The sequence below is a fragment of the Antechinus flavipes genome, chromosome 1, assembly GCF_016432865.1.
Source record: "Antechinus flavipes isolate AdamAnt ecotype Samford, QLD, Australia chromosome 1, AdamAnt_v2, whole genome shotgun sequence".
In the NCBI taxonomy this organism is placed as follows: Eukaryota; Metazoa; Chordata; class Mammalia; order Dasyuromorphia; family Dasyuridae; genus Antechinus; species Antechinus flavipes.
Window position 1 is genome coordinate 269029360 of NC_067398.1, and position 72089 is coordinate 269101448.

At 33.6% G+C, this 72089-nt stretch overlaps 1 protein-coding gene and 1 long non-coding RNA gene across 2 annotated transcripts; both read left to right on the forward strand.

Annotated features, from left to right (window-relative positions):
* Nucleotides 1-2721: 2721 nt before the first annotated feature.
* UGCG (UDP-glucose ceramide glucosyltransferase) lies at nt 2722-45895 on the forward strand. The gene is made up of 9 exons (XM_051961176.1): nt 2722-2908; nt 27569-27710; nt 34448-34550; nt 35582-35683; nt 37417-37529; nt 40751-40929; nt 42310-42396; nt 42799-42988; nt 43430-45895. Exons 1-9 carry the CDS (start codon nt 2811-2813, stop codon nt 43598-43600), a joined length of 1185 nt encoding a protein of 394 aa, XP_051817136.1. The 5' UTR covers nt 2722-2810; the 3' UTR covers nt 43601-45895.
* Nucleotides 45896-61935: 16040 nt separating this feature from the next.
* Nucleotides 61936-66873, forward strand: LOC127537865 (uncharacterized). Its single transcript, XR_007947626.1, has 2 exons — nt 61936-65336; nt 66032-66873. It is a non-coding gene; the product is annotated as an uncharacterized LOC127537865 (long non-coding RNA).
* Nucleotides 66874-72089: the final 5216 nt, after the last annotated feature.

Consider the following 72089-nt stretch of genomic DNA (forward strand, 5'->3'; position numbering starts at 1 on the left):
GATACCATGCATATACAAAGCCCATGAGCTGCTTCTTTGAATAGTGATTGGAGATTGCCTACTGTTCATGAGCTGATCATGCTTACAAAAATGTATATCAAGAAGATTATACGGCATAATAAACTGGAGCTCTTTTTACACCGTATGAGTCTCCCCTCTCATTCATCTTGCCTCTGAGATCAAAGGGCTTTGAGCTCTTAATCAAGATGGCAGTAACACTTCTCGATGGCCATTATGTTTCCAGTTGTTAGTATTCTCTTCTTCAAATCATCTTGCATCCCCAAGTAGTTTTTTTATTTTATTAAAATTATATGGCACCATTTATTGACAGATAATTGGTTCAAAACAAATCAATATCTGTTTTGATAAAAAATTACAATCTTTTCAAACATTATTAGAAATAATTTCCTAGCATTCTGAAAAGCTCCCCATAAAAACTTCTTAGAATAGCAGACAGTAATCTCTAAGAGTACAGCAACAGATTCTGAGTGGGTCTCTCTCTCTTTCATACACACACACACACACACACACACACACACACACACACACACACAGTTTTAAACCATCAGCTTTAAAAAGATTTTGAAAGCACTCTATAAGTTCAATGAACAATCTAAGGAGTCCCCCCCACCAAACCAAACCAAACCAAACCAAACCAAGTTGAGACAAGATAATACAAATAAACTCTACCAAAACTTGCCCTTCTGGAGATGGATACCTCCAACTACTACAATCTGTGGTTTTTGTAAAACCCAGAACTTAAGAAATACCTTCCCCAAAGTCAATTTCTCAGCCAATAAGTCTTCTTCTTATACATAGAACACATAGAACTCTATTAAAGAAATACACTTCTTTCAAATCCCAAATTCCCCTTTCTCTAGTAGGTTTCCTTACTCTTAGCCTTATCTGTGCTTAATACCCCATCCCCAGGTGGTTCAGTTAATTCAAGGTAAGAGGTAGAAGTGAGAAAGAAGAGTATTATATCTTGTAGGACAGGATAATAGGATTATTGAATAATAGCATCTTAGATTTAAATTTACGAACTAATTTAGAACTGGAAGAGGTAGAGCTGAAGACAGTCTAAACCTTTCATTTTATAAATATGGAAACTAAGGCTCAGAAGATGATTTGCCCAAGGTAGAACATGGCTAATAAGTGCTTTAAGTAAAATTTGAATTCAAATTTTCCTGACTCCAAGTAGCAGACTCTTTCCATTGCTATGTGGAAATGCTTCTCAACTCTTTCATGTTCTGCTTTTCTTTCTCAAACAACATTTATTATGGGGCTACTATGTGCCAGGCATTGTGCTAAAAGTGGTACATACAAAGAAAGGCAAAAAAACAAGTCTTTGCTCTTAAGGTTCTCACAGTCTAATGGGGAAGACAAGAAAACACCTGGATACAAAGAAAATAGACATGCATTGCATCTTCACATGTAGAACACATGTGTGCATATCTTCACATATTTGTCATGAATTTCTATGTTTTCACATATATGCATAGATCTTTACATGATAATATGTGTGTAGATGATATATAGGTAGCTTGCTGGATACAAAGGATAAACTGGAAATAATCCATAGAGGGAAGAACCTACTTTAAGGAGGATGTAGGAAATGCTTTCCGTAGAAGGTGGGATTTTAGCTGGGATTTGAAGGAAGCAAGAGAAGCCAGAAATTGGAGATGAGGAGTGAAAGAATTCCTTTAGATAATATGCAATACTAAGTCTTGTTCCTTTTTTTTTTTTTTTTAAATAAATGGTCTCATTCATCGCTCCACACCCCGCTTATCCTTTTGCAGGGAAGGAGTAATTAAAAAAGGAAAAAGGAGAATTAAAAAAAAAAATCATTTCTTTTCAGGAGGGAGACAGATAAAGGTTCCAGACGCCCGGGCTCTGCCCTCTTTTCCTCCGGCTAGCTGGCTGGCTAGCATCCGAGAGCACAAGCTAGCTCAGTCAGGCCCCGGGCGCGAGCCTACGGGAAGGGGCGGGGGAGGGAGGGAGGAGGTGTGAGAGAAGGGGGGCGCGGCAAGGGGGGAACGGGACCGGGGCGTTGGCACCGCCCCCTTTCGGCGGTGACGGGTGACGTCACGCGGTCGTGTGGCAGGAGTGGGGGCTGTTGGGGAGGCGCTGAGGAGGCCTGCCATGCGGGGTTGGGCAGGAGCGGGTGAGGGAGGTGAGGAGGCGGCAGGAGGAGGCGGGGCGCACCGGGTTGTCTGCGGCGCGAGCAGCAGCTTTCGGTTAGTGTGTGAAGCGACTCAGGGGAAGCCGGCAGAGGTTCAGCGCGTCGCTGAGCCGGGCTGCCGATAACAGGAGACGGAGAAGAAGGAAGAGGAGGGAGGAGGAAAAGGAGCAGGAGCGGAGCGCGCAGCCTCTGGCCGGGGGCGGGGTGGGAACAAGCAGGGCCCCAGAGGTCCGTCGCAGCCGTTCCAGCTCCAGCCGCAGAGCCGGGAGCTCGGGGCATCCCGAGTTCGCTGAGGGACGCGCAGGCGCGCACGGGCAGCAGCCCCTCTCCGTCCCGGCCCTGGCCGGCTGACTGCCCGCCCTCGGCTGGCTCCCTCGGCCGAGCCATCCCCGCCCCCGTTTCCCCGATCTCCATCCTCTTCCCCTCTCCTTCCCTCCCGGACCCAGCTCCTCCCCCGCGCCCCCAGCGCGCGCGAGCCGGGCTCGGGGCTGCGCGAGCCGCCGTCTGAGGCTGTCGCTGCGGCGGCAGCGGCTGCGGCGACGACGACGAAGAAGACGACGACGACGACGCGGGGAGAAGAGGAGTCGACGGGCGCCGGAACGGTGGCCCGGGCCGGGCGGTCCCGGTGATGGCGGTGTTGGACCTGGCCCAAGAGGGAATGGCCGTTTTTGGGTTCACCCTCTTTTGCGTGCTGTGGCTCATGCATTTCATGTCTATTATTTACACGTGAGTCGAGGCGAGAGCTGGGGGGCGGGGAGGGAGGGTCGCTGGGGGCTGTGACTGAGGCCGAGCACTGGATTCTGCTTGTGCTGTCTGTTTTCCGAGTCTGCTTTGATAAGGTGGAGGTGGGGAGGAGGCGGGGAGGCACATTGTGCCCTGGCAACCCTCAGAGGAGGGTCTGGGAAGGGTGTTGTGTGGTGAGGGGACTCCTGGCCATGGGGATCTGTTATCTCTGCGGCCTACTGGATAGCACTGGTGGAGGGGGGTACCCCGGAAGGGGTCAGAGGATGGAGAAGGTTGTTTTCAGAGGCAACGCGGACTATAGGAGAAATAGCATGGGGGTAGGGAAGTAGATTGAGGCTTTTTAATTTTTGGGGTGTGTATGTATGTGTTTGTAAGAATGCATAAGAAAAACTGGTAGGGTAAGGAGGTTTGTCTTTGTATGGATGCTGAATTGCAACTGCAGTGGCGTGCAGAGCGGAAGGGTGCCTGCTTACCGAGATTGGCGATTGAGAAGTCTAAGGGTGACTGCCATTAGGAAGAAGGAACGGGAAATGCGGTTTTCTTTATTATTTAGATGGCTCTTATAATCATCCAGGGGCAAATGTGAGTTAGGGATTGAGTAGTCTTTGGAACAAAAATTGTGGTGTGGTGGATTTATTTTTTCATTTGTCATTGTTCACATTTCTTTTGAGGGAATGATTGTTTCCTCTGGGAGTTGCACACAGCCACCTGCTGGTCACCCTATTGATTTCTCTCTTCCTGGAAGAGTCTGATCTGTTTACCTAGGTGTAGCCCCTTTCCAGCTTGAAAAATACCCAACACAGGTTGTCTGAGCTGTTTGGAATATGTCTGGGATTGCTGATAGTTTTCTGGGATTGCTGTGATAGTTTTCTACTAATTGAGTTCAGTTGAGCTTAGTTACCTTGATGTGGAAGTAATTTAAAACCGGTCGTGAGAATTTTTCTTTTCCCAAAAATCAAACCTTCCCTCATTTTAAAATGTGGAATTAGTTTAGTGAGATTAAAATGTTTTATAGTTTTGTTTTTTTAAGTAAGGATAGGAAAGATATAAATTTTGGAAATCTTGTTGGCTTACATCTTTCTCTGTAGTTGTTCAGTTTTCAGTCATGTTCAACTCTTCATGATCTTTTTGGGGGTTTTCTTGGCAAAAATAGTTGGATGTTTTCCTCTTTCCCATTTCCTTCTCTAACTCATTTTTTACAGATGAGGAGACTGAAGTGAACAGTTCAGTGACTTACCTAGGGTCATATAGCTAGTACCTGTCTAAATCTGGATTTGAAGTCTTCCCGATTCCAGTTGGAGCACTTTTTCAGCTGTGCTACTTGGCTACCTATATATGGTAAAATGCAGTTTTACAGATAAAAGAAAGCTTTAGTTCTTTTTTAACCAGTTCATCCTTTCTATAGATAAACAACTTTCTACTAAGTATCTAAGGACGTCTACCACAATCCTTTGTTGAGTATATAGTAATTAATGCCATCAATTTTTCTTCAAATCTGGTCTCAGACACTTAATACTTACTAGCTGTATGACCCTAGGCAAGTCACTTAACTCCAGTTGTCTCGGGGTAAAAAAAGCTTTTTCATTTTCGGGTTTTTCTTTTACTTTTTTGCCTCCATTCCAGCACAGTTGGACTTACTTGTTCCCCTCCCCCACAACCATTGTTAGTGTATTTATCTTTGTTAGTACTAAAGAAAAGTTCTGCTACTCTTGATACTTCCTAAAACTTAAAGGAACATATTCCAGGTGATTTTCTTGGATCAGTGAAGGAACTTGAAAATCAGTCGTCTAGGTTTTTGAGTTAGTGGTTAGTCTAATTACAGATAGTTAATTTAATTACTCTTGATAACTAAATTTAAAAGTAGTATTGCCAACAAATCATAATTCTGTTCTGTTAATAATAACAACAGATATATATTATCATACTCTAAATTTTTCCACTTAAAAGACATTTTGTTTTTTTTATGAGCCTCAAAACTGTGAGTTTAAACATTGATAGAATTAAAATCAAGTTGGCTGAGATTTTAAGTATTATCAAACTGTTTGCTTAATGATTCCTATTAAGCTACATCAAACAGTTAGTGTTTATTAAATGCCTATTATGGGCCAAGCATTATATTAGGTATACACAGAAAAAAAATGAAAGTCCTTGTTCTCAAGGAGCTTACAGTTTAAGAGAAGAAATTTGAACACATTGCTATATACTCAAATGTTTTTAAATTTTGAAAAAAAAAAAAAAAAGAGCCTCCTTCCCCATTTATGAATTTGCCTATTTGTGTTGGTATACCTGTGTATATGATAGGTATGTTTATGAAAAGTTGTGTTTCTAATGTTAAATCAACTTATATTAAGAAGCTTAATGGGAAATTGGTATAATTAAATCATTAGGAATATGTTTTGGAAAACAATTCCTTTGTAAAGCAAATAGTCACTACCTAAATTAAAGCTTTGTTTGTAAATTATAAGGGCTTCACTTTTGTGTTAGTGATTCCTCTTTCACTGAATAGACAGTTCCTGAATTTTTGACACATGTTCTTAAATAGGGAACTCCTCTTCCTTTTTTAAAAAACTGTAGTGGATGTTAAAAGCTTTTATTTGTCAGAATTTTCACAAGGATGTATAAAATATAATTAAAGCCATAGCAAATAATTTTGAATTAAAATTTCACATTAAAACATTTTACTAATTTGTAATTAAATGATTCCTTATTTTTTATTGTTATTATTATTTTAATTTAAGCCTTTATTTTCAAAACATGCAAGGATAATTTTTCACCATTGACCTTTGCAAAACCGTGTGTTATAATTCCTCTCCTGCTCCCCTTGGTCTTATCCCATATCCTAGATGGCAAGTAATCCAAAATATGTTAAATATGGTAAAAATATTATATAAGTTCAATATAGGCATGTGTATTTATACAATTATCTTGTTGCACAAGAAGAATCAGATCAAAAAAGAAAATAAATGAGAAAGAAAATAAAATTCAGGCAAATAACAACAAAAGAAGTGAAAATGCTGTTGTGATCCACACTCAGTTCCCACAGTCCTTTCTCTAGGTGTAGATGGTTCTCATTATCACAAAATGTTTGGAACTGGTCTGCATGATTTCTTATTTATAAAAAGGAAGTGTCATATCTTTTGTAGTCTAGAGCTATGGACTGGGATTCAAAAGCCTTCCCTTTAAGTCCTCTTCTTACCAGCTGTGTAGTCTTGGACAAGTTCTGGGCCTTATTTTTCTTTTTAATTGCTAAGATCAGAAGATTGAACAAAATGCTTTCTATGTTCTGTTATATTTCTAACATTTAAAAAAATCTTTGAATATGCTGCTCTACATTCTTAATCTTAGAGCATCAAAGAAATTTTTTTTTACCTTTGTATTTTTAAACTTTGTAATTAGTTTAAAAGTTCAAAAAACTGCAAGGTAGTATTCATGGGAATTGACAAAATTAAGATCTATTTGAGAAAAATAATTTGTGTATTCAAATGTCTGACTTTCCATATTCTGTAACATAAATGACATTTTCTTATCACTCAAGTCTTGGTTCTTTTAGTATTTTGAGGGTGAAAAGCTCAAAACCTGCATGAAATTATGAGAAGATTTAAAGATTTATCACCTTTACAAACAACTGATCACTTTTCATTAGTAAATTTTAAATAGGGAGTAATGGCTCTTAGTAATTTAATTTTGCTATAATCTTTTAGATTCAGACAGAAAAACAAGAACTGATATTTTGTCTATACATAAGAAAAAAAAGGCAATTTGGATCATTATGGCACATGAAACCATGTCTTTTTTTCCTTCTGATGTTGGATATATTTGTGACTTGATATATGGATAAAGTGTTATCACATTTATAAGGTTATATAGATGTTCCCACCTTTCTTTCTAGTTTGTTGTTAGCCATATTAACTTACAGGCTAGTTTGAATAAATGCTGTCCCTCTGATTTTATCAGAAAATTCAAAAAGATTGGTACGTTTTTATGTGTTGGTTATCAATGCTGTTGCTGAAAAAAATTTCCCAGTAATTGTTACCCATCTCTGCATAGCTCTGTCCCATTGTCTTAACATTTGTGATTCTGGCTGTGCCTCTGGCAAGTTCTGCTAAGCTGGAAAAGTTTTAAATGTGGTCTTGGAAATAGATGGTATCTATAATTCTAAAACCTGACTGGCCTTATCACAAGCAGATTTGCCAGTAGGTAATGAATTAATTCTTTGGCCATCTTAAATCATGGAATAAAATAAACTTAAAATGATCCTGGGGACCCCTTTTAATTTCTAAAGTGATAGTTGCAGTAATAAAAAGGGTGGGGAGGTGGGCAAAGAAAATTAAGAACTACAGCATTTTTAGGTTTTTAAATTAATGATATATATGAAATTTGCCCACTGATTTTAAACTGAAGTGTTGCTGAGGAACTGACCCAGCCTGTTGACGGGCTTTGTAGGTACTTAAAACCATAAGACATAGTAAGTTGCAGCTCAGTGTAAGGATGGTCTGCAGGAAAGTAGTTGGTGCAGTTATTTTTCTCATACATCCAAAGACCATAGAAAATAGTTTATGGAACTCTTTGTCATTTCACCTTGGCAGTCAGAGCTCATGATGCAAGTAAGCAAACAGAGCAATATGAAGGTACCTGCATTTAATGCTAACAACTATTTCGTGTAGGATTAAGAAAAGAAACTATATATCATGACTAATAAAGTTGAAGAAAGATGTAGTGGGAACTAAAAAAACGTTACCAAAAATAATAAAGTTTAACCTGACAGGAAGTGACTTTACCAAGATGGTCATCAGATCTTTTATATAAACAGATCATTAGTTATTTAGAAAAAGGAAAAAAATCAATTCTAAATTAAAATAAAGGATAAGGGCACCAGTCTGACCAATTTAAACAAACTGTTGCTGTTTTGGTACCTGGAATATATTCTGTTCTTATCTATAGTTCATATAATCTTTCAATTCTTTTAGAGTAGAGCTGAATTTAACCTCTTACTCAATACTTTTATTGATTTTAGCCTTGGCTGCTAGTATCCTCTTTCACTTAGATTTAACTTACTTATATTTTGTTTATTTTATATTTTATGTATTTATATATGCTCATGTTGTCTTCATTATAGAATATAAGTTCTTTGAGAGGCAGGACTATTATAAATGGTACAGTCATTTAAATAATGCTTGTTGATTTCTGAAAAATGGGAAAGGAATAGAAAAAATCCAGAGTCATTGACTGATTAGTGCCACTTGAAAGAGAATTTTAGCAGTTATAAAATAACTATTGATATGTTGAAGGTTAAAAGAACCCTAGAAATGCCTCCATTTGATCTCCTTTCCTAGTATCCCAGATATGATAGCCAAGGGCAACACTTGTTTAGAATACAACCTAAATCTGTGATCCTGAGAACCTCATTTGTAAAATATTTATGGAGGAAATGAAAGATAATGAGTAGTTTGATCTCATAAAAGATTAAAAAAAAAAAGCTGTGGAAAATGAATTTATAAAAATCTTAGTATTAAATCTTAACCTGGCTTATTCTGAGAGACTTTTTAGTTGTAACTAAAGGGAACAAATAGACATGAAATAGAAAGGATTTTCAGAATTTCAATAGAGATTCATTGTCATCAGTAACAGTAGAACTGCAGCACTTGGACTCTATATAATCAGTGAGAAAGTGGAATTGGCTCTCGATCAGAAAAGAAGTTCTTATATCTGATCAAATACACATAGGAAGAATCTGTATCAAAGCATTCAGGGATCCATTCTCAAATATCTCGGATGATAGATTAGAAAAAAGAGAATGTATCAGTGACAGTATTGTAAACCAAAAAAAAAAAAAAAAGAGGAAATGAACAACTTTCAAGTAGTACTCAATAAAATGCAGTAAGTATATAACAAAATATGATAATGCATTATTTCCCCCCATCTCTATAAAAACTTTATGAAAATTGTCTATAATGTTGAATCCATGAAACTATAAATTGTCAAATGATTTTCTGTAAAAGACCACATTTTCATAGTTAACTGAGGTATAACAAATTCCTCATTGTTGATTACAGAAACACCTTTGTATTAGAACAACATTAGCATTAAAGGTTCTCTTTGTACAAGATAAATCTTGTGCTTATATTAACTTAAAATCTTGTAATTTTCCTTGATAAATGTGATCATAGGGTAAATGTGAACCATTTCTCTTGATTGTCAAGATAAAACAAACAATAAATCAGGCATATTATATGCTTGCTAGAAATGGAGAAAAGTATTACATATGAGATTTTTTTATGTATAGTGAAGTTTTATAAAAATTCCTGTTTGTGAATCTGATAGTACTGACTATTGATATCTAAAACACTATAACCACTTTCTTAATTAAATTTGTGACTAATCAATATGTTGGTCTAGCAGTGTATACAGAAAAACCCAAATGGTTGAGAGTACACAATGTCTGGATTATGAGCATATGCCCATTAACATAGTCTGTCATCTATCTTTTACACTAACTGTCAAAAAATTTGCTTATCAAGTAAATAAAACTTTAAAAATAGAAAACAATTTGTCTGGAAAATATCTGAAAAATATAGTAGTTAGCAAGTTCAATATGAGTCAACAGTTTGATGGAGCAGCTGGAAAAGCCAATGTGTGCTTGTGCTGCGTATAGAGGCATTTCTTCCTAGAATAAATAGTTCATAAAAGCTGTCCTAGCCAGATAATATCTGGAATGTTATATTCAGCTTTGGACAGCACAAAATTTTGATAAACTGCAGAACATTCAGAGGTGGGCAAATAGAATTTGAAAGGTTTGAGTCCTTATTTTAAGAACTAGGAATACTAAGAATCTAGAGCAAAACTTAAGAGAATATGACGGATACCTTTAAATATTTGAAAGGCTGTTAGAGGAAGGGAATAGGCTTATTCTGTTTGACAGAATATCAGGAGTAATGAGAAGTTACAAAGAAGTAACTTTGAAGTTTGATATAAAGGGGAAAATGAATACAAAGCAAAATTCCTGGTAATAAGATCTGTACAAAAAATGGATGAAATATTTCAAGATATGAAGGGATTAAAAAACAAAACATGTGATGGATTCTATCTTATTGAAGATCTTCAGGCAGAGTATGGATGATGATTTGTCAGGTATAAGATTTCATTCCTCATATTGGTTGGACTGGATGGCTACTCAAATGCCTTAAAATTCTAGTTTCTATGAATCTGTGATTATGCCTATTGATATATAGTGAACTGGACTAAGAATTGAATAGGAAGAAATTGAGTTAGATTTTGTTGGCAAAATTGTGTAGTAATTTCAGTGATGTAGAATTTACTCCCTACTATAAAAATTTGTCTTCTTTCTTGGCATCCTCCTTTCCTTCCTCTTCTCCTCATATATTATATGATGTCTGGCATGGGTCAATCACATGATTTCAAAATTTCAGTTGAACCAAAGAGTGTTGGATGACATGTACTAAAAATGACTTGAACAAAAGTAGAGTTAAAAACATCAGGGAACATATGCATGGATTTAAGTCTCCGTCATGTTGGGAAAGACTCTATAAGTATTATTAAAGAACAAAGAGAAAAACTGCATTGGAGGAAAAATCATGGAGTGTCTAGGATTGTAAAGTCCAAGCTAGATCCCTGGAGGCCTCAGGATCAGGCAGAGTCAGGATAAATTAAACTCATTGGTCTTTAGGGGATAAGTGAAGGAGATGGACAAAACTGCCAGGAGTTTTGCCAAGGCTCCCTCCTTGATTCTAGAGTCCAGAATCTCCACACTTTATTCCTTCTCTTCCTGCAGCCAGGTGAAGTGATCTTGCCTTTCTCACTCCACCCTCTCATCCTTACCTCCAATTCTCTTAACCCCAAACTTTGAGCCAGCATTAACTGAGAGAAGAGCAATTCAAAACATAGTCTAATAGTCATTGTCGAATATGTAATTAGCCTTAAGTGCTCAGTTGTCTGATTCAAACGCACCTATTCAAAGTTTCCCTTCACTTCTGATTAAAATCACAATCATATTTACTTTTGTGTATACTTACATGTACAAAACTCCCTCTCCTATTCTACCCCTATAAAAATGTAATTTCAAGATTGTTATCTTTGTCTTTTTATTATCAGGACCTAGCATTGTGGCTTGGCCTCTAGTAGATACATGTTATTACTACCACAGCTTTCTAATATTGATAATCGATTTTCATGAGTAAATTTTATTTATCTAGAATACAGTCCTTATTTTGTGAGTAAGTTTTGAAACACTTAAGCTGCACAGGCCATCATTTTTATTGTTGTGTTCCTCAAGCCTATAATTGGTGGAAAGAATTCTGAATTTGGAATTGGAAGACCTAGTTTTAAATTCCAACCCTGCTACTTACTACTCTATGTGACCAAAGTTAACTACCTTTACCTCTCTGAACCTTGATTTTTTTCTTTTGGAAAGGGAAGCATGTCGGGAGTAAATGTTTTATTCAGTTTCTTCCAATTCTAAATTTGTATTTCTCTGGAACTATGGTAAATTTTGAATGAACAAAATAGAAATGTTAAGACAAATTGGTATTAGGTGTTAAAGTCACTATTTCCTGATAAAAATTTTTTTTAAATGCTAAAATTACCAGTTCCTTTGGGCAATTTGCCTGGAGAACTTTTATGCAAGATTTTTTAATCATGCTAAAAGAAATATAAATATTAAGTTTTATAAGGTTGTTTTGATACTAAAACTAGTGTTACTTCAGAATTCTAGGTTTGGATTGCAACAAACAGGGGTAATGCTATGACAATCAAAAGTAAAAAGAGATGGTTCTTGGTTACATTTTGTTACATTAGGACAGTTATTAGAATTTTATTTCTTCTAGAAGGGACTGTACTAATCTGCTATCCTTCTGTATCTCATATTCAAAACCATTTTACTGAAGAGTAGAATTTCCAAAGAATAGTCTGTCTTTTCCTCTTTTCTAGTATCTAGTATCAACTATTAGATATAAATTCCATTTTTTCCCTTAAATAATATTTTTAGTTTTTTTAAATTAAATTAAAATTTCTTTCCTGGTACTAAAAAAAAGAAGAGGAAACAAACAACTCTTCCTTCTACTTTTATTTCCAACTTCTTATTATAACAAATTTTTTAACTCAACTGATCCAACTTTTGGATTTTAAAACCAATGTTTTATTTTACATGAAAGTTAATGTCATGGATGAATATAGTAGAAGTCATGAATAGTTGTGGATTTTGATAATTAAAAATTACTTTATAAAAATTGATTGCTTGAAATTTTACTTATAGGATTCAAAATGTTTTATCTGTGGGCCTTAAAAATCAACTGAGTACATATTTTCTTAAATTAAAAAAAAAGTCCTCAAAAGTAAATCTTAGGTAGCATTAGATCAAGAGAATAAGGAACACTGAAACTATTTAAATATTGCAGTTTCAGGTGTTTAGTGAGGAACACTTAAGTGTTACAGTTTAGGAACATTTAGAATTATAAAGTGAGTTGGGTGGTGATTAGTCATTTGTTTTGTTTTTAGTACATAATATTTAAAGATGACTTTATTTTTTTAATTAAAGCTTTTTATATTTCAAAATATATGTGTGCACGATTTTTCACCATTAGCCCTTATAAAACCTTACGGTCCAATTTCCCCACCCTTTTCCCCATGCCCTCCCCTAGATGGCAAGTAGTCCAGTATATATTAAACATGATAGAAGTATATGTTAACTCCAATATATACATTTATATAATTATCTTGCCATACAAGAAAAATCAAACCAGTTAAAAAAAAAGAGAGAGAGAGAGAGAGAGAAAGCAAGATAAAATGCAAGCAAACAATAACAAAAAAAAGTGAATATGTCTTGTTATGAAACTATATTCAGTCTTCTCTCTGGGTGTAGATGGGTCTCTTCATTATTAAGCAATTGGAACTGGTTTGAATCATCTCATTGTTGAAGAGACTTATGTCTATTGGAGTTGATCATCGAATATTCTTATTGCCACATATAATGATATCCTGGTTCTACTCAGTTAGCATCAGTTCATATAAGTCTCTCCAAGGCCTCTGAAATCATCCTGCTGGTCGTTTCTTACAGAACAATAATATTCTATAACATTCATATTCCATAACTTATTCTACCATTCTCCAATTGATGGGCATCGATTCAGTTTCCAGTTTTCTTGCCACTACAAAAAGGGCTGCCACAAAATGGTTCCCTCCTTTAAGATCTTCTTGGGATATAAACAATTTACAGCTAAACTCAGTGTTTATCAGTCCTGGCTGCAGGAGGACCTGAGTTCAAATGCAACCTTAAGGGACTCTTAATTAGCTCTGTGATTCAGGACAAGTCACTGAATCCTAATTGCCTCACCAGAAAAAGAAAAGAGAAAAAAAAATCCTCTTAATAATACATAATAATCATATCACTCTCTTGTTTTCAGTAAGCTTTCCCTTTGCTCAAGGGATAAAAACAACCTGGAAGTTAAGTTTCTCTGTGGGGTAGCTTCAGTATACTTTTAGGCTTCTTTCATTCTATTTGGATCAGGAGCTAGGATTTTAGACTTCTAATCAGGAAGTGATCTGAGTTTGAATTCCGTTCTTACACTTAAACTAGTTAAGTTATGAGTAACTAACCTCAATTTCTTCATCTATTAAAGGATATAATATCTGTAGTATATACCTTACAACATTTATAGGAATCAAATGAGAATGAATAAAGTTAAAAATCATAAAGAGCTAGCTATATAAATGCAATTTGTTGTTACTATTATTATTTACATTCTATATCTAGCTAAATACCAACTTTCCCCTGATTTGGGTGTACCACACTTTGAAAATCTACTACATCTTGAATGTACTCTTTCTACATCTCTCTTAGTTGGCATTCTTTTCTTCTTTTAAGAACATCTTTCTTGACTTACTCCAGATAAAGAATTTTTTTTCTTCCTTCTCATATTCTTTATAACACTTTTGTACATAGTAGATGCATACTACTAGTAGGTTAGTTTGATTATACTTTTATCATCCCTTGTGTTTTGGATTTTCACAAACCATCCGTTCAAAAATATATTGTAGAATTTTGCCAGAAATTAAACGTTTACTTTTACTGGCCTATGGTTTAAGACATAACCCTGTTTTTGGAAACTGGGACAGTTTTCAGTTCTGCGTTAGCTGTCCCATTCTCTCTGATTTTTCATAAAGTATTTTCGCCATCACATATACCAGTTTTTTGGCTATCCTAGAATGATAGCCTGGTAGCTTGAACTAATGAAGAGTGAGTAAGTGTGGTGCTTTCTTATTATCTTCCCTCTTATCTTGAATTTTACCTGATCATTAGCTTTTTTTTTTTTTTTTTTTTTTTTGGTTATATCCTTTTCAGTCCAAAGGTCATTCTCCTTGACAAAGAAAACTGAAACACAATAGAGTTGAACAGCTGGACTTTACTTGTCAGTGAATTTAGTCAAGTCTATACTGAACATCCTGAACCTCATTCATCCTTTTTCCTGGTCAGCCTTAAAACAGAATCCCTCAGATAATATTTTTGTTGTTTATCAGTAAGTATTAAATGACTACTATTGTGTCAAATTCTGAACTTGGAAATGTGGGCACAAATACAAAATTAGGTAGTCTCTCTCTTAAGGAACTTCTGTTCTTAGGATACCTTTGCAGATAGTATATAAAGGGTATTTACAATATTCATAGTGAATTGCCATGGGGGGAGGGGGAAGGCACTAAGAATTGGAATAATCAGAAAAGGTCTCTTAGAAGAGGGAGTTGCATCTTGAAGGGAGATAGAAATTTCAAGATTTGGAGGTAGGGAGAACATTGGGGAGAGGAAGGAGTTGGTGGATGGAGAAAAGAGATATTATGTGTAAAGACAGGAGATGGAATGGCTTGTATAAGGAATAGTAAGTATGGATAAAGTGTATTAGGAATCCTATGTAACCAGTTTGGAGAAAGAGAGAGAGACACACCTACAGCCATATTGTGAAAACTTAAATGCTATATACAGAGATGTTTGTCATTTATACTAAGGGCAATGAAACTTCTTGAGCAGGGAACTGATACATTCAGAATTATGCTTTAGAAATATCAATTTGGCAACTGTTTGGAGAATGGTTGCATAAAAGAGAACTGTATGTAGAAAGGACAATTTGGATCTTTCATTAAAGGCAAGAGTCTGGACTAAAGTGATTGCAGTGAGTTAGAGGTGAATGGATGTGAGAGATGTTTCTAGGATCATAGGATGATAAATCTAGAATTGGAAGGAATCTCAGAATCCATCTAATCCAACCCTCAGTTTTAAAGAAGAGAAAATTTACTCCAGAGAGGTAAGTGACTTGGTTATAGTCACAAAGGCAATAAATATGTTAAAAGTGGATTAAAAGAAAAACAAAACAATAACTTGGCATATTGGGTTTAAATAGAAAGTGAGAAAACAAAGAATTAAAGGCACCAAGGTTATAGATAGACATGATTTCTTAGAAGAAAGGCAGTGTTATCAAAAGAAATGGGAAACTTAAGAATGTTTGTACAGGGTGAAAAATGATAGATTGTATTTTGAATATGTTGAATTTGAAATGAATTTGGGCCATCTAGAAGGAGGAGTCAAACATGAAGTTGGAGATATATAATATATAATTGGACTTTAGAGGTGATAGGATTTAGATAAAAGCTTTGGGGGAAGGAGGTATAAGGAACAGAGTAGAGGAGGCAGGAAACAGCTTAATTTTCTAAAGTTTTCAATATTTGTGTAATAGCATAATTACCACCAATATTTGACATGGGAAACAAGTCATTGTTTATAGTTAAGATTTTGTAACCATTTGATTTATTGAGTGTAGTTCTTTTTATTTACATTGTTGTAGTTATGTGTACATCCTCTTCTTCACACTGAAACAGTTGAAATTTTTTCATGCTTCTCTGTATTCATATACATATCATTTCTTAATGCATAGTTATATTCTATCACATTCATTTACCACAATTGGTTTAGCCTATTCCAATCAGTGGACATTGTTTCCAATTCTTAGTTATTACAAAAGGTGCTTCTGTAAATATTTTGGTATATGTAGGGACTTTTTTCATATCAGTGGCCAAGTATGAGGTGGAACCTCAGAGCTGTTTTGATTGCCTTTATCTTTTTAGTGAAATGAGAGTGTTTTTTTTTTTTTTTTAATACTCTGCATTTTTAAATTTTATTTTGAGAACTGCTTATTTTTGTTCTTTGACCATTTATATATTGGGAATGGCTATTAGTTTTGAATTATTGTTTGTTGCTAATATATATCATGGATACCAAATTTGATTTTCTCCATTTCATTACTTCCTTTCTTATCCTAGGTACATTATTTTTTTCTTTGCAGAAGCTTTTCACTTTCATGTTTTCAGAATTAGATTTATTTTATCATTTGGAATTGCCTCCCATTTCTTGTTTGGTTAAGAATACATTTCCTGTCCATATCTGAGAGATGGATGATCTATTTCTCTTCTAATTTGTCTTGCGTGATTTTTCATGTTAAAGATAAATGTACATTTAGATGCCTTTTGAATTGAATTGTAAGGACAACAATAATGAGACTAAATCTGTTTTTTCTTTCTAATAGTTTATATTTCATAGTTATCTGAAATTTCCAAGGTACTTACCATATGCGCTTTTATAACCTCTTGAATGGAGCAGAGATTTACTATTTCCTTTTATAACTTAGAAAACTAAGGCAGAGAGAAATAACATAGCCAAGGGTTAACAACTAACAAGTAGCAGAAACAATATTAGAAAATAGATCTTTGAACTTTTATTGGCAATGTACTTTCCATGTCCTGGTAAAACTAGTAAAGAGTTTTTTAATGAAAAAAAAAATGCCATTTGTGAGGGGAAAACTTTAAAGAGTACTAATTGTTATACTCTCTATACACTAGTGTGTATGTGTAATCTATAATAACACACACACACACTCTACAGGTTATAATGAAAGTAGTTTTGGACCTAAACATTTTTTTTCCATATAGTTCTACTCCTGATTTAGAGATTGATCTGGACCTATATATGCTGAGAGAGACAGACAGACAGACAGTATGCAATAGTGAATAGAGAAGCTGTCCAAGTCAGTAAGACCTAGATTTAAATTTCATATCTGATGTATTGGCTAGGTAACCTTAGGCAATTTGCTTAACTTTGTAGTTCCTAAGCAACTTTCCGGGGAATCAATGGGGTAAGGAAGGGTGTGTGTGTGTGTGTGTGTGTGTGTGTGTGTGTGTGTGTATATTTGTGCGTGCGCGCCTGCACATTTATTTGCAGAACATTTTCTGTTTTGCTTCAGTAAAGGGACTTCACTGAGCATTCTAATTGCCAATGAAATCATAGGTTTAGAGATTTAGATTAAATGGTATTGCTTGACAAAACCTTCATTAAAGTCCTACTACAGATTTCTTGTTATGGAATGAAGGGATTTTCAGTTCTTAAAGGACATCCCAGTGTTATTTAAACTGTTAGATTCTACAAAACTGGAAAGGCTTTGAAGATGTCCAAAGATAAACCTAACCAGATTCATAGGAGCTTGTCATCATCACCTTGGTCATTTTATATACTATCTATGAAATTCTATATGAATTTTACTAAAGTATAGAGGGAATGACTTTGTTTTGGTGGACATAACACATACATCAATAAAATCATAGACTATCATAGACTATTGAATAGTAAAATACTTAGTATAAATGTTGAAAAGTCATGTGATTTTTAGATGATATCAGGTAAAGACTAAATGATTTTCAAAGAATTGTGAAGTGAGTCATTTGCCTATGGTCTAGGGGGAAAAAAAGTTAATTTAGATTTTAAAGACCTGGGTTCAAATTTCAGCTCTTTCACTTTTTATTGGTGTTGACATTTAGCAAATCCACCTCTTGAGAGGTTGTAAAGTGGGAAAGTTGGGCTTGATGACCTTAGAGGTTTCTCTAGGTCTAAATCTGTGATCCTATGAAGAAACACTGATTTGCCCAGATACGTAAGGATCTGAGACTGGATTTGAACTCAATTCTTGCTGAGTCTAGGCCCTGCAGTCTACTGTACCATTTAGCTTGTTTATGATATAGAAATCAGGAACTGTGAAGCTATAAAAAAGAAATAGTAATAAATATAGCTATGGAAAAAAAAACAGATGAATAATGTTTTTACAGTGAGCATCATTATATTACACTTTCTTTTCCTTTCTCATATTCTGACATCCCTTCTTATATTCATCACAGAATTAGAGTTGACTTTCTGTATTCTTTTCATCTACTTTTCACAGTATCTTTGAGTCTCCTCTACTGTGTACAGAAATTAATTAAGGGAAAATATGTACTTTATATGTCAATTGTCACCTTTTCTAGTATTCAGTTATATCTTCTGCAAACTAATTTTCAGATATCCTTAAATTCTTCATTTCATTTTCCCCTTTACCTTCCAATATCTCTTGACTTACTTGAATGGTAATTTCATTCTTAAAAATGTAGAACCAATGAGGTTCAGTTTTGTAAGTTGCATTTTATGTGGAACATTTATAAGCTGAAGATAGTCTAAAGAAAGGCAACTGGAATGATGATGGGAGTTGAGTTCACGCCATATGTGAAATAGAATGTTTATTGAATAGAAGAGAAGTCTTAGTGGGAACATGATAGCTGATATTTGAAGGCCTTTGGCATCTATCTGTTCAGGGTAGATGGGGTGATAATGACAAGAGAAGGCAATGCTATTCAACTTTTATTTTGTTTCTGTTTTCTCTGCCAAGAAGAAAATCTTTTGGACAAGAAAAACACAACAAAAATGCTTAATGGTGAATTGATACTCGGTTTAAGTAAAAGAGCATTCAATTATACTTGATTTGAGTTCAGGTCACTTGTATTGAAGTGTATTTGAGGATACCAAGAATAAATTGATGTGGTTCCTGAGCCATTATTAGGGATCTTTGAAAATAAAAGAGGGAGGACATAGAATAAGAGATATGTATTACATGTCTGGAGACATAATTGTCCAATTACTGAAAAAAGTGGAGAGAGCATAATCTTCTAAATGCTTGAACTTGAGTAATTCCTGGCAAAATGTAGCGCTTGTTTGTTAATCATTTTTTCAATAATATCTGGAAAAAGAAAGAAAGCCATACTAGACTAATATTCCTCTTCCCTCTCCCCTGCTTTCCCTCTTTTGTGTAACAAGATCCATTCAGGATCACTAGACTGATAGACTCTGGAGTTCCTATAGATGGAGTTTATCAAGATTTTTAACAAAACATTTAATAAAGTTTCTTGGTATGCTTTTGTAAAAAGTGAATGTGTATAAAATATCGGAATAATCAGGTATTTTCAGAACTGGTTAAATGGCCAGATCCAAAGAGTAATCAATAATTTCATATTAGTTTAGAAGAAAGTCTGTAGTAGAGTGTCTGCTGTTTTTATTTTAGTATTTTATTGCTATTTTTCCTTTTACTTTTTTTGAAAACTTAAGACCATATACTTGTGTCTAATCTTTTGACATCCTTGTTTTCCACTGCTCCTTAAATAATAAACAGCAGTTATTGGAAGATATCATCAAATTCTTAGTATTCTTAGAGATAAGTGAGACAACTGATCCTTAATTCTCTTTTGGCTATTCTCCAGGTTTTGGGTTGGGAATCACTATTAGTTGTTCTCTAAGATCTATTTCTAAAGTTAAAGTCTATGAGAAGCCCTTAGCATTACAGTGGGAGCTATACTGCTGACTGTTAGAGGACACTTTAGTTGTTTTACACTAATTGTGAAGACTTGATTTCTATCTGAACCTAAAAAGGCCTTAATTAGCAGGGCATATATAATACCCCATAGCAATCAATCCTATTCATATATCAGAAAGTAATGACTTAGATTTTGTGCAGCCACAGCTGAGTATAATGCCAAAATTGGTCCAAAAGTAAAGTACGTGCATTTTTATTATGCATCAGCCTTATGCTGAAATGATTAAATTTCTTTTTCTAACATGAACATGACATGATTTACATGATTTTTTTTTAATTATAGCTTTTTATTGACAAAACATATGCATGGGTAATTTTTCAACATTGACCCTTGCAAAAATTTGTTCCAGATTTTCCCCTCCCCTCCACCCCCTTTCCTAGATGGCAGGTAGTCCCATACATTTTAAATATGTTAAAGTATATGTTACATACAATATATGTGTACATAAATTGGATTTAGAAAGAAGGTAAAAATAACCTGGGAAGAAAAACAGAAATATAAGCAAACAATAATAGAAAGACTGTAAATACTATGTTGTGATCCACACTCATTTCCCAGTGTTCTTTCACTGGGTGTAGCTGGTTCTGTTCATTACTGATCATTTGGAACTGATTTGGATCCTCTCATTGTTGAAGAGAGGCACTTCAAGTATATAATAATCTCCTGGTTCTGCTCATTTCACTCAGCATCAGTTCATGTAAGTCTCTTCAATCCTCTTTGTATTCATCCTGCTAGTCATTTCTTACAGAACAGTAATATTCCATAACATTGATATATCACAATTTGCTCATTCTCCAATTGGTGGGCATCCATTCAATTTCCATTTTCTAGCACTACAAAAAGGGCTGCCACAAACATTTTTGTTCATATAGGTCCTTTTCCCTTCTTTAATATTTCTTTGGGATATAAGCCAATTAGTAACACTTCTAGATCAAAGAGTATGCACAGTTTGATAAGTTTTTGAATGTAGTTCCAAATTATTCTCCAGAACCGGTGGCATTTGTTCACAGTTCCACCCACAATGTATCAGTGTCCCAATTTTCCCACATTCCCTCCAACATTCGCGTGACTTACATGTTAACAAATGTGAAAAAGTTACATGCCTTTTCAAAATCTGCTGAGTTTTAAGGGACTTTATGGTGTTACTATTATGAAATCAATTTTTGCAGTTCATAATTTGAAAACAATACTAATGACTATTATTATGCTACTATACTACATTTGTAGTATAGAGGCTGAGGCTAAGAATTCATGTAGTACTTTTCAAACTGAAGGCTTGCAAAAGTTGTAATTGCTTCTAATTAAGTGATATAAAGTGAAGTGATTTAATTCAGTAGGTAATTTTATTATTGTAAGATTAATCCTTATATAAATAACCAAATACAAACTCATGGCACTTTTAAGATTCTTTACAACTTTGTTATGACTCCATACAGTGCCTGGCACATAAGTACTTAATGTCAAAGTTCAGTGACTTCTTATAGTACATGTGACTTTTCTTTAGTAAATATCATATTTTATCTTATGTTATTCTTATTTGTATATACATGGTTAACCACCACTTCTCACTTCTTCCATCTCACCTCTCTTCCTGCCCCCATTAGATTATAAGTTAGAGTAAGTACTAAATATATGTTTGCTGAATTGAAATATTTCTGCATTTAGTTTGTATTCCAAATGACGGGTATCTAGAAGTCTGATTTTCCTGGGTATATTCAATTTATCAGCTAAAAGCTATATAAATTATATATATATTATATATAAATAATCACAGATTATTGCATTTATTAATAAATTTCTCATTTCCAGGTCTATTTATTAAATTCATTATGCTTATTATATCAGTCATTAGGAAATTAAGTGATATCTAAAAATAATGATAACATAAATGCTATTAATACATCAATAGATCTATGACCTTGATGTGTGAAACTTCTTCTAAAATAATATAATACTATATGGGAGTTTGCTGGAAACAGTTCAAACTGATGAGAGCAGATTGTTAAATTTTTAATATGGGTGTTTATATTTTAGACATTGGCAAAAACTAAAAATCAGGCCATGATTTATTATTTTGTTAATGGTCTAGACTTCAGAAAATGATAAAATGTTAATAATGAAGATTAAACTTAAAACTGTCACTTGTGTACTTCCCCTCCTCTTATTAAAAACTGAATGTTAGACGTTGGCAAATTGTGTAGACTGTGCAAAGGTCTCTCTTGTTAGAACAAAGATCAAAATTAACATCAAAATCAAAGACTAAAAATATTTAGTTAAAAGAGATGAACTTTACTTAATTTCTATAATATAATGATCCTATGATACTTCAGATATTGGAAAGAATGAAAGAGTCTGATAAGAAAATAAAAACATTGTTACTACCAAGAGGTCTAGAAGAAGGGACCCAAAACAGAGAGAATTTGCAGGAAGGAATGAGAAAGCATTGTATAGGTTGAGAAGGTATGAATGTGGTGATATATTGGTAAATGTCTTAATATCAGCGCTTTCTTTTTTCACTTATAGCAATAACGTCAACACTGGTATAATTCACTACCTGTGGCACTGCCATTTCTTTGAGGTATTAAATAAGAATATCACAATATTAAATAGTTAATATTTATAGTTGGTCTGAAAATTATCCCTTTTCTGCCATTCTTGATTGTCCTTAGAACAGGAATAGAAGATGAGGTTGAGTGCCATTCTTGTTACTAACTTCTCTGCATATAGCTCTTGATTTTTAGTGAGATTAGTCCCCAGCTGCTTCTGCTTAAATAATCTAATACTAGGTTATAATTTGATATTAAGATATTAGTGCAGCACAGCAGAACCTTCCTTACACTTGCTTTCCTCTTTTAGAGCCTTGGAGAACCGAAAGGCTCCATCTCCACATCATGAAAAAAGGTATCAGAGTAGTATTTTTGCAGATGAATAATACTACTAGACCTTTCCCCTGGGTATTAATACTAATAGAGTCAATGTTTTCTTGTTTATGAAAATCTGTCATCCTGGAATTTGGGACACTTGTCAAACTATGCTTACGTTCTTTCTTTTCTGCATCATAAAATTAAGATAGAGTTGTGACTTTCTCCAGAGTTGTCATCATTTTTGCTTGAGCAACCAGTTCTTACTAGTAAAAATATAGAATAAGTATCCTCGTTGCTGCTTCTACTTTTTGAATAATGAAATTGTTGTCAAAATAAATCATGAAATTATTAGCTCCTTTGATTTTTATGTTATATATTAATTATCTTGTTGGAAGAGAGGCTTGAAAGCTTCATTTTGCCCCATTGAATCAAATAAGGAAAACAGCTTTGTTACTTAATGCTTCTTTACCATTCTTGGGATCTGGTTCTTGGACTCATCAATTTCCTTCTTCTATCTAGATATTTTATAGAAATTCTCACCAAAATGCTGTTTTCTTCCATGCTTGTATTATCATTCCAAAGTTCTTTTTTTCCTCTCAAAATGTAATACTTTATTGTGTTCTGTTCTGCTCCTTTTGAATAAGAAATAATCTTCCAGAACTAATAGGATAGTGATTTGAAACTTAGAAAAATTCTACAAAAATTAAAAAACCCTCGAGTTTCTCCTCAATTCTTATTACCTTTTTTTGTTGCTGAATAAATAAATTTCATGACTCTAGTTTGAATGAGAATGATGTTGATAAAGGAAATAGTCCTTTTAAAGTGAACTGCTTATATAAAGTGTTTACCATACAAATGAAAAAGAGACTAATCCTGGGTACTAGGCCTTAAAGTGAGCTGATCTGGAATTGACAGAATGAGGTTATTTGGATCTTGTTTATTATTAAGATGACTGTGATGTGAGGAATAGTCCTATATTATAGAATAATTTTTTTTTTTCCATTTCTAAAGGAATTAATTCTAGGCATTAGCAAGGAAGTTGGAGGGAAGGGGAAAATGACAGGATAACCTAGAACCCACTCTGCCTTAGCACAGGTTTATTTTTCCAGCCTCTTTCCCTATAGGTTTTTTAGTTTCCTGGGTATAGGGCCCCTACTTCCTCTAATTGGTTCATCTATCTCCACTAGAACTCCAGATAATTTGTTTTTTCTTTTTTGTATGTGTTTGTTTTAAAAGAAAACAGCATACTTCTTCCTTATTAAAGCTAGGATTCTGGAAAATGGCCTCAAAATTCACAAAAGATAACCCTCCATTTGTTATGTTGTTCTTCCAGGCTTTCCTTAACTCATTTTTGTTGACTTCAAAAAGAATGGGGGAAGGGCAACCTGGGTGGCAGAGTGAGTAGAGCACCAGCCCTGAAGTCAGGAGTACCCGAGTTCAAGTCTGGCCTTAGACAGTTAACATTTTCTAGTTCTGTGACCCTGGGGAAGTCACTTAACCCCAATTGTCTCAGCAAAAAAAGAATGGGGGGGAAAGGAGGAAGCCTTAATCCCTCTTATCAAACTCAACAACAACAACATAAAAACAAAAAAAGTAATTCCCAGATTTTATTTACTGTACCACCAGTTTTTTTTTTAAGGAATCTAGAAATAATTTAGTGGTCAAAGTGTTCTTAAAGAATACTTTAGAGAAATATTAAGGGTGATGTGGCATAAATTATATTAGAATAGAGATAGAATTTTGTGGCTGAAAAGGATCTTGGAGATCAAGTACAGTTTACCATCTTGCCAGTGAAAAATTGTGTTAGGTAATAGGAATTGGGTGGTAAAAATATATCTACACTTACTGAAGTGTAGCTTGAGTGAATAGAATTTTACTTTAACCAAAGCTCCACAACTTGTAATGATATGTCATTGATCACATAATATAAGGGAAACCTTTATATTAAATTTTTTCTCTAATGCAATGTAGTGCATTAATATGTTTCTCAGGAAATCAGTAAAAGCAAGCTAATAGTTTTGGTCCAGCAGAGATGTGATAAAAGGGTTCAAAGACTAAACTGTATAGATCTTTTCCTCTGATCTTGCAAATTGATACTTTGTTTCCTCCTCCTAGTATAGCTTTAAAATTTTTTCCTCATTTTCTAATAATTCTCTGCCTTATTTTTCAGAATAGATAAGAGAATTATAAAAAGCAAGTTATAAAAAATTACTTAAACAATTGCATCAAATATAATTTAGTACATTATACCATTATATATTGTAAAAATTATTCATATTCAAAAAGGTAAGATGTTTACTTTTAAAAATAGGGTTAGATCCCAGACTCTGTTATACTCCTTTTAACTAGTATTAAAGGCAAAATTTTGAGATGTAGTTGAAGCTATTATTTCAGTTGCTAATAGTCTTCAGTTTCAAAAAGTAATGTAAACTTAGAGAATTAATAATATTCAGAAAGTGGGATGTTTAATTTATAAACAGTTTTGATTCCATAACTCATTTCTGATAGCATCCCTTTATTTTCATTCAGTCCCTACAACTCAGAAAAACGAATATATTAACTTCTGTCTCTATCTTTAGTTGGGAGCAAACCAGATGCTTCTTAGTTGCTTAATATTCCATCCAGTAATTTCCTATCTCCCATTTAATAAGTTACCTGTTGCTAATAACCAGTATAGTTTCTCAGGGAATACAAGCATTAAAATAATTTCTTTAGCTCTTTTTTCACTTAAAAAGGTAAAGAAGACTTTTAAGAAGGAATTTAATATAATAGCTACTTGACATTTGGAATATTCACTGTATCCTTGAATCTCTGATTTTCCTATGGTTGTCTCCACTGTAATGTAAAAAAAAAAAAGTGAAATAAAAGTGAACAGAACTTGTTTCTATGTTTTCCTCAGGATTACATGGCAGAGAGGCATGGACAAAAGACTTTTAGTAATTTATAGTACTTATCTTGAATATGTGCACTAGATTAAGATGTGAGAATGAGTGTAGGAATGCCACTTTTGCAAGTGGTGGACATAAGCTTTTTGGATGTAAAAACAAATTTGAAGCAGGTATATTACTCGTTGTCATTTGTTTTTGTTTGTCCTTATTCTCGAAGAGGACCATGACCTCAGGGAGGTGATGCCCTGTGAATTGGATTTAAGCGAGGAAGGGCTCACCTGCCCTCACTTTCTCCTCAGGAGCCAGGAGATCCTCAGGAGGATCTAGTGTGATCAAGATGACTTGAGATGACCTTGGATCATTATATGTTTAAAGACAATACACTAATTTTGAAAAAGCTATAAAGTTGAATTTTGTTTTTATTAACTCAATATTGTTACATGTAACATACCACTATCTTATCACCCAGACTCTCAACTTTATTGTTGTCAACAACTCTTATATAACCAATTGATGCCCAAATCTCTTAGTTCTATTTTAACAATATCTCTTGTCTGTCTTCAGACACTCACTACTTTATCAGAGTCTTCTAACTGTTCTTCTTGTTTGAAGTCTCTTTCTCCTCTAATCTGTTCTCCATACAACTGTTAAAAGAGACTCTTTCTAAAGTTCTGGGCTGACATCAGTTGGGGAATGACTGAATAAAATTATGGTATATGAATGTAATAGAATATTATTGTTCCGGAAGAAATGATGATTGATTTTTTAAAAAAAAGTCTCGGATGATTTTTACATTAATTGATGCATCTAAATTGATATACCTGTACCAATGCTAAGTGAAGTGGGTAGAACCAAGAGAATATTGTATACAGCAACAAGATTATGTGATGATCAATTGCCATGTACTTGGCTCTTTTCAACAATGAGCTGATTCAAGGCAATTCCATTAGACTAGTGTTGGAAAGATCCTTTCACATTCATAGAGAAGACTATGGAGGCTGAATGTGCATCATATACCATAGTATTTTCACCTTTTTTGAGGGGAGGGATGTTGTTTGCTTTTTTTTTTTTCTTTCTCATTTCTTTTTTCACTTTTGATCTGATTTTTCTTGTGCACATGTTTTATCTGTATAAGAGAAGAGGCAGTTGAGGTGAGAGGGAGAAAATTTTGGAACACAAGGTTTTGCAAGGATGAATGTTTAAAACTAGCTTTGCATGTATTTTGAAAAATAAAAAGCAATTATTTTAAAAAAAATAAAGTTCTGAGCTGACTCTGCCTATCACCCCTTACTTAATTAGCTCTAATGGCTGCCTATTATTATTCTAGGATAAAATCTGAATTTCTTTGTTTGCATTTAAAGGCCTTGACAATATGACCTACTACTCCAGTCAGATAATTCACTATTCCTCGTAAGCATCCTACCTTATAGCCAAAATGATTGTTTTTTGTTTTTTTAATTGTTTTTCATAGTGTAGTCTCCTTTTTCTGTGGCCTTTGTTCTAGATTGTCCTGAATGTCTCAAAAGTCCTCCTTCCTCACCTTCTCTTCTAAGAATCTCTGCTTTCCTTCATGACTCAACTCAGCATCATCTTATAAATCCATGAATCTCAAATGTATATTTGTTAATATGATGAATTTCAGTAAACTGAGTGTTTCAGTTGGCAATATTCAAGAATTTGCATGCAGGATTTTCTTTCTATGAGAGTATTTGTTATGTATGTATGTGTATTTGTTTATATATCCTCACCTTCCCCCCCCCCCCCCATTTGTCTTTGCATTCTTAGGACCTAACACAATGTGGGGCTTTATAAAAGGAGATAGTTTGTAATAATTTCTTTAAAAGCTTCATAATAGTGCCTAATATTAAATACTTGTTTGATTTCATGTAAATAATCTCGTGTGTGTGTCTGTGTGTATGTACATGTGTACGTCATATAAGAAATGGAGGAAGCATTGAAACTGTTTTTTTGACCAGAAACAACAAAAGTACCACTGATTTCCTTCCATATACAGTAACATTAAAACATTTACTTGTAACTCACATTTTGTAATTGGCAAATTTGCCATTTAAAAGTTGTATTCTAAAAACAATACTCAATGTTCACTTGTCTTATAGAACTTATATAATATATATTAAACATTTGTATTTATATATTGTCTTTTACAGGCGTTTACATCTCAACAAGAAGGCAACAGACAAACAGCCATATAGCAAACTCCCTGGCATTACACTTCTGAAACCATTGAAGGGTGTGGATCCTAACTTAATCAACAACTTAGAAACATTTTTTGAATTGGATTATCCCAGAGTAAGTACATTGTTATGATGGAACATAATCTTTTTTTCCTCCTCAAAGAACACAAGGAAAGGATATTTTAACAGTAACATTTTGGTAGCTGTAGCTTTGAGGGCATCTAGAGTACCAGGTCTGGAATGAAGAAGACCTCTCATACTTAACTGAGTGACACTGGGTAAAGTCACTTAACCTGGTTTGCCTCAGTTTTTTCATTTGTAATGCCACCTAGAGAAGAAAATGGCAAACCATTTTAGGAAGTTTGCTGAGGAAACCCCAAATGGGATCATGAAGAATTGGGCATGACTGAAATAACTGAATAAAAAAAAAAGCTCATACCGGTTATTCAGTCAGCAAATATTTATTAAATACTTGGTATGTGCTAGACATTGTCCTATGTGCTAGACATGCAGATATAATGGATGTGGTAATCTCTATCCATAGAAGTTTACCTTCAGCAAGCATGTGTGTGTACATACAGAATAAATAAAGATAACAAATATCAATAAATTTCAAAGTCTTTAAGTTTAGTTTAAAAGGAAGGGGACTAGTAGTTGTAAGGATAAGGTGAGATTTCATATAAAAGATGTCATAAAAGAAGAGTGGAGTTTCTGTAAGGCTGGAGATTGGGGAAGGTCACATTATAGAAATAAGCACTGACCAGACCAAATGCATGAAGGTGAGAGATGAGAGGTGTAGTGTTGTGTGAAGAATAGAGAAAGTCAGTTTTGCTTCATCACAGCTTGTGAGCAGGAATAATGAGACTTGAAAGATAGGCTGGGGCAGCGTTATAAAAGATTTGTAAAGTTAACAGAGAAGTTTATATTTGATCCTAGGAAAATTGGGGGCATTTTGATTTATTTAATAAAGGAGTAATATGTTAATATATTTGATTGAAGAAAATTACTTGGGTAGCAGTATGCTGGATGGACTGAAGTGGTGAGAGACTTGTTAAGGAGACCATTCAGGAGTTGGTTACAGTGATATAAATATCTAAAGTAAGTTGTGTGAGCAGCCAGAAAAAGGATTCATGCAAAAGATATTATGGAGTGCAAATGGCAAGATTTGGCAATTAGACATGTAGGATGAGGAAGTAATATTTGAGGATATGAAACTAGATGACTAGAAGGATGGTGGGATCTTAGAGAGATGCAGGGACATTTAGAAAAGAGGTAGATTGGGAGGAGGGGTAGCTGAGGTAATGAGTTCTGTTTTGAACATGAGTTTAAAATGTATTGCAACGTGAAATTCTTGATATGAGGAGAAATTGAAAGATCAGAAAAAAAAGGAATTTTAGACTTGGAGAATAATGAGCTCAAACCTGTATATTTGGAAGATTGTTTTGGCAGTTTTGGGAAGGATAAATTAGAGATAAGAAAGAGTGAATGTATGGAAACTAGTTAATAGGATAAATGAAAGGAAATAGGTTGAATTTGGTTTATGGCTGTATGAACAGAGAGAAAGGAACAGAAATACTGTGTTGAATATGTGTGATGAATGGAAGGGAATAGACAAAGATGCTTCTGCAATTTTGAGCCTGGGTAACTGGGAGCACGCTATCAATAGAAATGGGAAAGTTGGTAGATGTTGATTTATGGAGGGTTATAATGAATCCTGCCTTGTACAAACTGAAAATGAGATGAATTCCAGGGATGGGATGGCCTTTGTTATTATATAGAGCTAGTATATGGCCTTATGAGTTTAAGGAACAACTAGTAGACCAGTTTGGCTGAAAATACAGAGTTTATTAAGGGAAGTAATGTTAATAAGACTAGAAGTTATGTTGGAGCCAATTTTTAAAGGGTCTTTTAATACTAGGTAGAGAAAAGGGTTTTTAATATCTTTTTCTAGCATTATAGTATTATAAGAGAGTTTTTGAACAGTGCAGTGACTGAGTGTAAGTCCTATGATTTGGGAAGATTATTTTGTCAGCCATGTGAAGAAGAAGAAAAAAATTTTTTAAAATAACTTTTTATTGATAGAACCCATGCCAGGGTAATTTTTAAAAAATATTTTATTTTATTTTATAATAACTTTTTATTGATAGAACCCATGCCAGGGTAATTTTTTACAGCATTATCCCTTGCACAAACTTCTGTTCCGATTTTTCCCCTTCCTCCCTCCACCCCCTCCCCCAGATGGCAAGCAGTCCTTTACATGTTGAATAGGTTACAGTATATCCCAGATATAATATATGTGTGCAGAACCGAACAGTTTTCTTGTTGCACAGGGAGAATTGAAGTCAGAAGGTATGAATAACCTGGGAAGAAAAACAAAAATGCAAGCAGTTTATATTCATTTCCCAGTGTTTGGGTGTAGCTGCTTCTGTCCATCTTTGATCAATTGAAACTGAATTAGCTCTTTATCGAAGAGATCCACTTACATCAGAATACATCCTCAAACAATATCATTGTTGAGGTATATAATGATCTCCTGGTTGTGAAGAAAAAATTAATGAAAAACAAGAGCCTAGAGTGAAAGGCCAATCAGCAGACTTGTGTTTATACAGGAGAGTGGTGAGAGGACAAAATTCTTTTGAATTTTTCTCTGAGTTAATTTAGAAGTTTATATTTTTTGGTATTACATTGAATTTTTGTTTTTAAACAAGAAGCAACATACTTAGCTTTTATCATTAAGTGATTGAAGCAGTTATTTAAGTTGACCGAGGAAATCAAGGGGATAAACTATAGGCTCTAAGGACAGTTTTAATATACTTACAAACAAATGAAAAACAACGTGGTTTGGCTCAGTTTTAAGAATAGGCTAATGCCAAACGTTAGCTAAAATGCAAAATAAATTTTCTCTTTATGGTGAAAGGAGAGAGAGTCTTGAAATTAAATATACAGTCATATCTCAAGTTAAACTTTTCTTATATCTTGACTTAACAGTGGAGATTGTATATACTATGAATCTTATCTGAAAGTATGTTAAGCCTTAAAATTTTGTCTAAGTGTCAATTTATTATTTTACTTGATCCATATAATATGTGAACTTTTAAAAAAGATGGATAACACTGTATTTTGTATAATATTTATTGAAGCAAAGTTCTTTGCCACACTTTGCCACAAAAGCAATTTTGTAAAGCAAATTTTGTGTACTTTGTAGAATCCTATATCCTATATAATAGAAACTGACATTTGAATCTGGGATCCTACCTTGAAGGAGTTAGATCTTTGCTCTTATTATTGTATTTAATCACTGGTAATAAATAGGATATTAGAAGCTTGATTATGATAGTACAAAAATTCTTAAGATAAATAATTGTTTTCTATTAGTAGAATTACAAATACTTTGAAATAAAACTTTTATTAGAAAAAGATTTCACCTTAAAAAAAGATTTCACCTTAAAAGACAGAATCATGATATAAAAAAAAGAGAGAGAGATAATTTCTCAGTTATCTTGTCCAGTTGGGAAAAATGAATGAATGTATTAACTTCTGACCTTGTTCAAGACAGCTGACTGCTTTGATTCTGTATTTTTTCTTCTATAAAAATGAGAAGTTTGAATTATATATCCTAAAAGATCCCTTCCACTCTGAATCTGATTCTATCATCTCAGATGCTTAAAATGACTAAAAATTGGGGGTTTTTTGAGGAAGAAGACAGTAGATCTATAGATTTAAGAATAGGTGAATCTGTTTTGAAGGGAAATAAGTAAATGGAGAGGTAAAGAAAGCCAGAGGTGTTATGCCTTCATAATATTGAAGGTAAAAAGTATTAAAAACAACTGAATCTAGTATAAAAATATAAAATTGGTATTACAATGCAGCCAAAGTTTAAGAGGTGAAAAAATTACTACAGTCCCAAAACATTGCAAACAATTCCATATTTACATTGTTTTCTTATGTGGATTAGTTTTTGAAATGCACAGCTTCTAAAAATTAGGCTAAAGAATCAGGCTAGTAACTTACCTTCTTCATGCATTCACTATTACTTGTTTAAACCCTTTATTGTGAGCAGAACTGTTGTATTCATTCTACTTCCTGTATTCTGTTTTTATTGGAAAGTTAGTCAGGATAAATCCAAATTTAACAAAATACTTTTTTTTATAAACAGGATGTGTTTTTTAAACTGGACATTTATCCAGAAGTAGAAATATACTTATTTAATATGTAATGTGATTGGTTAGTATATTTAAAAAATATGTTTACTTTTAGAAATAGAAAAACTCACTATTACACTATTATAAAATTGTTTACTAATTTTTATGGATTTGAATTGATGGATATTAATTTATATATAGAATATCAATTATTATAAATTTAAAGACCTTTTAAAATGTTTAATGTCTTTATGAATTTTTTTAAAATAAACAAATAATTTGAAATAATATTATTAAATATCAAGAGATTATTTTTAAAAAATTCATAGACTATCAAGATACCTTTTCTTTTACTTTTAATTTAAAGATTTTGGTAATTTTATTGTTTACTTCTGCCTTTTGCAGAGAGAGAAAAGGAGAGAAAAGGAAACAGATAATTAAATTAGTTTATTAGCCATTCTGGTAAAAGCATAATTCAAGATAAACTCTTAATCATCAAAACCTTTAGAAAACTACACATTCATTTATTCATATTAACCCCCATTGGACAGTTAATTGAGAAATTATTTCATGATTTTTTTCCTAAAGCATTATGATGATAAAGTCTTAAAATTTTTTTTAAGGTAAATTTTTTTCTGATAAAGGCTATATTTTAAAACATTACTAATTCTTTTAATAGCAAACAATTATATATCTGAAGAATTTTTGTCCCATCATAACCAGCTTTTAATTGATCTAATATATTATTTATTGCCAGTTATTAAATATTATAGTAATGAAATATTATCAAACTGTAAAGACACAAAGGTGATTATCATAGTTGAAAATTGAAGATATTTGTTTAGGTTCCAGTTCTTTAGAACTGACTTGAAATGCAAACTTCACTTTAGTATCATTTTTAACTATTATTTTAATCTGTAACTATCATTATTATATTATTTATTTAAGTATCATTATATTATTTATTTAAGTATCATTTTAATTATAATTGAATTGGAGTTATGTTAAAGATTAAAATTATTTAATCATGGTGCTGGTGGTGATGCTGCTAAGTTGTAAGTATTTTCTTTATAAGTATTTTCTTGGTATGTTTGAGTGCAGAGCTACATGGCATAAATAGTAAAGGTTTCATTGTTATCTGAGAACTTTTTAGAATATTGTGGTTGAGCAGCTTAATTTGGCAATAAAAATCTTAGTGATTTTAATTTCTTCTGAGGAAAGATTCTTTATGAATTCTTCATATAATTTTTGACTAATTAAAATTTTAGAGTTTCAGTAAAGGAAGATGGTACTTTTAGGATTTCAATATTTTGTAATTGTCAAGTTTAGACTAAAAAGAGGTTGAGAAAACGTACTTCCTTTGCTTGTAGTGATGGGGGACTGTAGTTTTGGATATTGTGTAGATTGTCAGACTTGATTGATATGGTGGTTGATTTTGCTGAACCACTTTTCTTTTTTCCTTTAATTATTATTAGGGGTGGCCCAGTGGGTGTGGGAGGAAAGATATATTGGAAAAGAATGTAATATGAAAACAACAGATCATTGTAAATTTTAAAAAAAGTTAAAGGTGGATTCAATTATATATTGTTGCAGATACTTATTTAGACGACATCCCATAAATTTCAAGAAATTATAGAGATTGTTGTCATATAAATGTCTTTTTTCCATTCTATATTTTTGTTAGCTTTCTTAATAGCAGAATAGTTAATACAGTTCTCATGGAAAACAAATCCTAGTTAGAACTTTCAACTATTGATAGGGTAAATGGAAGTGGTGGTGAGAGTAATAAAAATGAAAGTAAGTGTTAGGCATGTTGAAATTTTATGCCATGGTGGGAAGGGGAGAATTCCTTGAAGTTGCTGAAAAAGTAATATTGTATACTTCTAATCATGCAAATACTTAACATCCTTCTTACTGCTTGAAACACATCATATATGTCATATTAATTACATAAGAACCTGAGACTTGAATAAATCAGCATAAACTTATCAGTCCTGGGAAATAAAAATTTCAAGTGTTGTATAATTCTCCACTTTTTTCAAAAAATTAATAATGTAAGAAAATGGTAACTTTGTGATTTACTTATTACTGTGGAGCAGATTTAACTACTGGTCAGATTATAGTTGTATACATCTTCACAATTATTAGGTTGAATATGTTTTTTTAAATAGTGAAAAATGTTACTGTATACATCAAATTTCATTAGTGAAAGTACTCATAAGACATGTGTTCCAGCTGTACTTTCTGCAAACATCACTTAATCATCAATATTTAGTACAATAAAATCATTGATGGTCACTTGAAATTAATTGTAGTGTGATCATTTCATCTTCAATAAATAATAATAAGTTTTAAGATTCTGAGCTTTTACAAGACAGAAGTTTTTATTTACTACAAATCTTAATATCATATTGTTCAATAGAACTTAGCTGACAATAAAAGAGATTGGAATTTTTTGGATTTAATTTAAAGCCCCTGGGCAACCATATGTTGGAATGACAAACCTTAAATACCTTGGGTCCTGCCTACCTGTTCAGAACCAAATTCTGAAGAAATGTATGATCTTTATACTTTTATTCAATGAATATTCATAATTGATTCTGTCACCAAATTTATATGTTTCCCATAAGTATTGATAAATAATGGATATAATATCCTTGATTTTTGAAGTTTTAAAATTGATTAACTTGCAGTAATTTCTTTTGACTAGTATGAAATACTCCTTTGTGTACAAGATCATGATGATCCAGCTATTGATGTATGTAAAAAACTTCTTGGTAAATACCCAAATGTGGATGCTAGACTGTTTATAGGTAAGTAATGGTAATTCTTGGATTCACTTGTATACTTGTTTTATCATTCTTTGTATTGTAGCATGCCTACAGTCTTCTGTAATACAGTAGAGTTTTATGAATTGTGTTTTGATTACAGATACTAATTTATTTAATCTCCGAAGGATATTTAGAGTCTTTTTACTCCATATCAAAATCTTTTGACATTTTTTACCATAGTGCTCCTTGTTAAAAACACATGGCCTTAGTAGTTTGAATTATACTGTGTGAACTTCTTAAAGAAAGTAAGCAATGAGAGTAAGATTATCTCACATGAGATGGTCTTGTCATTTAAAGAAAACATTTATCCATCATATTTATATTTTTCTCTATATGTTAAATACTTTTTAAAAAAACTTTTCTTTACCTCACTGATTGACTTAGAAAAGCCAAAAGTTAATTGTGAAATTGGGAGTCAAGTATACACTTTCAATGTATTTTTCTGAATTTCTGAAATTCAAAAGTAACTCCTGAATTCATAGCTTTGATAGTTGGTATTAATGTTTAATATATTCAAGGGGGTCATTTAGGTTCAATGATATTTTAAAACATTTACTGTGTACATAGGAATCAGATAGGAGTTTGTCTTTTTTCTTGTAGAGTACAGTCTTTATGGGACTAAGCCAAAAAGATGTACTATAGGATAATCAGAAAGTTTATTTAATTTGATAGTAATTCAATTAATGAAAGAAAGCATGACTTTAGAACTGAAAACCTGTTGCTACAAAATTCACAAAGATCAAAAATCTTGAAGTTTCTTTTAGATAAAAAACGAATTTCTATATCATTAGATTTTTTATCCTGAAAAATAAGATAAAATTAATATTAAAGTTTTCAGTGTTCATTTTTAGTTTATGGGTAAGTCAGTTTTAAAATATATTTTGAAAAGTGTGTTGTAGAGTTGTCTGGGGTGTCTTTTTCTCCCATTGACTATAGGATGTCTTTAAAGTGAGTATATAGAATCATTCCATCCCTTTCATTTTGTGTGTGTGTGTGTTTTTTTTTTTTTTTAGGTGGGAAGAAGGTTGGGATTAATCCCAAAATTAATAATTTAATGCCAGGATATGAAGTTGCAAAATATGATCTTATATGGATTTGTGATAGTGGAATCAAAGGTGAGGTTTTTATCATTTTTTCTTATAAATTTGCTTGTTCATAAGTAATTGAACAATAATTTAACTGCAAGCTCTTCTTTCCTGACTTGAAAAAGTTACTTTGTCATTACGATGGACATTCAGATGTGTAAATTACATTGTAATTCTTTATTTTTTATACTTAATATCTTTAATGGCACATGTAAGGACTTGGCTTAATATGTTCTTAAATACAAAAAGACTTCTATGTAACCTAATTAACTTTTGCATCTGTAGATCTTCCTTATGTTTCCCTGTTTATTCTTTTATTTTTTTATTTAAAGAATAATGTGTGTACACAGAGAACAATAGGTACATTTCTTAGTGGAAATTTTTTGGGGTTATGTGTAGTGTTCTGGACTAAGTTCATTAGCGTAGAGAACTCACTATTTGAAAACTCCTACCAATGAAAATGGGCAAATATTCTGCAACTTAAATGTTACATGTAGTTGAATAGGTGATATGCCTAGAGTGAGACAGTCAATATTTGACAACTTGGAAAATCCTGACTCTCAAGCTATTTTTCTATCAAGTATGCCATATTGAATTTTCTTTTTAATTTGAACACACACACACACTCACACACTTGAATGATTTAACCAAGTACTTGATGATGATAATGAAATCTGAAACTTAATTATTGCACCTCAGCTAAGAGGTTGTGGGAGGATTTCTTTTGGGGGATGACAATTGTTAACATTGTCTTGTTATAAGTGCATGATTTTTGCTAATGGAGGTGTAGAAGATTTGGGGTAGAGTTTGCTTGTTTTGATTTAGATTTCATTTGAATTTTTAAAAGGAAAGGGTAAACTGAGCAGTAAAAGAGGTTTGGTAGAAAGATTGTGTAGAATAAAGAAAGACCCTGACTTCTTGTATTGCATACTATAACATTGTGCAGGTCAGTATCTCTGAACTTCTTTCCTCCTGTGAACTGCCCATATTCATTACAAAATGGAGATGATGCTTTCAATACTTATTTCCCATAGTTGTGTTATTTCCTGTGGTCCTTAGACTGATTTATAGCCATCGTGGCCCTTTTGAATATGTTACTTGGTCAAACTATAGCAGTAATTTAAAATTTTCCTAAATCTATTTTCTTCAATTTCAACCAATCATAATGTATTTTACATTGGCTATAAAGGAAAAATATCTTTTCAAAACCTGTCTTAATGCTTAGTGTTTCTTTTGATTTCGCAGAAAGTGTCTGTCTTACAAGTTGCTTATAAGTTAAGATTTTAAAATTCCAATCCTTTTAAATATGTTTGAGAAATTTACTGTTTTCAGAAATGCTATTGTGATGTTTTATTTTTAATTGAATGAAAACTTGGCTATGTAAGTTTTTATAGGTAATTTTTCTTAAAGCACACAAATCTGCAAATTTCATTGTCAATGCTTTAAAACTCACATCTGATTCTCTTTTATCTGATTCTTAATATAGTCTCCCAATTAGTGGGAAGTCACTAAATAAATGTAGTTGACATGAACTCTGCTCCACTGTTACTATTAAGTTCTTCTTTGCAAATGTTTAGGTTTGTTGTATGCTTTAATACTTTTCTGGAATTTGGTACATAGCCCAGAAATGTTATTTGATGGTTATACTTATTTAAGCCCTAATGCAGTCATATTTTATATTTATATTATGATTCGCAAAGAAAATTTTAGTGTCTGACATTTTAATTAAAGAAAACTATAATCCCCTCATTCTTTTTTTCTAGTAATTCCAGACACACTTACTGACATGGTTAATCAAATGACAGAAAAAGTAGGCTTGGTTCATGGTCTACCCTATGTTGCAGACAGACAGGGTTTTGCTGCTACATTAGAACAGGTAAGTTATGGTATTCATGAGTGCTATTATGTTTCCAGATCCACAATCCTTTAAAGTACTTTGAGGTGAACAAAATCCCAACAACAATCTCTGTGAGGAGTTGGAGGAGCTGCTCACTGAGGACTCAACTGGAACTAGGCAGCTGAGCAACACAGCTCTGCTTTCTTTTGTTTTCCCTTCTCTTCCCTCTGTCTTCATAAGATGTTATACCTATGCCATTTGTAGGTCCTCTGTCCATGTTTCATCCCTGAAACATGCTAGATATCTTGGAATTTATGGGCTATATTTATTTCTTAATCATAATGTCTTAAACCCAAATCACTCTGACTTTTATAGATTGACCAATAATAGATTCCAGGCCAAAGACACTTGCTCATTGTTTTGGCACTGATTTTGGCACAAAGTGAACATAAATGGAAGTTGTTTCTGTTTTTGCCAGAAATCCTGAAGGTCTTCCTCTTTCAGATTGATTTCTCTTTCTTCCTTTTCTTTAAATCATTCATTTCTTTTTCTTTGTTTCTTTCTCTTCCTCCTTCCTTCCTTCTCTCTCTCTCTGTCTCTCTCTCTGTCTGTCTCTCTCGATAAAAAAAGGCCAATCTTTGCAAATCTTTTTATTTAAATTAAATATTAAAGTACTAAACTTAGAGCTGAATTTAGACCATCATTTCCCTATTTATTCCTTCTATAAAACCTATGATATAGAGATGTCTGTGCAAAATTATGTATGCAGTATATACCTACACTATTTTTCTTTCAAAAACATTTTATATATAGGAGCTATACTTGGTGAAAGTTTACATTATGTTCTAATATATAAATTTTTGAAATCCTTTTTGTTAAGAGGCCAAGATAATATTCATTTCTTTTCTACAAGCCTTTTTTTTTTTAATATAACTTTTTATTGACAAAACCTATACCTGGATAATTTTTTACATTATCCCTTGCACTCACTTCTGTTCCGACTTTTCCCCTCCCCAGATGGTAAGCAGTCCTATACAGGTTAAAAATGTCACAGTATTTCCTAGATGTCCGAACAGTTCTCTTGTTGTACAGGGAGAATTGGATTCAGAGGGTATAAATAACCTGGGCAGAAAAACAAAAATACAAGCAGTTTATATTAATTTCCCAGTGTTCTTTCTTTGGGTGTAGCTGCTTCTGTCCATCATTGATCAATTGAAACTGAGTTAAATCTTCTCTTTGTTGAAGAAATCCACTTCCATCAGAATACATCCTCAGACAGTATAGTTGTTGAAGTATATAATGATCTCCTGGTTCTGCTCATTTCACTTAGCATCATATAGGTCTCTGTATTCATCTGGTCAACATTCATACATCACACAATTTACCCAACCATTCTCCAATTGATGGGCATCCATTCATTTTCCAGTTTCTAGCCACTACAAACAGGGCTGCCACAAACATTTTGGCACATAGAAGTCCCTTTACTTTCTTTTAAGATCTCTTTGGGATATAAGCCCAGTAGCAGCACTGCTGGATCAAAAGGTATGCACAGTTTAATGGCTTTTTGGGCATAATTCCAGATTGCTCTCCAAATGGTTGGATTCGTTCACAACTCCACAAACAATGCATCAGTATCCCATTTTTTTCCCGCATCCCTTCCAACATTCATCATTATTTTTTCCTGTCATCTTAGCCAATCTGACAGGTGTGTAGTGGTATCTCAGAGTTATCTTAATTTGCATTTCTCTGATCAATGATTTGGAACACTTTCATATGAGTGGTAATAGTTTCAGTTTCATCATCTGAAAATTGTCTGTTCTTATCCTTTGACTATCATTTGGAGAATGGCTTGATTTCTTATAAATTTGAGTCAATTTATTATATGTTTTGGAAATGGAGGCCTTTATCAGAACCTTTAACTGTGAAAATGTTTTCCCAGTCTGTTGCTTCCCTTCTAATCTTGTTTCCTACAAGCTTCCTATAAAAGAAACAGATAATCACACCATGGACCCTGACCTCTGCAAAGGAGCAGAGGTAGGTGTCTTCATGTCTCCTTTCTTGGATCAAGCTTTCAAACATTTATTAAACACCAACTGTATTTCAGACTCTTTGTTAGGTCCTAGGAATATAAGGATTAAAATTAAAAAGTTTATATTCTCAAGGAGCTATAATGAGGAGACCACATGTACATATAGCATTTAAGCTGAGCTATGAAGGATACTAGGGATTTTAAGAATTAGGATTGAGGAGGGATATATGAAGCATAGGCCTATGCAGTTTTGGAAACAGCATGGAATGTTAGATGTTTCTTTCCTTCTGCTTTGGCAGTTGTACATAAGTTGAGTTGGAGAGAAGAGATACTTAAGGTAGAATGATTAATTAAGAAACTATTGCAGTAATCCAAGCAAGAATTACTTGGCTGTGATCATGAAAGTGATGGCTGTGTGAGTGGCAAGTGGAAGTAAAACTCATTGAGGTGAGGGAACATGAATAGCCAGGAGTGATTCAAGGTTGGAAACTTGTTTGATTGGAAGTTTTATGCTACCCTCAACAGAAACAGGAAAGTTTGTTAGAGGGATAGATTTTTTGGAGAAAGATAATGAAATCAGGTATGTTAAACTTGAGGATTCTTTCCTCCCCTCACTTACCCACCCCCGAACAACATTCAACAACATTCAAAAGCTATAATGTATCATAAGTTGGAAAAGTGTAATTGGAGCTTAGGGAGAGAAACTAGGACAGACCACAAAGATTTAAAAGTCATTATTATACAGGTGATAATTAAAACTGTGGCATATGATAAGATCATCCAGAGGGTATCCATTGTTTGAGGTGGTAGGACATGGATTGTAATCCCACAAAGGAAATAATCTTGACTAGATGGATAGGAGGAGAAACAAGACAAAGGAGTATCATGAAAACTCAAAGAGAAAAAAGATATCCATTAGAGAGTTGTTCAACTAAGTCATATGCTGCATTAAGGTCAAGTAGGATAAAGATTGGGAATGTGTTAAAATGACTAAGTGTTCCATTTTGAAACTAAACATTTGCCTCCAAAAATGATAGAATATGGGGCAGCCAGGTGGCTCAGTAGATAGATCACCAGTCCTGAAGTTAAGAGGACCTGAGTTCAATTCTGGTCTCCTGGCTGTGTGACTCTTGGCAAGTCACTTAAACCCAATTGCCTCAGGGAAAAAATAATTAAGTTTATACTTCCTATTTCAGTACCATAAGACATTAATTTTGACTTATTTTGACAGGTATATTTTGGAACTTCACATCCAAGGTCCTATATTTCAGCTAATGTTACTGGGTTCAAATGTGTGACAGGAATGTCATGTTTAATGAGGAAGGATGTATTAGATCAAGCTGGAGGGCTTATTGCATTTGCCCAATACATTGCTGAAGATTATTTTATGGCCAAAGCAATAGCTGACAGGTAAGATAATTAATGTAAATGAGAATGTTTTTATTAGTAGCATAGAGTAGTATGTATATATGAAGTAGAAAAGTAATTTTAAAAAAATTATAAATGAGTATACAGATTTCTTCCCACTAGAATGTTACTTAGATGCCCTACTGTCTCCAACTACATTTTCTGTTTTTTTAAAAAAGCATTGGTTCAGTTAGTAGTATATTTAAAAGAATGTTTGTAGCATTAACTTTTTTTTTTTTTTTTTTTTTACTGTTGAACATGCATAGCATATAAGAATTATGAAACAGTGAAAAAGCAAACAATGTTTGTGATTCATACCTATATCCTAATGAAGGAAATAAATCCTTAGATGCTTCATTTTTTTTTTCAAATTTAGCAATATCATTTAGAGTTATTAAAAGAGGTTGTGCATATGTGATGTTAAGAAATTTTTTCTTTGGAAGAGGTATAAATTTCTGTATTTGGAAAAAATATAGATATTTTATTGTAATTCAAGACAGACTTAATGTTTTGACCTTTTAGAATTTAGATGAAAATGTTTACAATGATTTCAGAATTTACCCATAGTTGATTTGATATTTTTATTTTCTAAAAGGTAAGTGAAAATTGTTATGTAGCTGACCTCAAATTTTTATACTATAAAAATGATCATTAATAATAGCTAGTATTTGTATATCATTTTAAGGTTTATTAAATATAAATATTACATCTTATCCTCACCATAATCCTGGGATTGTGGTTGGTGGGGTAGAGGCTATTATAACACTCATTTTACAAATGAAGAAAACGTCTTCAAATTGGGTGTCAAAAGTACATTGGAAAGAAACTCCCCAAACCTAAGTGTATGATATTCATAGACTATACTGTTTACTTAGAAAAATGAAGTGGAAAGAAAACTGATTTAGAATTAGTGTGCTTAGTTTTGAATCCCAGATCTATTACTTTCCTAGATATATGGCTATAAACAAATCAGATTACTTCTTGTGATTTTAATGTCTTCATCTGTGAAATTGAAGGGAATTGGATGAGGTGATTTCTGAGGTCTCAATTTAGTTCTCTGTTCTGCAAATCCAGATTTTAGGGGTGTGTGTGTGTGTGTGTGTGTGTGTGTGTGTGTGTGTGTGTTTGTGTGTAGCATACTTAGCATAACTATAGTTTATATATAACATACTAAATTAAATACAGGTAACAAATATTGTTAAACTAAAACACATTACAGTTATATTATACTTCAGTTAGATTATTTTTTCTGATTTGCTAATCTTTTTCAACATCAATTTTACAAAAGATTTCCAAACTGCAAATTATTTTCAAACAAATTATTGTAGATATATTTAGTATAGAAAACTATAAATAATTTGCCATTTATATATTAATTTCCAGAGGTTGGAAGTTTGCAATGGCCACTCAAGTTGCAATGCAAAATTCTGGGTCCTATTCAATTTCTCAGTTTCAATCCAGAATGATCAGGTAAATAAAAGCACCATATTTCCTCTGTCCTTATTTTTCTATACTGTGATTTAATGAATGAAATTTTTTTGTTGCCAAATATATTGTTTAATGTCCATTGAAAAGGGATGTGTGTGTGTGTGTTTATAAAATGTTTAACACCTGAAATTTTTCAATTAAAAAAGTTTTGATTTTATAATTTGTATTATTTATTATGTATTATTTGATTTTATAATTTGTATTTATCAAGAGTGTGGACCATTACTTTTTGCTTTTAGCTTGTTTTGCTAAATAGTACAACAGAAAATTCTTAAAATCTTAAAGAGAGTAGTCCTCCAGAAAAATTGTCTGATCAGAAATTAAACTAATATAGGTCTTGAAATTGGGTTGTTTGTTTTCTAAAACAATTTTTTTTCCTTTTAGATGGACCAAATTAAGAATCAATATGCTGCCTGCAACAATAATTTGTGAACCAATTTCTGAATGCTTTGTTGCCAGTTTAATTATTGGATGGGCAGCTCACCATGTATTTCGATGGGATATCATGGTATTTTTCATGTGTCATTGCCTGGCCTGGTTTATATTTGACTATATTCAACTCAGGGGTGTCCAGGTATGTGGGTAAGCATGTAAAGCTTGGCAGTTGGTTGAACAAAAAAAATTTTTTTTTAAAGCTTAAAAGAGTTGAAAGAATTCTCTACCTATTAATCAGAAGCACTCATCAGTTTTCTGCTGGGTCTTGGCAGGGGATTTGAGCAATTTTCTGTTAGTGCATGTCGTATTTAGAATTATTTCAATTTCTTCTCAAGGAAATGTGGGCTGTGTGAAGTACATTTTTGTATATATCATATTTGATAGATCAACGAACCAATGACAATTGCTTCAACATTCCATGATTTTCTTTTATAACTAATAAAAAAAATTTGGAATTAGTTAATATGAGAAATTTGTATTTAAAAAGTTTAAATTACATTTTAAAGTTCAGTTGTGATGATAAAAGCAGGAATTTGTTTCTAAAATAATTTTGACATGGAATAATCTTTATAATTTCTAGGGTGGCGCTCTATGTTTTTCAAAACTTGATTATGCAGTAGCTTGGTTCATCCGAGAATCCATGACAATATACATTTTCCTGTCGGCATTGTGGGACCCTACTATAAGCTGGCGAACAGGACGCTACAGATTACGCTGTGGAGGCACGGCAGAGGAAATCCTTGACGTATAACCACAGCTTTGTGACTGTATTTAAGAAAATAAAAAAAAGAAAAAAAAGAGAGAAGTATTATAAATTATGTTTATATAAATGCTTTAAAAATCTACCTTCAATAGTTTTATTACTTGTATGTTTTGGTATCTGTTTAATTTATTTTGCATGGCACTTGCATCTGTGAAAAAGAAAAAAAAATAGCGTGTCATCTTGGCCAACTGGTACCTTGTTTTGTACAAATAGAGAATCAAGAGAATTGGTTCCAGGACCCTTTAAATAAGAGAGGAACATATAATTGCTCTGCAGCAAACACTATGACAGTATCCTTCAGTAGAGAAAGTTTAAGAATTGGCAGTAGACGAATCTGGTAAATATATGGGATGAAATCATCTTTGGCCTACTGGCTAGCACAGGACTAGATGGTAATTTTATGCCTATATGGAGTGTCTAATATCATTGTGCAATAGTTCACAGTGAGGGACTGACTAGTGGAGAAAACTTTTTCATGCTTTATGACTACCTCTTGTAGTTGCTGCAGAGCAAATATAAATTGTATTAGGTAACTAGGCCTTGCAAAAGCAAATAAGAAAAAACTTAAAAAAAAAAAAAAAGCTGGAGTCTTGTATTTATATGTATATATGAGATTTTTTTTTTTTTGGTCTCACTGCAATGAACCAAAAGTGGACTGAGTTTGGTTTTTAATGGTAGCCATGTATTGAGGGCAACTTTTTGGCCAACTCTTGTTGGTTCTGTCTTGAACCATTGTTAATCACTGTGCTGTAATTAGTGTAGCTTAATCCTTCCTTCCCTGTTCTCCTAATCCTTATTCTGTTTTCCTTAACTTTTTTCAGGGGGGTTGGTTTTGTTTTAGTGTGAGTGAATGTTTTGATAGTTGTGAGAAAAAAATGCATTTCAGAAACATTTCACACATGACCTATTTTCTTACACAGTATGTCTTATTGTTAATAAGAATGTAATTTCATGATGCAGGTATTTGATATCTTTTTTAAAGTAAGCAAATATTCTAGTCATCAATAAATTTAAATTGCAGTAGAGTATTAAGAAAGGCAGGATGAGTTTATTGTTAAATTTAATCAGTATCAAACTATGTCTACTGTTAGCTTTTCTTTGTGCCTACTACAGTTAGTCTAGTCTTATTTAAATTGAATTTTTGTATAACTAAATAGACTAGATTAATGAGTTGTAAATGCATGCTGTATTTCACTCTTCCCTTTCCATCATACCCTTAAACTTGCTTTTGACTCTTGTCAGGATGTTAACTTGTGGTGAACTGGACTTTTTTTTAATGGGCAAAAATTTGAGGGACGGTGCATAAGCCTTTTGTTTTTATAGTGGTATTTATGCTTTTTCTTCACAATTAGATGGCATGTCACAATGAATGTCTACTGGCTAATTGCAGGGCTAGCAATGGCAATATGGCAGCTTTAATTTCCAAGTTACTACAGTTTCTTTGTCAAGGTGTAATGTGTAGCATATTAGCAATAACTACATGTATTTATAGAAAATGGATACTTTTTTCACCTCACTGAGCCAATCCATTTAATTGTCAATGATAAATATACACACAGTTTAAAATGTACTATATGTGTGTGTATCTTATGTATAAACTTTATATAAGCATTTTTCTGGGCCAAATTGCTTCACTTTGTTTAATATTTTATTGCCTTATGATATCACTGATTTTGTTTGAAGGGCATTTTCTACATGAACAAAGGCTTTGATGCGTGTTCCATTTCTTATGTGAATCGGGTAGTGATGTTTCCTGAGGAGACTTGCACAATGAAAACCAGTCTAGTTGTGACCCACTAATGTTTCTTTTTTCATCACTATTACACAGCTTAATTTTGCTGACCATGTTTGTATTTGGTTTGTGTTTAATGAAGTTTGGTTGATGCCATTCATTGCACTGCTAAAGTGAAGCCTTGCTTAAATTTAGCTTTATGCTGATCTCGGTGTGGGCAATGTAACAAAACCAAAAAAGGCTGAACAGACTTCTTATGTTTTATAGATATGGAAAATTACTGTTCTGTATGTGTGCTTTTTGCAGTAATGGAATCTAACTCACAAAAATGAATCTAATCTTTGTGTAGGAAGTATGGATTAAATGGAAAGAATTAATACAAGTGCTGTAGAGAGCATCACAGCAGAACTGCAGGAGTCCAAATTTAATTTAATAAGCTATCTTTAAAAATACCAACAAATGTCTGGAATAGACTTTACCATGTTTTATTATTTAAAATCATTGTCTTTGAGTTTTTTGTTGAAAAAATAAAATTTTGAATACAATCAAAACTTATCTCTAAGACTTTTTAAAAATTGTTGTCTGTCTTTCTTTTTATTTACATAGACATTTAGTATGTCACTCTACAAAAATCTTGTTAGGGTACCTAGATAGATGCTGGAGTCAGAAAGATCTGAGCTTTAAGTTTGGCCCCAGACATTTGCTAGTTGAGTGTGATTTTGTGTGATATGTGTCATCAACCTTTGCATGTCTCAGTTTCCTCATCTATAAAATAAGGATTTGTTATGCTTTTGCCGCCTCAGATTATTTTGAGGGTAAAGGCAGATTTGTATCCCCAGTGCTTTAGCAAGTACCTGCACATAAGAGGTAATTAACAATTAGTTCACTTCGATAAGCTTTAGAATGCTATGATAGCTGTTTTTATAATTTATTAGCTATTATATGCTAGAAATCAGAATATAATAATGAATTGAGCTTCAAAGCCTGAATTTTTAAGAGCTTATAAATTTAGTTTGAAGGGAGTATATATAATGTAGTGATACTGAATATGATGTATTTCCTACTCTTTATTTGGCTCCCAGACCTTTTTTCCTGACCATGCATGGAGCTTCAGATTAATAAAACTTGTTATTAAAGAGTATGCATTTGACACTAAAGAAAACCCAAAATAATTTTCTTAGAAGTTGGTAAGAATTATAAGGGAGCTGAGAGATCATCTGGTCCAAAGAGAAACTGAGACCAAAGATGATTGGGTTTTTAAATATAAATATATTCAAACCCATTGCAATAGCAGAGGCTGCAAGTTATACTAATTTTAAATGTTAGAAAAGTATATGCTAAGGCCATTTCTATACATCTTCTTTACAACATTAGGATAGGCATTACTATAGAATTATCCTGCTGATCCCTCTCATTTTCTATGTAACTATCCCATCTGCTTTACCCAGACATATGGATAACTCCTTTCACTAAATCAGTAGTTGTAACATGTTTCCATTTCTATCCCATTTTTCCTCTTAATTATCTTTTGAGATAACATTTTTGATTGTTTTACAAATTGTAATGTGTGGTTTAGAACTGTCCAGCTAGGACTAATAGTATTAAAAAATATTGGGTTTTGTTTCTGGTGTAGTTTGGGATACTTGAAAATATCGCATATTTTTTCAAATGCAATTCATGTCATGGAGCTGCTAGATAAAGTGTTGGGCCTGAAAAGAAGACTCATCTTCCTTATTTCAAATCTGGTTTCAACAGTTAGTATCTGAGTGGCTCTGGGCAAGTGATTTAACACATTTTGCCTTAAAATTAAAATGAGCTTTAAAAAATGAGCTGGAGAGGGAAAGAAACAATTGACATGATTGAACACAAAAATCTTATGTCATACTTTTCTATATAGGTTGGGCCAGAACAGATATACTTAACTTTTTTATGTCATGGATCACTTTTCAATCTGAAGTTTATGGACCCCTTCTCAAAACAATTTTTTAAAATACATAAAATTTTAAAAATGAGATTACAAAGGAAACATTATATTCAGATAAGAATTATAAGAGTATTGAAGATACCTGAAATTTTTCCATGAACTCCAGATTAATAACCCATGGACTAAATAGCTGTTCAGATCTCCAACTAATTTATCATTTTCTTTTTAATTCTGAGCCCTGAGTATTATCTGTCTGTATTGTCTCATCAAGGTACATGTGGTAGTAAATAAGATCAGCTGTATATTGCTACTGATCCTGGTCTAGTGGTGGAGATACAAGAATCCCTTCTGGTCAGTGCAGGTCCAATGTGAAAGAATTCACAAACCTGAAAAGTCTGAATGGCAAAAGGGATTTTTATTGGCACTGAGAAGCCAATTTGCTAAGAAGACAGATTCCTTAGTGGCAAGAGATCCTGTCAGAGAAGTAACAAAGATTATCACTGAGAAGAAAATGTCTTCACAGCAGGCAAGAGCCCTGGTAGGCAGCTGTGCCGAGAAGGGAGTTCCCTTGGCAAAGCATAATTCTACTTCTGACTTCTGCAGAGATTGGGAGTTCAAAATTGTCTTTTATTGGCGGTCTGAGGCTTGGTTCCAGTTGAAAAGAGATTCAATGCCCCTAGGCCTAGATACTTATCTTGGAGTTTCAAGCCACTCAATTAAAAAAAAGGCCCAGACCTCCAACTTAATAAAATTATTTTGAAGCCCTTTTCTCACAGGTTGGAATTTGCTAAAGAGGATTGGGGTACCCCCAAAAGATCAGTGGAGGGTGATCCAAGATCTCCAATTGAATGATGCTGCTTAACTTGGGAAGGGCTTGTCTAGAAAGTATGCTTTTTCCCAGACTTTTTGTAGTCTGAAACACTGACTCTAGTTTCAAAGTCCTGTTACCCCCCTTTTCACTACTACATGTTATAATAAGGACTTTCTTCATTTTTTTTTTTTTTTTTTTGGGATCATATGGTTAAGTTCTTGAATGCTTACAGTTAGACTAAAATGTTTTGGAACTTGATCCATGCAAGATCACATCAGCAAAGGAGTGTCTGGAGTACCTTATCTAAATATAATCCTTTTTTCCATTTTGCTTGCACTGGAAATCCTTCGTAATTATGAAAAACATTTGGTAAGCACACCTTTTCTTAATTTAAAACTTGTTTTTATACTGATAATCTGAGCATCATGAAAAGTTTATCCCAAAGAATCTGTAACCTTAACATACACATAAACTATATTTTGCATTAGAAAATCAGATGCACTTTTAAAAAATTATAAATGAAATCTTGTATTCATAGTACTTTTTAGTCATTTCTGTAAATGAAAATGTATTTAATTGTATAAAGTGATTTGTGAAGTCCTTCCTGTTTCTCATTTTCAGCAAGGAAACTTTCAAGACGTGTAGCTTATGTTCTCTGAGAGGGGGAAATGCAAGTCACTGGGAAACAGTTAATTAAAAACAAAAGATTAATTTGTTTTGAAAAAGAAAAATTAATTCTAGTACACTAACAAATTAGGCAAAGGTTAAAATTGGAATGTTGATTCACATTCCTTTTACTTTTAATTAACATTTCTATCTCATTTATTTTTAATGTTCTAGGCTTCAGATAGTTTCTTCGTGATTTCTGTAAAGTAATAGATATGACCAAGTCATACCTCCTCCTCAGTGAGCTTCTGTGGCTCTTTTTTACTTCCATAATTAAATATAAACTTCTTGATATTTAATTATTGATAATTTGGCTACATCTTGTTACCCCTATTAGAATATAAACTTCTTTAGGACCTTTTTTTAATCCTTAGCATTTATCCTGGCACATAATGACTACTTAGTAAGTACTCACTGATTCACTTCATCTCTATCTCCATCACTGTGTGTGTCTCAAAACTTCACATTTGTAGTTATTACATCATGGAGAACTTTTTTGTTTTATTGCTTTTTCCTCCTTACATTCTACCTCTCAACTCCTTCTCTTTTTATAATCTTCTCCATGCTTGCCCCTCCTTTTGTTGTTCTTAGGTAAAAGTGGAAATAAGCTCTATAGACTTCTTCCTGCTTGTCCCAAGTTTCCCTTGCCTGAGGAAAAAGAGCCATGGATCCTAAGCTGTGAGCAAAAAAGGAGTAAACAATGGAGGTGAGAAGCAAGCACCCTTATTAGTGCTGGAGTAGAATTCTTACTAGTATCACATTCTTTCCTCTTCAGTTTCAGCAGTGTTATTTGAGAATATTTTGTAGTATTTACCTCGTGAAGCTCCTCTGTTAGCATATACTTGATAATTGTAGGTTTTCATGTGAAAGAGTCTTAGTGTAAGAGCCAAATGTTCAGGTTCAACTGGTATTCTGGTTTTCATCTCTAAAATTCTTACTAAAATTGTGGCAGTGGCCTCAACTCTCTGCCTTTTCTGTTGTCTATTCAGCCGACCAATTGATATCCCTACAACACAGATATGACCACGTCAATCTTCTGCTCAAAGAAGTGGGTCCATATTTCTTCTAAAATAAGATAAAATTTCTCTCATGTTTAATGGCTTTCATAAGTTGACTCCAGCCTGTCCATCATAATTTCATATATTCTCTATATTCTGATCCTTACACATCCCATCTGTATATTGCATGCTTTTGCAAAGGCTGTCCCACATGCCTGCAATGTCTTTTCTCCTCACCTCTTTTTTGTCGAAGCCCTAACATCAAGGTTCAGCTCAAGAGCTATAGGGTCTTTTCTGATCATGAATTTGGACAGACTTCGAGATAGCGAATGACAAAAGTAGCTGATGTGCTATGCTTTGTAGGGTCACAAAGAATTGGATACAATGAAACAACTGAACGACAACAATTAGTTATTGGCATCATGTACTTGCCTTGCCAAAAGTATCTACTATTTGATTTATATACAAATGTGTGTTTAGATATGACAATGTCTATATCTAGACATGCATACATCTAAATTACTATTCAATATTATATATATCTACACTTGTATGTGACATATATAATATTTGTGCATGTGTCCCCATAGTAGAAAATAAGCAGTTTCTGGTTTCATTTTTGTCTCTGTGTGCCTTGAATTTAGTAGCTGCTTATTAAAAGTTTATTTTAATGAATAGAATTTTGCTAGGTGGGGGGAACTTAAAAAGCCAAGTGAAGTTGCTCCAGGCTGTCTTTTTTAAAAGGGGAAGTTTTTAGTTTTGGAAGTGGAATCAGAAAAGGCATTCTCTCTGAGTATTTCCTAGAAAAAGGCCCAGTTTTTTTTCTCTTTTTTTTATTATAGCTTTTTACTTACAAATATATGCATAGGTAATTTTTCAGCTTTGACAGTTGCAAAACCTTTTGTTCCAACTTTTCCCCTCCTTCCCCTCACCCCTTTCCCCAGATGGCAGGTTGACCAATACATGTTAAATATGTTAAAGTATAAGTTAAATACAATATAATATACATGTCCAAACTTTGAAATAGTGTACAATTAGCCTGTGAAGGAAATCAAAAATGCAGGCAGATAAAAATGCAGGGATTGGGAATTCTATGTAGTGGTTCATAGTTATCTCCCAGAGTTCTTTCCCTGGATGTAGCTGGTTCAGTTCATTACTGCTCTATTGGAACGGATTTGATTCATGTCATTGTTGAAAAGGGCCAGGTCCATCAGAATTGATCTTCAAATAGTATTGTTGTTGAAGTAAATAATGGATCTTCTGGGTCTGCTCATTTCACTCAGCATCAGTTCATGTAAGTCTCTCCAGGCCTTTCTGAAATCATCCTGTTGGTCATTTCTTACAAAACAATAATCCATAATATTCATAGACCACAATTTACTCAGCCATTCCCCAGTTGATGGGCATCCATTCAGTTTCCAGTTTCTGACCACTACAAAGAGAGGCCTGCCACAAATATTCGTGCACATACAGGTCCCTTTCCCTTCTTTAAAAACTCTTTGGGATATAAGCCCAGTAGAAACACTGCTGGGTCAAAGGGTATGGACATTTTGATAACTTTTTGAGCATAGTTCCAAATTGCTCTCCAGAATGGCTGGATGTATTCACAATTAATGTATCGGTGTCCCAATTTTCCCACATCCCTTCCAACATTCCACATTATCTTTCCCTGTCATTCTAGCCAATCTGACAGGTGTATAGTGGTATCTCAGAGTTGTCTTAATTTGCATTTCTTTGATTAATAATATGGCTAGAAATAGTTTCAATTTCTTTATCTGAGAATGGTCTTTTCATATCCTTTGACCATTTATCAATTGGAAAATGACTTGATTTCTTAAAAATTAGAGTGAATTGTCTATATATTTTGGAAATGAAAAGGCCCAGTTTTTACCAAGGGGCTCAGAGCTGTAGCCTGCAAGAATTAATGAGAGAAACCCATCTTGGATTTTTTTTTTTTAAATGTGGTCTTACTTTCTTCCTCCATCTAGAAGAAGCCTGTCTGGCTATTATCAGGCATAACCAAATCCCAGACTATCCTGTTTGATAAATATTTTCATCTTCACAATCACCTTATACAATCTCCTTTTCTCTTCCCCCAAACTCTTATCTTTAAATAACTTTTGAGATATTAGTTAGCATCTTTGGTCTCCCAGGTAACTTCCATCTGGCTCCTCCTTAATCCCTCCCTCTGAGCTACTCAAATTTTTCTTGGTTCTTAGCCCCAAGGCTGTATTTCTCTTATAAAAGATCTGTTCCTGATGAAGATCTTTGCTAAAATTCTTTCTAGGACTTTGTGGTTCTGCCTTACTCTTATAGTGTCTTCCTTCTAGTAGCATCTTTCTCCTTACTTAAAACTAACTGATTAGTTTGCTAAATTCTTGTATGGATCTAACCTACCTGTCATTGGCATACCTAGGCCTCGTGACTTTTAATGAATTCTTCCAAACTCCTTTCCTTAATAATAACTTTATTGGTCTCCCAACTCTTTATTTCATATTTGTCATTCCTGGTGCCTATTTATCCTCTTATTTTGTCTGTAACCTCTTCCTCTAAACCCATCTTTTTGCGAAAAAGAAAAAGAAATGAATAGCATTAAATCAGTATCTCGTTTTAAAAATTAATTTTGATATAGAGAATTTTATTTTTCTTTTAAAATATTGATTGTCAAAACTCACGAATATTGGGAGTACCACACATTACCAAATGAAGATAATCTCGAAATTCACCAGAAAAGGTTTGTTTTTGCTCGTGCACAGGGATGAGGCTATGCCAGGCACAGACTCAGGCAGGCAGTGAGAGCATGGGAAACAACTCACACTGAGCAGGGGCGAGGTATGGTTTCTGCTGGCGGAAAATCTGCAGGGAAACTCTTGCACAGTGTGAGCTACCTTGCCTTGGTAGCCAGCCAGTAGATCAGCAGAGAAGCTATAAATACAAGGGGTAAAGACCATAATCCCGAAATATTGGAGTCTCTTGAGACCTGGCCACACCCACCCAGCATCCGCCAAGCACTGCCACAGTAGTTGGACCCATCGAAGCCCTAGAAGCTGCCTTTCCCCTGCTACTGATTTCAGCACAACATAATCCCAACGTAGCCTGTGAGTGTTGTCCCACTGCCCCTTCAATGCCACTTCCTGTTGTCTGTAGAAGCAGCTTGGAAATGCCCATAAGCAAACTGTAGTTTTTTGTTTTTTTGGTTTTTTTTTTCTTCCCAAATTGAGTAAAAAGGCAAAGCAAGCTCTAACTATCCATAGCTTCTATACAGAAAGAGAGCAGACTTCAAACCCTAAGGAGACTTAAAAACAGTTTGTCTCTAGTTCCAAAGGTCCCCACCACAAAAGGATTTTACAAGAGAACTAGAAGAAAAATGGTGAAAGGGAAGGATAGCTTTGCAAAGGGTCAGGATAAGACCTGTAACTCATTAAAAGATAGAGTGGAAAAAGAAACTCCCTGAAAAACAGAATTTGTGAATTGGAGAAAGAAAATATATATATATTTTTTAATTGGCGAAGTGGAAAAAAAATTCCATTAAAAAAACAACTCATTTAAAAACTCAATTGGACAAATACAAAAAGAAACAAAGTAAAGGAAGAAAATCATTCATTAAAAAATCAGACTTAAATAAATGGAAATGAATGACTCAAGGAGACACCAAGAATCAGTGAAACAAAAACAAAAAAAAATGAAAAAATAGGAAAAAAATGTTAAATACCTACTTGGGGGAAAAAACAGGCCTGGAAAATAGATCTAAGAGAGATAATTTAAGGATTATTAGAAATAATCATGATGAAAAAAAGATCCTAGGCGCTATTTTTCAGGAAATCATCAAAGAGAACTGCCCAGATGTTACAGAAATAGAAGATAAAATAGACATTGAAAACAATTCATCGATCACCTACTGAAAGAAATCCCAAAATCAAAACTCCAATTTTTACAATCTGTTTCTGTTAACACTGGAAAGAATGAGAATAAGTGAATCTTTTCTTAATATAACAAACATTTGTTATTTGAAATCAAGAGCCAGCATTATGTAAGAGTACTGGTAAAATAAGTATCTTCATTATCAAAAGTAATATTTAATGTAATGCTAGAAGTGGGACAGAAAAGAAATTGAGAGAACAAGCATAGATAAAGAAGAAAGGAAATTGTCACTTGTTGCTGATGATATGATATGATGGTTTAGTTAGGATAACTAAAAAGTTAATTGAAATAACCTCAGCAGTTACAAAATATAAAATAAATCAACACAAATAATCATATTTACTTATAACAAAACCTAGCAGTAAAAAAAAAAAAAAGAGAAATTCCATTTAAAATGACTGCATAATTTATGAAATACTTCAGAGTCCACCTACCAAGACACAGGAAGTGGTTGAATGCAACTACATAGCAGACAAATTTGATTATATAAAATTTTTTATGCAAATAAAACCAGCTCAGTTAACTTTAGAAGGGAAACAGTCAATTGAGGAAAAAAAAATCTTTAACAAATTTCTGATAAAAAATCATATATATATATATATATATATTAGTGTGTGTGTGTGTGTTTATGGAACTAATTAAAATTTATAATACCTGATTTCCCTAATTGCTTGTTTGTATTCTTCACAAGACAGTTTGTATCCAAACTATCAAAAACCATGTGGAAAAAATTCTTTTTAGAGCTCTTTAGTTAGAAAAAAGAAAATTAAAACTACATGGGCATGTCTGGGTAGGCAAAAATTTCAGGTATGGCAAGGCTTTGAGTCCCAGGGATATGCATGATGCCTAATAGTCTCAAACATGAAAACATCCAGTGTGGGGACGTAGGATTTCTCAGATCTATTGTTTTTCCTATACTAAGTCTCCCTATTCCACAAGAATAAGGAAGGTAGAGAGGTCTGCATCAGACCAGATCAGCATCAGACTGATAATTCATATCCTTGTTCTGTGTTCAATAATTGTATTCCTATAAGCCAAGTATTCTGATACCTAAGTTTAGAACAGCTTTCTCTGTTTTAAAATAATTGACATAGTTAGATGGTAAAAATGGCTTCTTGGTTGGAGAAAGAAAAGAATAAGGATTTTCTCCCTACCTTTCACACCTTTTCAAAAAAAAAAAATCTACAAGTGGGATAAAGTGTGGGGCCCCATTCTTCCTAACAGGGCAGTTGATAGATGGGTTACCAAATAAAAGGGAAAGAGGAATGGGAACAGATGGACCTGAGAGATTGTCATAACTATTACTGCACTAGAAGGGATTTTCTGTGAACTAGGAAAATTAGAAATTTAAGTTTCCAAAAGGACAAGAAATATATCTGGTAACAGCCCAAAAGAAGTGAGTACTAACACTAATTTTAACCCTTATCCATCAGGGTTGTTAAAGAAGACAGGAATGACAAGTGGGTAAATAGCTATAACCAATGATGAAGCTGATGAAGTTGAATTGGGGGAGTAACTTCCCCAATGGGAAGATATGAAAAGAGGAACTGAGATTCAAATCTACACTAGTTGTGGAAGATGTAGGTTAATGCATTTAAAACAAATCTAAATCAGGGGCAGCTAGCTTGATAGAGCACCATCTTAAAATCAGGGCTGAGTTCAGATCTGGCCTAACTGTGTGACCCTGGACAAGTCACTTAACCCCAATTGCCTCGGGAAAAACAAAAAGACAAAAAACCCCCTCTAAATCATTGTAGTTTTCTGAAATGATCAGGAGAACTGGTTCAAGAAAATTTAGGTTAAGTTAGGTTTACAGGACAAAATAGTCACTAACAAATGCCAAGGCCCCAGCTTTTGGGATAAGAATTCACTATTTGACAAAAACTGCTGGGAAAATTAGAAATTAATATGGCAGAAACTAGGCATTGACCCACACTTAACACCGTACACATAAGGTCAAAATGGGCTCATGATCTAGGCATAAAGAATGAGATTATTTGTAATTTACCTCTCAGACCTGTAGAGAAGGAAGGAATTTGTGACCAAAGAAGAACTAGAGATCATTATTGATCACAAAATAGAAAATTTTGATTATATCAAATTTAAAAGCTTTTGTATAAACAAAACTAGCAGACAAGATTAGAAGGGAAGCAATAAACTGGGAAAACATTTTTACAGCTAATGGTTCTGATAAAGACCTCATTTCAGAAATGTATAGAGAATTAATTATAAGAAATCAAGCCATTCTCCAATTGATAAATGGTAAAAAGATATGAGCAGACAATTTTCGGATGAAGAAATGCAAACATTTCTAGCCATATGAAAAGATGCTCCAAGTCATTATTAGTTAGAGAAATGCAAATTAAGACAACTGATAAGATATTACTACACAGCTCTCAGATTGACTAGGATGACAGGAAAAGATAATGCAGAATGTTGGAGGGGATGTGAGAAAACTGGGACACTGATACATTTTTGGTGGAATTGTGAATGCATCCAGCCATTCTGGAGAGCAATTTGGAACTATGCTCAAAAAGTTACCAAAAGTATACCTTTTAATCCAGCAGTGTTTTTATTGGGCTTATATCCCAACGAGAAAGAGTATGTGTAAACATGTTTATAGCAGCAGCTAGAAATTGAAAATTGAAAGGATGCCCATCAGTTGGAGAATGGCTGAGTAAATTGTGGTATATGAATGTTATGCAATATTATTGTTCTGTAAGAAATGACCAGGAGGATGATTTCAGAAAAGCCTGGAGAGACTTAAATGAATTGATGCTGAATGAAATGACCAGGACCAGGAGATCATTATATACTTCAACAACAATACTGTATGAGCATGTATTCTGATGGAAGTGAATATCTTCGACAGTGATAGGATCCAAATCAGTTCCATTTGTTTAATAATGAAGAGAATCAGCTACACCCAGTGAAAAAACTCTGGGAAATGAGTGTGAACCACAACATAGCATTTCCATTCCCTGTGTTTTTGTCTGCTTGCATTTTTGATTTCCTTCTCAAGTTAATATTATCTTATTTCTAAATCTGATTTTTCTTGTGCTGCAAAATAACTGTGGATATGTATACATATATTGTATTTAACATATACTTTAGCATATTTAACATGTATTGGGCTACCTGACCTCTAGGGGAGGGGGTGGGGGAAAGGAAGGGAAAAGTTAGAACAGAAGGTTTTGCAAGGGTCAGTGCTGAAAAATTACCCATGCATATATCTTATAAATAAAAAGCTATTTTAAAAGAAAAGATTTAATTTAGAATCCCTCCCTTCAATAGCTGAGTCAGTTTCAGAAAAAGAAACTGTCTGACTCTTGGGAAACCTTTGCCAGAGTTACTGATTTGGCTCTTATTTGACAGAGCACACAAATAGTAAGTGAATATGAAAAATATGTGTGGTGGGATTTGCTTTCCTTCCATAACTGAGTAGCAGAGCTATCCAATGTCCATGGCCTACCAAAATGCTGTCTTAGAGCATCCCAGCCATATTTTAGCATAATTATATGTATATTAGTATAAGTTGTACAAACCAAAATAATGTAAATACTCCATAGGTTCAGCCATATTTAAGCTATTAAACAGAAAAGGTCTCAACTGGAAACCAAATCTTCCCCTAGTTTTTGCATATCAGTTAAGTGATTGTCCAGTGCTTTACTAAATTCATCTAAATATAAGTTTTAAATGTTCATTAGGAATGGTACCGTACTAGTAGTGTTGCCATAGGTTCTTACTGAGGTATAACATTGACAACAATGAAGGTAGGTTGTTGGAATCTTTACAAACTGCTAACTCATTAGAGTTGATAGAGACAATAATTATCTAATTTAGCATAGTTCATCAGTATTATTGATCTGCTCTTACAAGGAGATGTTTTGGGCCAGAACCTGAAACAAGGTACTAAGTAGAACTAATTGATACAATGCTTGTGTTCACATCTTTGTGTGAACTCATATAGAGAGCTCATATAAGCAAGAAGTATTTAAGTACTCATTGGAGTTCACACGTTTGGGAGATTTCAGGGTTTAGTATGAGATATCTGAATTCACACCTCCCTTGAAGCTCTTAGGGTCAGAGAGCACGCTGGGAGATATCCCACAATCCCACTCTCTATATAAGAAACAGACAGAGGCTTTGGGGAGAATTCAGTTGAAAAGACTTGAGAGGGGAGCGTCAAGTCAGTTCAGGAGAAGCCCTCTCTCAGAGCTGTAACCAGATTCACTTCATTTCACACCACTGTGGTGGCTGGGCTCCTGCACATCCCCCATTGAGACCAACGCTGGTCTGAAAGGCTATCCAAAAAGCTAACCAAACCCCAAGTGAAGGAGACAAGAGATCCATTCCATCTTTGTGCTGGCTGGAGGCTGAAGAAAGCAGAGGCAAAAGCAAAGGACAATCTGCAAGAGCTCTTAGAACCAAGGAGAGAGATAGGCTTCAACTAACTGGGCTATTTTGGAAGGATGCAATGCAAACAACAATAGGTTATAGAAATACATAGTAAAAACTAATTGAAAGAAGCCCAAAATTGAAATTTTAAAGTTCTGAATCTTAACAATTCTTAATTAAGAAAAAAACAAACAAAAGCCTTTGAAAATTTAAGAGAATTTATCTCCTTAGCAAAATATTTTTGAGGACTGAGATATCTTGTAAAGACCAAACTTCTTTTTTAAAAAGTATACAATCTTGTATTTCTTACTGGTCAAAATTAATGTTTAAGCTGCTCACAGCAAGTTCATTAATTTTATTCCATAGTAAGTGAATTATCTTAGTGATTAAATGCTTTATGCTATGGTTAATTTCATTTCCTGTTTTAAAGTAATCCAAGTTAATTCAAAGTAATCCAAGTTAATTCTGAGTTCTCTTCCTTTTTTTCCCCATCTCATCTACAAAATGGGGATGGAGGGGTAAAGGGTGCTGCTAATAAAACCCATTTATATGCAGTCTTGTTTAAAGCTTAATTGATCTACTTTGTGTCTTGCTTAGACTACTTTAAGAAATGGAGATTAGTTATTTGTTATGTGTCAGGTAGGCAATTGTAATTGTTACCCAAGAAAACTGAATATATCATGTACATACATATATGTATATGTATATATGAATATGTATATATGTGTTAGCATAGCTTTTCACTGAAAAACCTGAGCACTTTTTAAGCAAGTTTAGCACATTTCAAAAAGGTATACAGAGGCTTTTAAAAATTCTATATTAAGAGCTATTTAAACATTTATGTTTGTAACAAATTACGAATTATCTGTAACAACATTAAGAATGGGTAAAATACATATGTCTTGTTAAGCTTTTTTAAAAAAAATTATATGTGTGTGTATATGTATGTAAATGAAAGAATTGGTTTGTAGCTAGAATTAGATTTGATACTTAATTTCTAGAATGCTTAGACTGTGTCTTTAGGTATAAATATTGGTGAACTGAAATCTCAGAAGTTCCTTAGAAGAAGAATCTTTGCCTGCTTTACAATCTGTACTGAGAATATTTCTTTCAAATATTATCTCAGATGTTTATTTGAATATAGTTATTAAATATTCCAAATATTTATTTCATATTCTCCCAAATGTAACTCTTAAGACCCAAAATGTTGAAAACTTTTATCCTGTCAAACGAGTTTTGTTTGTTTTGTACTCTGATAATGAAGTATAGGTGATAGTGGTTATAGTGAAAGGAAAAGGCAAACCTTGGCCAAAACCACTGAGAAGGAAAGAAGCATTGTTAAATCATTTTGTGAACTACCAACTTAGTAAGTGCTTAAGGGTCAGAACTCAGCCAATGTAAAGAGCCAAAGACTTTATTGGCAAGGGGGAAACATGATATTGAAAAGAGTCCTATCCCCTCAACCCATCTTGAGAGCCATAGAATCTGAGTTCTTAGTTCATCTGGTTCAGCTAATAGCTGAATATTGTCCTTGACTCAACTGTAGCCAAACATGTACCTCTAGAAGTGACATTGTTTTCTTCTACTTCTACTCAGATTATCTTCCATTCCTGGAATTTCCCCTTTTCTGGGTCTTTGAATTCTTCTAACTGTGAATTACTAGCTTCATTCTGCATTAGTATAATTATGCTTTGTCTTTGTGTAGACAATAGAATACAGTTCTGTAAAAATTGCAACACAAGTATTTTATGTTGAAAGCTTCTCTCCCTGATTTTGGGACCCTTAAACTCTCTTCAGGACTGAAGTGCTACCTTCTTTTTTTTTTTCTTTTTTAATAACTTTTTATTGACAGAACCCATGCCAGGGTAATTTTTTACAGCATTATCCCTTGCACTCACTTCTGTTCCAATTTTTCCCCTCCCTCCCTCCACCCCCTCCCCAAGATGGCAAGCAGTGCTTTACATGTTGAATAGGTTACAGTATATCCTAGATAGAATATATGTGTGCAGAACTGAACAGTTTTTCAAGTGCCACCTTCTTTAAGAGGTCATTCCTACTTCAATTGAGCACATCCTCTTTCCCCAATTACTTTCTATTTATTTTGTCTGTATACTTCTTCATATTCTTTACCTAGCAAAGTATTTTCCACATAGTGCACTCATAAATACTTATTAACTGAACACATATACTGCAAATAGAACATAAAGTTTCTGATGATAAGGCTTACATTATCTTTGTGTTTTATCCCCAAAATCTAACATAGTGTTTGGCACATGATTAATAACTGCTTGTGTTTGGGGCTTTGTTTTGGGGGGTGGGGGTGGGAATTATTGAACAGGATTCTTAAGTATAATGTTCCTAGCAAGAAATCATTTGGTCTTCCAATGATAAGGGAACTCATTAACTCCAAGTGAGCCCATTCCCTTTTGGGACAGCTTTGATGACTACAAAGATTTTCCTGATGTCAAACCAAAAATCTCTCTGCAAAGTCTCCTGTTCCATATTTTACTCAACAAGGCCCAAAAGAACATTTTAATCCTTTTTCTCACTGGTAGTTTTTTAAAAACTGAAGATGAAAATCATACCCCAAATCTCCTTTTCTTAAGGCTAAATGTACTTATCCTCAATTTTCAGTCTTCTCACCATCCTTGAGGTTTACTTCTGGTTGTTTTAGCTCATTAATATCCTTTAAAAAATACAGATAACCTAAAACTGAACATGATATCCCACATGTGGTCTGGTAAAGATAGACTACATCTCCCTCATCTGAACACTTTTTATGAATCCAACTCAGGAGGATTATGTTTCCTTTTTTTGCTTGCTATGTTGATTCATGTTCAGGTAGTACACAAAAATTCCCAAGACTTTTTCAGTCTCTGCTTTTCCATTAACAAAATAGAGATTATAATGGCATTTTTTAAAAACAGGATTGTGATTCTTACAATGTAATTCAGGCCAGAAATCTTGAAGCATTATATAAATGCTAGTTATTATGATCATTATTATTACCAATGTCTACAAAACACTAAAAGACCCTAGGAAGAGGTGTTTTAACATGTTGGTAGACTTAATGGAAGATTTCTGGAAAAACATTGACAAGATAGGAAGGCATAGATGGTGAGCTGTAATTTAAACTAATGGAGGAACTGACCGATATTAAGTTGATTGAGTGGATGGGATAATTATTTTCACATATATAATTTACTTTTAAAATTATAACTACAATTACTTTTAACTATAATAAGCTACAACAGTTTTAGGGAAGCTCGTAATTGACTTTTGGGCACTGAAGCTGGGATGCAGTACAACTAAACTTTCTTGATGAGCATGTTTGTGTGTTTGAAAGCTTTTAGCAAACATGTGCTGCTTGGCTTTAAAATAAAAGAGTTGCAATTTGTGAAATAATGCATAAATTCCTACTGATGTCAAAAAAAATTTTTTTTTTTTTTATTAAACTCATAATCAGTTGAAAACTGATAGGAACGAAATTCTCAGGCAAAGAATTTTGGGTAATTTCTACAAAAGTAGATTTCTCCAAATTTAATGTCAGTGGCATGTTTGATATCCTTTTTTACTTGATGTGGAAAAAGAATTTAGAAATTTTTTTGGGGGGGAGGGTGAGGCAATTGGGATTAAGTGACTTGCCCAAGGTCACAAACTAGTTAAGGGTCTGAGGCCAGATTTGAACTTGGGTCCTCCCCACTTCTGGACTGGTGCTCTATCCACTGTGTCACCTAGTTGCCACTGGAATAGAATTTAGTATTTCATTTTTCTTCTATTCTTGACAAGAATAGAAATCCTTGAGCTAATAATTGTCCTCTTCTAGCATATTCTAATACAATTCTCTTTTTGTGCCCTATGATGTCAAGGATAGTTGAAAGGACTCAAGAAGTTCTGATAACTTCACTCATTACTACTCTGTGAAATCAGACCTTTTTCATCAGGAAGTTACATTATTGGGGAAAAGGTAAGTCCCTGAATCTTTGTAATGGTATTCTGCCAATACTATGGGACCATTTTCTACTTAAAACATATTCCAGTGTTTAGGCCTTTGAGAATTAGGATGAGATCTAATGAAAGTCTATTCTGCAGGTGGGGTGTGATCGCAGCCGTCTCTGTGGGGAGAGCTTTGCTACAGGATTGGATACTTTAACCTAGCAACGAGTCAGTAGCCCAGCAGAGGAGGTAAAAACACCGGGGGTGAAGAATACAACCCCAAACAGCTGGAGTCTCTTGGGACCTGGCCACCCCTCCTCTACAGTGTCTCAGCATGCTCTGGGAGTCTCAGAGCGCAGGCGCAGCACAATCCTGCTAGTGCCTGGCTGCTGCCCCCGCAGTCTGTAGAGGAAGCTCGATAACACCACCCAGCCCCTCCCCCCAAAAAAGCAGACTCCATTTAGGGGTTTTTTCTTTTTTTCTTTTTGCTAATTTGTCTTTGATTCTTCTCTGACAAAATGAGCAAAAAATTGAAAAGGACCTTAACCCTTGACAGCTTCTATACGGATAGAGAGCAGACTCTAAACCCTGAGGAGACTAAAAACAGACCGTCTCCAGGTGAATCCCCAAAGGAGGAGATCATCTGTCCCTCAGCACAGATGAATCTCATAGAAGAAATTAAAAAGGTTCTCACAAGAGAGCTAGAAGAAAAATGGGAAAAAGAGAAGGAGGCTTGGCAAGAGAGTTTGGAGAAGTCATCCCACTCATTTAAAGACAGAGTGGATAAAGAAATAAAATCCTTGAAAAATAGTATTACTGAATTGGAAACAGAAAATAGCTCTCTAAAAAACAAAATTGGCGAAATTGGACAATTAGAAAAAGATATTTAAAAAGTGAGTGAAGAAAATACTTCATTGAAAATCAGAATTGAACAAATGAAATTGAATGACTCGAGGAGACAAGAAGAATGAGTCAAGCAAATCCAAAAAAATCAAACAATGGAAAAGAATGTGAAATACCTTCTTGGGAAAACAACAGACCTGGAAAACAGATCCAAGAGAGATAATTTGAGAATCATTGGACTCCCAGAAAAGTATGATGGAAAAAAGAGCCTGGACACTATTTTCCAGGAAATTATCAAAGAGAACTGCCCAGAAATCATAGAAACAGAGGGTAAAATAGACATTGAAAGAATTCATCGATCACCTACTAAAAAGGATCCTAAAATCAAAACACCAAGAAATATAGTGGCCAAATGCCAGAACCCTCAGACAAAGGAAAAAATACTGCAAGCGGCTAGAAAAACCCAATTCAAGTATCAAGGAGCCACAATAAGGATCACCCAGGATCTAGCAGCATCCACATTAAAGGATCCAAAAATAACTTACCCAGCTAGAATGAGCATCTTTTTCCAGGGAAGAAGTAAGTGAATTTCACCTATTTTTGATGAAAAAGCCAGAACTTAACAAAAAGTTTGATCTACAAATATAGAACTCAAGAGAAATCTAAAAAGGTAAAGATTAATCTTGGGAACTATATTTCGGCTATAAAGATATATTAAGAATACATGTATACCTTGTTCTAGAAACTAGATGTGGAAAGGACATTGTACCAGAAAAAAGGTAAAGTGGGGATACTACATCTCATGAAGAGGCAAAGGAAACCTATTATAACTGAGAGAAAGAATGGAGGGGGATGAATATAGTGGGTATCTTACTGCCTTCAGAATTGGCTTTAAGAGAAAAAATTTAGACATATTCAATTCATGATGAAACTTCTTGCACCTCATTGAAAAGTGAGAAGGGAAAAGTGAAAAGGGAAGGAATAAGCTAAGTGGAAGGGAATACGGAAACTGGGAGGGAAAGGGATAAGATAGGGAGAAGAACTCTTAAGGGAGGGGGGAGGGATACTAAAAAAGGGAGGGCTGTGAGAAGCAAGTGGTGCTCACAAGCTTAATACTGGGAAAGGGGGTAAGGGGGAAAGAAGGGAGAAAAGCATAAACAGGGGTTAACAAGATGGCAAGTAATACAGAATTGGTCATTTTAAACATAAATGTGAACGGGGTAAGCTCCCCCATAAAGAGGAAGCTGTTAGCAGAATGGAGTAAAAGCCGGAATCCTACAATATATTATTTACAGGAAACACACCTGAAGCAGGGAGATACATGCAGGTTAAAGGTAAAAGATTGGAGCAAAATCTACTATGCTTCAGGTGAAGTCAAAAAAGCAGGGGTAGCCATCCTGATCTCAGATTAAGCTAAAGCAAAAATTGATCTAATTAAAAGAGATAAGGAAGGGCACTATATCTTGCTAAAGGGTAGCATGGATAATGAAGCAATAGCAATATTAAACATGTATGCACCAAGTGGTGTAGCATCTAAATTCTTAAAAGAGAAATTAAGAGAGCTGCAAGAAGAAATAGACAGTAAAACTATAATAGTGGGAGATCTCAACCTTGCACTCTCAGAATTAGATAAATCAAATCACAAAATAAGAAAGAAGTCAAAGAGGTAAATAGAATACTAGAAAAATTAGATATGATAGATCTCTGGAGAAAATGTAATGGATACAGAAAGGAATACACTTTCTTTTCAGCAGTTAATGGAACCTACACAAAAATTGACCATATATTAGCACATAAAAACCTCAAACTCAAATGCAGTAAGGCAAAAATAGTAAATGCATCCTTTTCAGACAACGATGAAATGAAAATACATTCAACAAAAAGCCAGGGGAAAGTAGACCAAAAAATAATTGGAAACTAAATAATCTCATACTAAAAAAAGATTGGGTGAAGCAGCAAATCATAGCCATAATAACTTCACCCAAGAAAATGATAATAATGAGACATCATACCAAAATGTGTGGGATGCAGCCAAAGCAGTAATAAGGGGAAATTTCATATCTTTAGAGGCCTGCTTGCATAAAGTAGAGAAAGAAAAAGTCAATGAATTGGGCTTGCAACTAAAAATGCTAGAAAAGGAACAAATTAAACCCCCCCAGTCAAACACTAAACTTGAAATTCTAAAAATAAAAGGAGAGATCAATAAAATTGAAAGTAAAAAAACTATTGAATTAATTAATAAAACTAAGAGTTGGTTCTATGAAAAAACCAACAAAATAGACAAACCCTTAGTAAATCTGTTTAAAAAAAGGAAAGAGGAAAATCAAATTGTTAGTCATAAAAATGAAAAGGGAGAACTCGCCACTAACGAAGAGGAAATTAGAGCAATAATTAGGAGTTACTTTGCCCAACTTTATGCCAATAAATTTGATAACTTAAATGAAATAGAAGAATACCTCCAAAAATATAGCTTGCCCAAACTAACAGAGGAAGAAGTAAATATCCTAAACAGTCCCATCTCAGAAAAAGAAATAGGACAAACTATCAATCAACTCCCTAAGAAAAAATCCCCAGGACCAGACGGATTTACATGTGAATTCTACCAAACATTTAAAGAACAATTAACTCCAATGCTAAATAAACTATTTGAAAAAAATAGGGATTGAAGGAGTCCTACCAAACTCCTTTTATGACACAGATACCTAAACCAGGTAGGTTGAAAACAGAGAAAGAAAATTATAGACCAATCTCTCTAAGGAATATTGATGCTAAAATCTTAAATAAAATATTAGCAAAAAGATTACAGAAAATCATCCCCAGGATAATACACTATGACCAAGTAGGATTTATACCAGGAATGCAGGGCTGGTTCAATATTAGGAAAACTATTAGCATAATTGACTATATCAATAACCAACAAACAAAAACCATATGATCATCTCAATAGATGCAGAAAAAGCATTTGATAAAATCCAACATCCATTCCTAATAAAAACACTTGAGAGCATAGGAGTAAATGGACTTTTCCTTAAAATAGTCAGGAGCATATATTTAAAACCGTCAGTAAGCATCATATGCAATGGGGAAAAACTGGAACCTTTCCCAGTAAGATCTGGAGTGAAGCAAGGTTGCCCACTATCACCATTATTATTTAATATCATATTAGAAACACTAGCCTCTGCAATAAGAGTCGAGAAAGATATTAAAGGAATTAGAGTAGGCAATGAGGAAACCAAACTATCACTCTTTGCAGATGATATGATGGTATACCTGGAGAACCCCAGAGATTCTACTAAAAAGCTATTAGAAATAATTCATAATTTTAGCAAAGTAGCTGGATACAAAATAAATCCCCATAAATCCTCAGCATTTTTATACATCACCAACAAAATCCAACAGCAAGAGATACAAAGAGAAATTCCATACAGAATAACTGTTGATAGCATAAAATATTTGGGAATCTATCTATCAAAGGAAAGTTAATAATTATATAAGCAAAATTACAAAAAACTTTCCACACAAATAAAGTCAGACTTAAATAATCGGAAAAATATTAAGTGCTCTTGGATAGGCCGAGCGAATATAATAAAGATGACAATACTCCCTAAACTAATCTATTTATTTATTGCTATACCAATCAGACTTCTAAGAAAATATTTTAATGATCTAGAAAAAATAACAACAAAATTCATATGGAACAATTAAAAAGTCGAGAATCTCAAGGGAATTGATGAAAAAAAAATCAAATGAAGGTGGCCTAGCTGTACCTGATCTAAAATTATATTATAAAGCAGCAGTCACCAAAACCATTTGGTATTGGCTAAGAAATAGATTAGTTGATCAGTGGAAAAGGTTAGGTTCACAAGACAGAATAGTCAACTATAGCAATCTAGTATTGGGGAAGGGGTGGAGGAAAGGAGGGGAAAAATCGGAACAGAAGCGAGTGCAAGGGGTAAGGTTGTAAAAAAAATTACCCTGGCATGGATTCTGTCAATATAAAGTTATTATAAAATAAAATAAAATAAAAAGAAAGTCTATTCTGTAGCAAATAGTGTTCAAGTATTTCTTTTCTCTATCTAAATAATTTGAACCTTGTAAAATAGATGAACGAGATGTTCATTGAATAATTATGAACAAATTGTTCACTTTAGTAATCTAAAGCCTATTATGATCAAAGAGGACAGATAATATAATTTTTAGTAGTTTACAATTTTTGGAAACAATGTGACTGAAAAACAATGTTCTTTTATTTTATCTAGCAACCTTTACCCCTTGGTCTTGAATCTTTTCTCCCTGTTTTTCTACAAAAGGACCAATGAAATCCTATTATATATTACAGGACATAGATTAACAAATAATAATTCCTATTAAATGTGTGTGGAGTACTTAAAATAACTCTAAATAATATAAAATACTTGGGCGTCTACCTGAAGACAATTGTAAAATACTCTTCACGCAGACAGGTCTGTACAATTGAAGTATTAATTGCTCATAAGTAGAACAATATAATAAAAATCCAAATATTATCTAAATTAATTTGTTTATTCAGTGCCCTAGTTATATAGAAAAAGAAAATGAGAAATGATGTAGGAGATGTGGGAAAATATGTCCACTAATGATTCACTGTCAGTGTAGCTGAAAACTAGTCCTATCACTTGGGAGAGTAATTTGAACCTATGCCTATAAGGATTATAAAATCTTTGGCTCAACAATACCACTACTAGAACTGTGCCCCAAAGAGAGATTTAAGAAAAATAAAAGGGATCCATGTGTGCAAAAACATTTATAATAAGCTTATTTTGTTATAACAAAAATATTATACATGGAGGGAAGACCCATCATTTGGGGAATGGCTGAAAAATTTTGGATTGTCATGGAATACAATTGTGCTATAAGAAGTGATAGATTGTTTTAGAAAAACCTAGGAAGATCTATATGAACTGATACAAAATGAAATAGAACAATGAGAATAATGTACACAGTAACAGCAATATTGTAATGATATTAAATTGTGAAAAACTTAGTAACTGTTCAGTGATCCATGACAATTCCAGAGGACTTATGATGAAGAATACTCTCCACGTAGGGAAAGGATAGGGAATTGATGAACTCTGAAAACAGATCGAGTCATATTTTTTTCCTGTTTATTTTTCTTGCCTTTTTTTCTTTTAGCAACATGGCTAATATGGAAATAGATTTTGCATGACTTCATATGTATATTAAATTTCATATTTCTTGCCTTCTTAATGGGAAAGGATGAGGGTAAAGGGAAGGGAGAAGATTTGGGACAAAATCAAAATCAAAAAAATTTTTTAAAAGAACTCTGATCAACACAATAATGAGTCATGATTTCAAAGAACTGATAAATGAATGATAATTATCTCCTGGCAGGAAATGATGAATCGATAACATGCAGAATTTTGTGTGTGTATATATGTTAGGAGATGACCAATATAGAAATTTATTTTGCTTAACACTACTTATTTGTAATAAGAATTTTGTTTTTCCTTTTTTTGAAAACAATTTTGAAACAAATTTGAAACAATTGAAAAAAGTAAAATTTAATGAAAAAAATCTTTTTTTGTGATAACAAAGTGTTTGAAAATGTGAATGTTATCACTGGCATTTTGATATATGTTTGTTATAGAATGTTTTAAGTCCACTATTTTCTTGTGTTACCTCTTACACTTTGATTTGCAGAGACAGTATTTATTTGTAATTATAGGCTATACTTCTGTATGTGACCTGTATTTCTTCCTCTAAAAAAACAAAACAAACATAGCCCTTTTATTTGCTGGAGAATCAAATAAACTGAAACCTCTATAGACTAAATAATTATTGTTCTCTTAAATATTCTCTTTGAGATGTCTACATTGGAAATCCTAGGTAGGTCACATTAGTGTTACATAGATATTTTTTATAATCAGGTGACTCATTGAGACTAGAAAATAACATACATACATCCTCTCTGGTGACTAGGAATGCAGTTTAATTGCACACAAGTGAGGATAGTAACTCAAATTTTCCTAGTAGATAATCAGATCAGAGTTAACAGTTTGTTTAAAGCTCCGTAGTTAAAATAAATTTGTGCGAGGCAAGATGGTGGGCTCAATATGTACAAGGTAATAACCCCCTTTGGGAACCAATTACCACAGCTGTTTTTTAATTGTCATCTTCAAGTGCTTTCTACAAGGTGTATATTCTTTGAATGAAAAGCTTCAACTCTTTGAGAAAATCAAGCTCTGATCCCCAAACCAAATGCAGATATGTGGAAAACTTCAAGAATATGCCTGTGGGGAAAATGGAGGGTTTTTTTTTTTTATGGAGTTTTTCTTATTAAAGTTTGGATTGTGAGGATATTTGAGGGATTATGTGTGAAGAAGGGTTAGAAGGTTTGACCATAAGAAATTGCTTCCTACCAACTTGGAAACTGGTGTTTAAGCAACTCCATTTTTTCCTTTATTATACCAATCATTCAGCATTCATATTTTGAATACTGAAGTACACTTTAGCAGGAATTGTGCTTGGCACTGGAAATACAAAAACTGAATTAAGGAATCCCTACCTCCTAAGGAATTGATATTTGATACAAGGACATATATGGGTATATATAGAATAAATTATAAAGATAAGAAATACAATATAGCTTAATATAACTGAGTTTGGGAGGGAGGGTACTAGCCATTGAGAGGACCAGAAAAGGTTTCATGTAAGAGGTAATGTTTGAGAGCCAAACTGAAGGAAAAGAGGATTTTATCAGCTTTCCAAATTAAAAAACTGATCATCTTCTACTTTTCCCAAGCCATACTTCCCTTATACAAGTACACAAATAATAAAATTATTCAAATAATTATTAGTATGCTATTTTGGGGTAAATCATTACTTATCTTGGATCAGTTATTTTTTCTCCCTCAAGGATGCTCCATACAATGAGACAGGGAAACTATTAAAAGCTGGAGATTATTTTGGTGATGTCAACAACTTACTCAACTTGGGTTTGTTTGTTTTCTTCCCCTAACCACTAGAATAAAGGCCCTTTATTTAAGCCAAAGCTGTTTGCTGATGGCTGCCAGATGTTTGGGGACCTATAAACATAACTGAATTCTTATCCTGGAACAGATTCACTAGCCCCAAAGAAACCATTATACCCTAGAAAAGGAAGGAGTGAGTTATTTTCTAACCCTTGCTATGGTAGGTCTTAAAAGACAGTGTGACTGTTTGTGGTAGGAAAATCTGGTCCATTAAGTGTCCAGGCTGGCACTCTCATGTAGCTTGGCATGATTTAATGGAGCCTTGAACTTATAGTTCCAAGATCTGGGCTCAAGCCCTTCCTCTGCTGTTAATTTGCTGTATGATTTTGGGTCTCTTTGGTTCTCATTGCCCTATTTTCCTCACCATTGCTGTGAGAATCAAAGAAGGAAATATATTTGAAAAGTCTTTTAAAAATCTGACATTCTATAATGACACAAAAAGGTGACCTCTTTTTGGTAGATTTTGTATTCCTCAACATCTCCATTATTTGTAAAAGACAATGACTGACTTAACTCCGTTAGTCTGGGACGTGACTTTTATGTTGTGGGACAGATCACTTGGTCTCTCTGAGCCTCAATTTTTTAATCTATAAAATGGGCATGTCACTAGTTGTACTACTATCTTAAAGGGTTGTTGAAAGGAAAAGGTTTTGTAAACCTTAAAGCCTTAGGCAAATGTGTTGTCATGGATAACTTGATGGAGAAGGATTGGAGGAGAAGAGAAAAGTTCCTCATAGTTTTTCTTTTGACATAAGATAGTGCTTTTCTGCTCTCCCACTCCCCTCCAGGTATAACAGAGCTGGAGACGGAGGCTCTCTGTTTTATGTCCAAACCACAATCAGGCTTTTGTTGGAATTCCACTTTTAGTAGGGGAGGGGAAACCTATCTACTTTCCAAGCACTTCAAGACTTAGCATTATTTTTACCCAGCATTATTAATAAGGCATTGATGATCCCCATTTATCCCTACAGTGCCTCCCCTACAACTTTATTTAAACTCTAGGCCTTTGTCCTATCTCAATAAATTCCCTAATTATGTGAGAGTCTTATTTTTTAATTATGAAAAACTTCCCACTTAAACTCCCCCCCCACACCATTTTTACTGTTAAGATTGGATTTTTTGAAAACTTCTTATTATTCTATTTTAAGATTGCTTCTCACATAGAATGTGGCCCTCTTATGGGCCCTTAATAAGCTTTCTCAAAACTGTTTCACAACTGAGGATGTATTAGCGCAGTGACCCTTTCTTCTAAGGTCAGCTGCTGCTATCTTGGCTAATCTTCAACCCTTTCAGCTTTATTATGTATAACTTACTTTCTGGAATTCTACAGTCCAATAAAAACGTCCTTCTTGACATTCTTCATATACCATGTTCCATTCTCCCATCTTCATACCCATGCATACCTGAAATGCAAAGTGTTTATGGAATTACTATTGCTTAGAATCTCTTTGTTCCTTTAAAGCTAAGCTTAAGCATTATCTTCTACACAAAGCTTTTTCTGATCCAGTCTGCCTCTCAGAAAAACTGCTTTGTACATGTACATATATGCATATGTATGTATCTATATATTTGTATATATGTGTGTTGCTATGCACATAAATGTATTTAAATATTTTAACCTCCTCTGACAGACCATTAAACTCCACCACAAGTTTATAATATTTCATTTTTGTCTTTATATATCTCCAATACTGAGCGCACATAATGAAGAATAGTACCTAGAGATGGCATGTCCTATGTGTGAGCAATGAGTAGGTCAGTAGAGATGGATTGAGGAATTCAAAAACAGGACTGGATCCTATGATAATATTTCACATAATTACTCTGGATCTATCTTAATAAATTCCCTAATTATTTTTATAATCAGGTTTTTTTATATTTGGTTTTTGTAAGGTAAATATTGTATTTAGAAGAAATCCTTTTTTAAAAAAAGCAGCCATTTCTTAGTTCTTTTAGTGATCTGCAGATATCTCACTGCTGCAAATGTATTTTTAAAAAAATAAATATTCTCCTTGGAATGCTATATCACTACCAATTATGGAACATATGAACTTTGCAACATCATAATTACAAATGAATTACAATCGCATGGTTATGTGTAACCAGTCTGCAGTATTTTAACCATAATAACTTGTAAGAGAAGTAGCGTAGAAGATATCCTAAAGGACATGTGTAACTAGAAAAGAAGCTGGGTATTCACATGCCCTTATAATACCT

Bases quoted from the DNA above. Each gene is read 5' to 3' on its own strand.
- UGCG (XM_051961176.1), top strand. From the start codon at position 2,811: ATGGCGGTGTTGGACCTGGCCCAAGAGGGAATGGCCGTTTTTGGGTTC. The intron at 34,551-35,581 runs GTAAGTAATGGT...TTTTTTTTTTAG, and splicing joins GGATGCTAGACTGTTTATAG to GTGGGAAGAAGGTTGGGATT. The intron at 42,397-42,798 runs GTAAATAAAAGC...TTTTCCTTTTAG, and splicing joins TTTCAATCCAGAATGATCAG to ATGGACCAAATTAAGAATCA.